At 57.9% G+C, this 66,818-nt stretch overlaps 5 protein-coding genes across 5 annotated transcripts; 3 read left to right on the top strand and 2 right to left on the bottom strand.

Annotated features, from left to right (window-relative positions):
* Positions 1–3,711: 3,711 nt before the first annotated feature.
* On the top strand, positions 3,712–8,358 carry LOC118976147 (serine protease 46-like). Its single transcript, XM_037030472.1, has 6 exons — positions 3,712–3,793; positions 4,458–4,635; positions 4,750–5,000; positions 5,676–5,695; positions 5,763–5,915; positions 8,104–8,358. The coding sequence occupies exons 1-6, from the start codon at positions 3,712–3,714 to the stop codon at positions 8,356–8,358; spliced, it is 939 nt and encodes a 312-aa protein (XP_036886367.1).
* Positions 8,359–10,002: 1,644 nt separating this feature from the next.
* PRSS50 (serine protease 50) lies at positions 10,003–15,159 on the top strand. Its single transcript, XM_037030471.1, has 6 exons — positions 10,003–10,223; positions 10,295–10,567; positions 11,625–11,835; positions 12,836–13,119; positions 14,319–14,485; positions 14,888–15,159. Exons 1-6 carry the CDS (start codon positions 10,139–10,141, stop codon positions 15,116–15,118), a joined length of 1,251 nt encoding a protein of 416 aa, XP_036886366.1. The 5' UTR covers positions 10,003–10,138; the 3' UTR covers positions 15,119–15,159.
* Positions 15,160–17,059: 1,900 nt separating this feature from the next.
* TMIE (transmembrane inner ear) lies at positions 17,060–24,029 on the bottom strand. The gene is made up of 4 exons (XM_037030470.1): positions 23,931–24,029; positions 20,883–21,000; positions 17,681–17,830; positions 17,060–17,499 (listed from the first exon to the last, which is right to left on the bottom strand). The coding sequence occupies exons 1-4, from the start codon at positions 24,027–24,029 to the stop codon at positions 17,408–17,410; spliced, it is 459 nt and encodes a 152-aa protein (XP_036886365.1). The 3' UTR covers positions 17,060–17,407.
* A 4,274-nt stretch (positions 24,030–28,303) lies between these two features.
* ALS2CL (ALS2 C-terminal like) lies at positions 28,304–49,321 on the top strand. The gene is made up of 28 exons (XM_037030531.1): positions 28,304–28,358; positions 30,979–31,052; positions 32,019–32,140; positions 32,887–33,079; positions 33,440–33,505; positions 33,933–34,098; positions 34,775–34,906; positions 35,555–35,674; positions 37,019–37,077; positions 37,218–37,290; positions 37,740–37,936; positions 39,152–39,217; positions 39,602–39,700; positions 39,802–39,963; positions 40,650–40,761; positions 41,920–41,997; positions 42,709–42,839; positions 43,905–44,078; positions 44,192–44,288; positions 44,493–44,650; positions 45,136–45,204; positions 46,031–46,204; positions 47,203–47,245; positions 47,998–48,059; positions 48,179–48,328; positions 48,592–48,688; positions 49,080–49,198; positions 49,240–49,321. Exons 3-27 carry the CDS (start codon positions 32,041–32,043, stop codon positions 49,152–49,154), a joined length of 2,853 nt encoding a protein of 950 aa, XP_036886426.1. The 5' UTR covers positions 28,304–28,358; positions 30,979–31,052; positions 32,019–32,040; the 3' UTR covers positions 49,155–49,198; positions 49,240–49,321.
* Positions 49,322–60,273: 10,952 nt separating this feature from the next.
* Positions 60,274–62,686, bottom strand: FAM240A (family with sequence similarity 240 member A). The gene is made up of 2 exons (XM_037030538.1): positions 62,387–62,686; positions 60,274–60,911 (listed from the first exon to the last, which is right to left on the bottom strand). The coding sequence occupies exons 1-2, from the start codon at positions 62,527–62,529 to the stop codon at positions 60,779–60,781; spliced, it is 276 nt and encodes a 91-aa protein (XP_036886433.1). The 5' UTR covers positions 62,530–62,686; the 3' UTR covers positions 60,274–60,778.
* Between the last annotated feature and the right edge of the window lie 4,132 nt (positions 62,687–66,818).

Raw genomic sequence — 66,818 nt, 5'->3', positions numbered from 1 at the left:
ATATCAATGTATGGTTGCTTCTCATGCGTTCCCTGCTGGGAACTGGCCCCTGTGGGGAACTGGCCTGCAACCCAGGCATGTACCCTGACTGGGAATTGAACCTCGATCTTTTGGTTTGCAGGCCCGTGCTCAATCCACTGAGCTACACCAGCCAGGGCCCCTTTTTAAAATATATATATATATTTTAAATTCTATTTATTTATCATTAGAGGGAAGGGAAGGAGAGAAGGAGAGAAATATCAATGTATGGTTGCCTCTCATGAGCCCCCTGCTGGGAACTGGCTGCAACCCAGGCATGTGCCCTGACTGGGAATCGAACCGCGATTGTGTGGTTCGCAGGCCTGCGCTCAATCCACTGAGCTACGCCAGCCAGGGCTAAAAAGTATTTTTTTAAAAAGATTTTACTTATTTATTTTTAGAAAGAGGGGAAGGGGGGAAAAAGAGAGGGAGAGAAGCATCAATGTGTGATTGCCTCTTGCGTCCCACACACTGGGGACCTGGCCTGCAACCCAGGCATGTGCCCTGACTGAGAATCGAACCTGTAAACCCTTTGGTTCACAGTCTGGCGCTCAGTCCCCTGAGCCACACCAGCCAGGGCCCAAGCTCTTACTTTTGAGAGATTTATTTTATTGTTCTTTCTCTAATTCTTGAGTATGCTCAGTTCATTATTATAGACTTCTTTGGTTTCTAATATTTTCACTTAATCCCATAAAATTCCCTCTGAGTCTTACTTTGGCCATATTTCATAGGATTTGATGTTTACTGACCTCATTGTCTTTCATTTTTACATTTTTAATTTCATACTATATTTCTTATTTAACCCAAGAGTTAAATAGAGGGGTATTATTTAATTTCCTGATGGATAATTTGGGGGAAGGGTAGGAGCTTCCACTTTTTCTCTTTTAAAAATCACATCACAGCCCTGGCTAGTATAGCTCGGTGGATTGAGCGCGGGCCTGCGAACCACATGATCGCGGTTCGATTCCCAGTCAGGGCACATGCCTGGGTTGCAGGCCAGTTCCCAGCAGGGGACGCATGAGAGGCAACCATACATTGATATTTTCCTCCTTCTCTCCTTCCCTTCCCCTCTAAAGATAAATAAATAAAAAATCTTGAAAAATAAAGTAAAATAAACATGTCCTCGGGAGGATTTAAATTTAAAAAAATCACATCACAATATGGACTTAATTATTTCTGCATTTTGGAGCTGATCCAAGGTTTAATCTGTGCCTGTTACGTGTGCGTTTGAAACGAGAGTGTCGTGTGCTGTGAAACAGCGTGCCAGCTGTAAGCTGGTTGGATCGGGCGTGTGGATTATGTTATTTGAATCCTCTCCACACTTCCAATATTTTATGTCTGTACAATCCGGTGACTTCTGCGAGGTTTACCACAGGAATTAAAACTTTGTCTGTTTCTTCTTGCAGTGAGAATAATTCTTGCTCTTTGTTTCAAAGCTGTGCCATTAGGAGAGCAAGGTTTATGCCTACTACACCACGTTAGGGGGGTATGTGCCCTATCATACAGTATGCCTTTGTCCTATTTAATATATATATATATTTTCAAAGATCTGGCTCATCTTATAGAGTTCATTTCTAATTCCGCTGTTCAAATGGATTAGGGTATAATTTTATATTTTGTGCATTTCCTGCAGATTTTTTGTGGATTTATTTTGTGCCGTTTATAGTTTCTTGATTTGAGCATTTCATTCATTTACTTTCATTTTTGATATTCAATAATAAATACTTTTAAGATTATGGATTTGCTTTGAACACATCCAATACGTTTTCTTATTTACAACTCTTAATTATTGGCATTTTCTAAATCATTTGTAGGGTATTTTTATTTCCTTAAATACGTTGAGAACGTGTATTTAAAATTTTTCAAATAACTTGATTTAGCTGACTCTTTTATTATTAAATCCTTGTTTCATTGCATCATGGTAAAAAATGCGGGCCAGACTAGGTCAACTTTTAGGGAAGTTATTGTGGTTTCCTTAGGAGTCTGGTGTGTGGTTGGTTTTTATAGATATTTCGTTCCTCGAAGACGCAAAGTAGGGGGCTGTCCCACTACCAGTGAGGGCGCTCAGCTTCTCCCGAATCACTGGCTGAGTTTGCTCTGCATGTTGGGTGTTACTGAGAAGCAGAACTTCATGATGTTTCACAGTCGTCGTAATTTTTGTCCGTTTCCAGCGTAAATTAACGTTCTGGGCTTCAAGCTTTCATGCTGAGTCACGTTCCTGGAGATTAACGTTGTCATTTCTATCTTTGCTTACAAATACTTAATGTTTTTTGCCTGTCTTTTTACGTTTGGCTGCTTATGCCCCTTTGTTCTAGGTGGGCCTTTAATCAGTAGCAGGTGAGTAGATTTTTTTTCTACCCGAAACCTGTAAGAAGCTTTGACTTTTAAAGTCGGGGTTTTTGTGGTATTCACCTTGGTGATAATAATGGAGATGCGTCTTTATTCAGTTAATCTGCTTTCGTTTCATTGCTCGCTCCTCACAAAGTATCTCTCTCCCCCCGCCCTTCCACTGCCTCTTCCCCCCTAGAGGAAATTCAATTGTAGGGACGATCATTTCCTTGATTTTCTACCACGTATCCCTAAAAATAGCTTGTTTTGCCTGTTTTTGAATTTCTTACAATATGTGCCCTTTTGTGTCTGGCTTCTTTCACTGGGAAATATGTTGATGAGGTTCACTGTGTCCTCACGCGTCCGTCGTCATGGCTGTTGAGGACTCTGGGCCTGCACCCTATCTTTGATGGCAGTTGTGTGGCTCCCACCGGGGCTCTGCCCAGCGGCGCCCCGTGTCCCCCTGCGGCTGGCCTGGCCCCGTGTGGGGCGCGCAGCCTGCAGTGGAGCTGCAGGCCGGGGCAGGCACGGTTCCTGCTTCCTCACCATCCTGGAGCTCTTCATAGCGGTGGCCGCAGCCCGTCTCCCCGCAGTGTGCGAACCACCTCATTCCCCCACGTCCTTGCCGACACTGGCGATGGGGTGGGGCAGGGGCCAGCTGTCCTGTGGACAGTGTCACGAGCATGGGAACCTCCCACGTCCTTGCCGACACTGGCGATGGGGTGGGGCAGGGGCCAGCTGTCCTGTGGACAGTGTCACGAGCATGGGAACCTTTCGAGGGCACCTCAGTGGAGTGGTGGGGAGGGGTCCCAAGATGTCATTTATTCTGCTGGCTCATGAAGACCCAGGCCTGCGATCTGCTTCCTTTCAGGAAGCCAGCCTCCCAGGCCCGGAGGCCCCTGACCTCCCTCTACCCAGGAGCTGTTCTCTGAAACTGCGAAACCCGTGGGAAAAAGGAAAAGTCTAGCTGCAGCTCAGTCACCACAACCAGAACTCGCCACGCGCTTCTCTAGGCCTCAGGCCCCATCCTTCCAGGGGTCCTCGGAGAAGTGTCATAAAGGAGCTTGAGCTGGGCACCGGGGGTGCCTCGCGGGCCCCGCATCAGGGGCTGTCACAGCCTCGGGAGCACCGTCCCAGGCAGGTGCCCCGTGGCAGCCTCATTGCTCCCTAGCGGGGCCTTGCCTTGGCCACTCAGTGTTCTTTTCAGCACCTTGATGCTGTTCCAGCTGCGTGAGCCCCCACCCCCCGCTACACTGAATAAACAAACCCTGAGTTCTAGAATTCTCTAGAACACTGGAGGTGCCCTGCCAGTGCCTGCCGCCACATCCCAGCAGGAGGCCCGCGGTGGCCAAGCTCCAGCTTGCCATGGCGTGTGGGCCAGGAGATCTTCAGGACCTCCCATTGTCATTTTCTCCTGGCAGATTTGGGAATTCCCTCTTTGTAGAAGGTAGGGCTTTGGGGACATGGGACAGGAGCAGGAGTGGTCTGTGTCCACTCCTTGTGCCTGATGGGTACGTCTTCACCGGACTTCATGGTGTGCGAAGCCTGGGGACCCGGATGGTGTCGAGGCTGTGCCAGGATGTGCCAGGGTGAACACAAGGGAAGAGCCTTATTAAAAACGGGGGGGGGCAAGCTGACACCCACAGAGCAGCCGAGTTTGTTTGCGAGGCACTCCCTGGGAGGGCCAGGGCCTGCGGTGGCCGTGTGCTGTGCGGGTGACTGCCGACCCTCTGTGAGGTGCTCTTCAGCTGGCTCACGTCCCAATGCCCTGGGAGGTGGGCTTCAGCAATACCCCACATCACCATCAGAAGCCAGAGGACATACGTGCCTTGTGGAGCCAGGATCCAATACCAGGTCTCAGTAGACCCTTTGGGGGTGAAAAGTTTGGGGCCCCGGGTGACAGAAGGCCTCTGGGCAACCCCATGTATTCTTGTGGGGCAGTCCCCACTTGGGTCACCTGCCCAGTGCGTGCAGCAGTGGCTGCTGGTGACGGCTGCAGGGGGTGGCCCCTCGGCCTACACGGTCTGCTGCGGACGGGGCTCTGAGGGTTGCTTCGCCACCTGAGAGTCTGCACAGGGCTGGCCTGGCCCCTTCTCTGTCTTCTTCCTCAGAGCCCTGGTTCTGGGGCTGCGGTCAGACCAACGTGTCCTGCAGGGTGGTGAGTGGGAAGATAGTGGACGTGGGCAAGTGGCCCTGGCAGGTGAGCATCCTGTTCCTGGGCGTGTACGTCTGCAGTGGCTCCCTCATCCACCACCAGTGGGTCCTCACGGCTGCACACTGCTTACAGAGGTCAGTTGGGGGGGCAGCTAGCCCCAGGGGCTTTGCTTACTGGCCTGGGGGTCCTGGTGAACCTGGGGAAGCACCTTCCTGCTAGTGACCCACTGCCTACCCGTGGCCCCGCAGGTCCATGGAGCCTAGTCAGTACTCCGTGATGGTGGGGGTCCAGCACCTGCCAGAAAATGGCACTCAGCTCCTGCTCTCTCACATTGTGATTCACGAGAATTTCAAGAACTTCATGTCCAATGACATTGCCCTCCTGAAGCTCAAGGACCCCGTTGCCTGGTCGCCCCTCGTCCAGCCTGTCTGCCTACCTGGCACCAAACTCGCTCTCTCTAAGGGGACCTTGTGCTGGATGATCGTGTGGGGACGCCCTGGTGTACTAGGTGTGTGGAGGCGGGCGGGCACCTGCATCTTCGGAACGCAGCTCCACCCCTCGCTCCCTCCGCCGGCACACATGCCCTGAGCCCTGCCCTTGCTGCACGCCCCCGACCTCTGTCAGTGGGAAGACACACAAGGTGCTGTTGTGTAGCAGACAAACTTGACCTTTGTGGACCTCAGCTCCCAAAGTTACATCCCATGCCAAGCTGTCGCCTTGCAGCATGGTAGAAAATTACCCCTAGTAATGGGTTTCCCTGTCTGCAAGGGGCAGGAGGGCCCCGTCTGGGGGTGGGGGGCACTGAGGCATTGGGCAGCCGGACACCGATTACCTGGAGACACCAATAATTTCTGGAGATCTGCTGCCTGTTGGTATCACTCTGGGGTCCTAGAATCTAGGAGACTTTGTGGAGGGTGGCACACGCTGGGCTCCAGGGTCTTGTCCCCTTGTCAGGCAGCCACAGAGCAGTGACCAGCCCTTCACCCTCATGGACCCTGAGTTCCTGGGGCAATCTCTCCTTGACCTCATTTTTGTGCCTGGACATCACCTGCTTAAGCCCCTTGAGAGACGTTTGCTTAGTCTCATTAATGAGCCTGGACTTTATCCAAAGTCAGGCCTTGGGCCGGGCCTTTATAAGTCACCACCCAGGAAATGGCCCCGTGCTCCCCATCAGGGAGCGTGGGCCACCCCAAGGTAGAGTTGTGCCACACTGTTGAAGGGGTGCCGAGGCAGGACTTCTCCCTCTCTAGTGTCCCCGAAGTCCCCCTACAGCCTCCAGGAGGTGGCCGTCAGGATCATCAACAACAGGGAGTGCAATGAGCGGTACCAGTTCCTCTTCCTGAAGGACCAGAAGATGTCCGTCGGGAAGGACATGCTGTGTGCCAGCTCAGAGCTGGGCGTAGACTCCTGTCAGGTGCGGAGTGAGGGGCGCGGGGCCGGGAGGGGCGGTGCCTGCTTTTTATAGGGCACTGGGGGAGGGAGCGCAAGTCTGCTCTTCCCAGGGCTCAGCTCCCTGGGCTGTGAACCTGGGCGAAAGCACCCTCTGCTCCTGTCTACAGTAAGTGACAGTCACAGTGGCACTGCTCCCCAGGTCATTCGCACACGTCTGCACAGCAGTCAGTCACCTGCCTGGGCCTGAGCCCGTGCTGGCAGAGCCCGTTTTGCATAAATGGCCTTGTTCAGTAAACATGCTTCTGCCTCTTGCATACACTCAGCACGGTCCACTCAGCATGGTCCACGCAGCATGGTCCACACTTCACAGTCCACTCAGCACGGTCCACACTGCACGGTCCACTCAACACGGTCCACTCAGTCTTCCTGCTCTGTCTGTGCCCTTCCCCAGTGAGGCTGGGCTTCGTCTTCGGGTGTGTTGAGGACGGAAGGCGCCCTCTTTGCTAAGTCACAGAACTAAGACTGCTTCATGTGATGCATAAATGCACTGCATTCTGGAACATTTGAAGTAAATTATCTATTCCTTGAAGTCTGGGCGGAAGCTGCCGATGAAATCGCACAGGCCTGTCCCCCTCTGAGAGGTGGTTCCTGGGCAATGTTTCAGGCTGCCCGTGCTGACCGGACGTGCGGGTTTGCACTTTCTTAGAAGTCATCCACTTCACCCAGAATTCAAACCCGTACAGGGGAAGTTCGAAACAGTCTTCAGATTCTGAGAAACGCGTTTTCTCTGGATGAGGCTCTTGTCTCTTTTCTCCTCAAAACACACATTGTGTGCATTTTCCTTCTCTTTTCCTTCTCTTACAAGGTGCTCACCTCTTCTGTTGTTTTTAAGAAGAAGCCACGAGTTTCTTTTCTTAGGCCGATGACTTTTCTGCTTCCCAGCGCATGCGCAGCTTCCTCTCGCATTATGAGTTCCTTTTCAAGTGACTTGAGCTGACTGTGCAGTGATGAAAAATTGATGATAATAAATAATTTACTCTCTCCTTTGATCTTAAAAGTATTTAGACCAGGGCTCCTCTCGTGTAATTCAGGCCCACATCCCACGGGCTTTGGGGTACGGTGTGTTCTTACCTTTCTACACCCTAACTGCGGACTTTAATTTTGTTTTTACTTTAACATTTTGAGAGTTAATATTTTTTTCCTGTGAAGCAGCGGTTCACATTTTGTTATTGGGTCCCGGTTTTATTTTCCTTTGATGAGAGAATGTCCACAAAAAAGCATCTCTCTCGCTCCACGCCACCCCCACCCTGCCTCTGAGTTCTCAGGGCTCCCTCAGTCCCGCCACCCACCTCCCTCAGGGAGACGCCCCCAACACTGTCATCGCTAGCTGGATCTCCCCCTCATCTCACATTTTTTCCTCCCTACAAAAGGCTCCTACTCCAATCTGTTTAATACATGTCTTTAAGGATGCTTATGTCTCTGAGAAATCCACACTGTGGGAAGCAAGTGCGGAGAACTGATATTACATTGATTTCGGTTGACTGGCCCCAGGACAGTGGTACATTAGGACATTCACGTAGGTCTTCTTTTATGTTTTTAGGTCTGGTTTTGTCATCTTTCCCCTTGAGTGTCTTAGGCGCTCTCACGAGATTCTGTCCCGTAAGTCTTGGTTTGCGTTATCTTAAAAAATCTGTATCATCTGTGCCTCTATCTACAGAAAGAGGACTGTTTTTCTGGTTCTTCTAAGTTATTACTCTCCAACGATACAGAAGAGCATAAATAAAGTGTTTAAAAGATCATAAACCCACCATCAGCAGAAAAAATAGCCATCACCTTTTCTTTAGTTTTGCCTTTTGACAGAGCTACGCTGTGGCGAGCACTGTTCTTATCCTTGCACCTCTTCTCACAGAAAGAGGAGGGTCTGGACTGCATTTCAAACTGCCCAGTCTGCCAGCAGGATTGCAGGAAAGCAAACAGTCAAGGGCACCACCTTATATAAAGGGAGGGGCTGGCACGTTCCCGAGCCTGGGCCCCAGCGCCGCACTCCCATGTTCTAGAGCCGGTTCCTAGCCAGCTCGCATTGTCAGGGTTTGGGTGAGCACAGCTCATGCTCAGGCTATGGCCTGGGAAGGGACAAGTTCCTCCAGGGGCTGCGGCTGGACCCTCCTGCTCCTTCCCTCCCTTATGGCGCCCTCCCACCCCACCCACAGACTAACTCCGGCAGCTCCATGGTCTGCCAGTTGAACAAGACCTGGATTCAGGTGGGGGTGGAGAGCTGGAGCTTCAGCTGCAAGCAGCGCAGCTTCCCCGACATGTACACCAGCACCGCCCACTTCACCCAGTGGATCCAGAGGCAGATCTCCGACGTGAGGTTCATCAGCAGCGCCTACTCCGCCTTGCTGAGCCCGGTCTTCCGCACTGGCTACATCCTGCTGGTCGCCTTGGGCTCCCTGTGGCTCCTGTGAGCGCTGTGTCCAGGCAGCCATTCTGGGGGCCGTTTCTTCCTCCCTCCACCTGCAGGAGAAGCGGAGACTGGCAGTGCTGTGCGGGGACGATGGGGCAGAGTGCCCTTGGGGGAGGCTCCCAGAGCCGCTGGTTTTTCAGTTGTTCAATGAAGAGGCTTTTGTACTTTGTTGCCGCTGAAGTCATTGACTGACTTCTTGAGTCTGTCTGGGACACTACAGAGATGGCCCCACTCACAGGACTCCGGGATCCGCCCCTGGGTCCCTGACCAACAGTTTCCCTCAGGAATTCCTGGGAGGGTTGGCCTCTCCCCAAGACACAGAGACCCCACCTGCACTTGGGGCCTCTCCCGACCGCTCATATTCCCCTAAGGGTCTACAGAACCTAACCAGTTTCTCTTCCTTCCTGGCAGGGATGGGTGTTGACACGGGTGGGGAAGGCAAGGCAGAGCGCGCACTTGAGTGAGCTGCATGAAGTGACTGCCCCCGAGCCCCCGAGCTGCCTCAGTGACCTCCATCAGATGCTGGAGAGCAAGGACAGGCTGGCCCAAGCCTGCCAGACTGAGATGTCAGAGTCCTGCCTGTGTGTGTGTGTGGAGGGAGTGTGGGGGTCCCTCAGACCCGGTGGGCCTCAGGTTCAGAGCAGGCAGCTACCCTTGCCCTGTGGGCCTCAGAGAGGTAGTGAGTGAGGTTTGCTGTCTTCTCAGACAGGAGCGCTGAATGGCTCGCCCAGTGTCTCCCAAGACAGCAGGCCCTGGCAAAAGTTAGACGGTCCTGGTGTGGTTGAACTTTGACCTTATCTTTTATTAGGCTAGAATTTTCCCACAGCTTGGAAGCAAAGGTTCTCATAGGCTCTCTCCCACACTGCTTTCTAACTGTATTACCCATCTATGCCACTGAGCCATCACATGGGTCCCCAAATTCCAACACACACAGCGGCCTTCTGCTCCCAGGAGGGCCTGATGATCATTGCCACTCTTTCTCTGGGAACAGAAGCCTCACCTGTGCCCCTGTCCCTGAGCGGGTGGGTTTGTCAGGGAAGGGCCTTTGCTGAATGGAGGTTGGATTGGGGAGGGCAGTGCGCTGCTTAAAATTATGTAATCTTTTAAAAAATTATGTATTTACTTATTGATTTATTTTTAGAGAGGGGGAAGGGAGGGAGAAAGAGAGAAACATTGATGTGCGAAAGAAACATCAGTCGGTTGCCTCTTGCAGGTTCCAGAACCAAACCGCAGCCCAGACATGGGCCCTGACTGGGAATCGAACTGGCCACCTTTCCCTTTGCTGGATGATGCCCAACCAACTGAGCCACACCGGTCAGGGCAAAATTGTGCAGTCTTTAAAGATCTTTACTAAAAACTTTTCAATCTGCTTAATTTCAGTAACTAGGGGTTGGGCCATCTCAGCAGGGGAGGGATGGAGGCACGAAACCAGCCCAGGGAAGTGGGCTGCAGGAGCCGGTGGGTACAGAAACTGGCGAGGTTAGTTGAGGGGCTCCGGAAAACTATTTGGCCAAGCGGTACCAGGAAATCAGGGGGCCCCAGGCAGGACCAGAAACCAGGCAACTGGCCCGCCTCCAGGTCTGGAAGGTATGATGGACAGTCACTAGGGGGCGCTCTTATGGGCGGAACCCCGGAAGCCGGAGGCCGCAGGGGGGCGCCGCGTACACCAGGACCAGGGACGCCGGGACCCACCACACACCAGGAGCCGTCGTGAGCGGCCAGTGCAGGGGCGCCATCGCAAGAGGAATTCCGGGGCAGGCGCAGTTGCTGCATCCCCCGGGATGGAGCCCTGGTGCAAGACATCTGCGCCCTCCCTGGCCCAGGCTGGCCTGCTGCTGCTGCTGCTGCTACTGCTCAGGGCGGAGGGTGAGTCTGCCCTCCCCCTCCCCTTCCTCACTCCACTGTCCACTTCTGACCGTCTCTGCACCCTTCCACAGGTTGCTTGGGCACAGGCGAAGCTCTGGGGGCAGGGTCCACGGCTGTTTCCCGCGATTCTGGCGCCCCCTGTGTCGCTAGTGCCACCTGTCCCTCAGGTAGGCCTCGCCTCCCTCGGCAGGCCGCTACCACTCCCACTCCGTTGCCCGCCTTGACCCTGCCGACCACGACCCTGCTGACCACGACCCTGCCGACCACAACCCTGCCGACCGCGACTCTGCCGACCGCGACCCTGCCAACCACGGAGAACCCTGTTTCTCAAGTCATTCCACTCAGTGAGTACTATGGACTCACTCCATCAGGGAGGGGTCTTGGAGAAGTCTTCCGAACCTTTGATCCTGGGGGACAAGTGTTGAGTGAGTGAGCATCGGGATGGGCCAGGCCTCCCATCTGGTGAGGCAGAAGGCTCCCAGACACGGATTGTGGGGGTGGGGCGGTCTCCAGTGTAGCTTCCAGGGAACCTCCCTGTGGGTGTCCTGGGCACACACGCCAGCGTTGTCTTGAGCAGTGGCTTTCAAGCGTGTGGAACTGAGACCCATAGGGAAATAACTCCTTGTCCTGGAACTCAGTTCACAAGATTGAACCTCCACCCCGGCCTCACATGCAGGACGCAGCAGCGCTCTGCCAGTATGCTCCTGGATTAGCATTTGCAGATGCTGCTCGTGGCCCACCTACCCTGGTTTCGCAAGCCACTGCTCCGTCTGGAACACACCTGGGAGTGGGGCTTCCGTGGTGTTGGCTGTGTGCATTTGCAGTTCAAAATCCTTTCCAAAGAGTCTGCACCCACTGACACCTCTCCAGGAGAGTGGGTGGTCTGGACAAGAGTCTCCACAGCCACCTGGCCCAGCAGGCCCGTGGAGTGGGAGGAGCCTCACTGTGATTCAGGCCCGCCCTCCCTGATGGGGCTCCGTGTTGGTTGTGGCTGCGGGCTGTGCTCCCGGGGCTGTGTCTGTTCATGCACATGGCTGGTTTTCCTCTCTGGTCATCTGCCTCTCTCCCTCTGAATCACTGGAGGGGGCTCTGGAAGAGGGAGAGGGGTCCGCCTTGACTGAAGCAGGGGGCCAGGTGAAAACACGGTTGAGTGTGTGAAGGGTCTGGCCAGGACTAAGGGGCCAGTGGGAATGCTCTGGGGCCCGAACAGTGGGGACAGGGAGAGGGACACCTGGGGAGCACTGAGGCCATTCTGAGGTCAGATACCCCCGTGCACATGGGGACAGATGGCACTGTTTTGTGGTGACCAGTGGAACGGAGAGGCATTGGACAGTGTCCGGCCAGAGGCCGGAGAGGTGGAGGATCGCGCTGAGGGCAGGGGAAGGGAAGGTGCCATGGCATGAGGCTGGAAGGTCCGCTCCCTCATCAAGCTCTCCTCTTCCTCCTCAGCCTGTGGTATGTCCCAGGAGCAGGACCCCACCCTCAGGGACCCAGAGGCTGTGGCTCGGCGGTGGCCGTGGATGGTCAGCGTGCGGGCCAATGGCACACACATCTGTGCAGGCACCCTCATTGCCTCCCAGTGGGTGCTGACCGTGGCCCACTGTCTGACGCCGTGAGTCGGGGCCTGGGTGGGCTGGTGGAGAGGCATTTGGAGTCACACGGGGCCCAGTCTTCCCTCCAGCTGGCCCTTCAGGGGCAGCTGTGCCCTTGGCAGAGCCCCGCAGTCCTAGCCCAGCCTCACCCCAGCTCCAAGCAGGTGGGGGCTGAGTTCTACAGATTCTTTCCTGGGAGCAGGAGCTTGTGCCCCTCCCCTGGTCCCTTGGTCCTATGCAGTCTTCCAGACAGGAAGTAGGGCTTGGAAGCCATTGTCCGGGCCTCCTCCCTTCTGTCCAGAGAGAGAAGGGCCTAATTCTTTCATTCCAGACCCTTTGCTTCACTTGCACATTCCTTCCTTCATTCAACCAACAGCCTTTGATACTCCTTGGAAGCCAGGCCCTGGCCTGGGCCCTGGGGGGCAGAGAGGGGACAGGTCACTTCTCTCAGGTTGCTGGACAGACACACAGGAAAAGAGATGTTTGGTGCGGGGGGGGCGGGGCAGAGAGAAGGCACGCTCACCTTCTGGTGCCAGGGGAGTGACCTGAGGCCATCTCTGCTGCCCTGAGGGCTGACTGGGGGGCAGAAGTGGTCCAAGCCTAACGTTGACACCGAGACTCCGGGGGCATGCTGGGAGAGAGAACCAGAGGGCAAGGCCTGGGCTGACTGCATGGGGCCCCATCACTTACGGGGCCCAGCATGGGGCCACTAGACAGAATCCAAAGTTTGGGACCAGAGAAAGCCGGGTCCACTTCCCGCCTCCCTCACTTCCTGGCTGTGTAGTTTTGAGCTGGTCACTGGGCTTCTCTGAGCCTCGGTTTCCCCCTCCATAAAGACGAAGGGTGGTTCTGAGCACACGGCCACACTGTGCGCAGGGCCCTGACCCACCCGCTGTGAGGAGAGGCTCTGGGCTTGCAGCCAGTGGGCGGCCTGCCTGGATCTTCCCAGAGGGCAGCAGTGGGGTGGAGGCCGGGCGGGTGCCTGGAGCTGATGGCGGACTCCCTCGGTGGTTCCCCCAGGAAAGGTGTTAACTACTCAGTACGCGTGGGCAGCCCCGAGATGGACCAGGTGGCTCAGACCACGGCCGACGTCCCCGTGCGCCAGGTCCTCGTGAACAAGCGCTTCCGGGCCCGGCGCCTGTGGTCCTGGATCGGCCAGGCCCACAACATTGCCCTCCTGCAGCTGCAGCAAGCCCTCACATTCAGCAAGTACGTCTGGCCCATCTGCCTGCCCGAGATAGAGCACGAGGTGAAGACCCACTCCCTCTGCACTGTGACGGGCTGGGGGCTCCCGAAGGTGAACGGTGAGTCGCAGCCTCCCTGACCTGGGGCGGGGGGGGGGGTGCGGGAAAGCGCCTGGGCACCGGCTGGGGTCTGCAGGGACAGGCGTGTCTGAGTGTCAGAGATATTGTTCCCACCAGCCCCCTGCCCTGCCCTTCCTTTTCGGCTCTCGTACCCAGCGTCTCCTTCCCCTGGAGGGTTTCAGTGGCGAGCGTGCCGTGGTCATTCAGGCCTTTGGGGACAGAGACTGATCTCGGTGAACACTGGGGCCCAGGCCAAGGCTTGGAAACAGGACATCCTTGGGGCAGAAGGGGCTCCGAGGAAGCGTGTGCTGTCCGCGCTGTCCCGGGGTGGCCGTGGCTCAAAGCAGGTCCTCTGAAGTGAGAGGGGCGGGGTTCTGTATCTGTGTAAAGCTCCCCAGAGGAGCTCCCCATGGTCCTCAATGGACCAGGGACAGTCTATATCCAGAGGCTGGGAGTCACTCTGGGAGCCCCCCCGAGGTCCTCAGTCCCATGTCATCCCAAGTGAGGAGCAAGGCCCAGGGAGTGTTGTCCCAGGTCAGCTGAGGGTCCACTTCCTCACAAGCCCCAGGAACATCGACTCCCTTCTAGGACCCTGATCCTTTCCCACCAGGAAGCTGCCCTTCCCTGTAGCTTCCCGTGGCCAACCACAGGGCACCAGCCCAGAGGAGGGGCGTGGCCTCTGGTCTCTCCTGTCACAGACTGTCTGGGGAATGGCTTGGAACAGCTGGAGGCCTCCTTTTTCCCCACTCAGGCTAGGGGCAGAGAGGGGAGGAGGGGAGGGGGTGACCAGTGCCGGGGACCCAGGAAGGGGTGTCTGGCAAGCTCAGTGGGGAGAGAGGCCTGTGAGGAGGGTTGCAGAAAAGGAGGGATTTGGGCCAGGAGTTGGGGAGCTTGGCAGGCACTCGGAGTGGAAGGCAAGGCCAAGCTGAGATGCTGAGGCAGAATGGGCTCTGTAGGAAGTGAGGCCCAGCCAGGCCGGGTGGTGGGCAGCCTGCCCCAAGGTCTCTATCTCCAGGGATGCTTGGGAAAAGCTGGCTGGCGTGGCAGGTGGGCTGAGCCTGGAGAGACCTCCAGGGCTTCTGTGTGGCAGGTAGAAGAGGCTGGAGGAGTGGCGAGGAGCAAAGGGAGGTCGGTGACGAGGCCGGCAGCAGTGGGCAGCAGCGGGGCCACCGAGCCTGAGCAGGGCCCCTGTCCCACAGGCAAGTGGCCCCAGTCCCGGACCATTCAGGAAAAGGAAGTCACCATCCTGAGCAGCCAACAGTGTGACAGCTTCTACCACAAGTTCTCCAAAATCCCTTTGGTGATTCGGATCATCAATACCCAGATGCTGTGTGCGGAAGACGCTGACCGGGAACACTTCTGCTACGTGAGCCCGGCGCCTCCACGCGCGGACTTCCGTGGCACCTGGCCAGGACTGGGCAGGGGGTGTCGGGGAGGAGGGGGAGGAGGGGACAAGCGGGGTGATGAAGCAGGTGGACGGGGAAGAGAAGGGGGTGGGGGAAAGAGATGGGGGTCTGGGGGGAGAGGGGGCAGTGTGATGGTGGAAGGTGGAGGAGGCTGGGTTAGACAAGGGGGGATGGAGGACTGGCACCAGAGAGAAGGACGGACGATGAAGCCCTCTGCAGAGGGTCTCCTGGGTCCCTTTCAGCCACGTGATGCTCGGGGACTGTGGGGAAGATCCAGTGTGGGGGCACCGGCTGCCCCTGAGCTGGGTCCCGGCTCCCTCAGGCCACCTCTAGCCTCCCTGACCCTCTCGCCCCTCCCACAGGAGATAAGCGGGGAGCCCCTGGTCTGTCCTATGGAGAACACGTGGTACTTGGTGGGAATGGTGAGCTGGGGCCCAGGCTGCGGTAAGAAGGAGGCCCCGCCCATCTACCTGCGAATCTCCGCCTACAAATACTGGATCTGGGAACGCATGAGTGGGCAGGCTCTGCCCGCCCCATCAGGGGCCCTGCTCCTGGCACTGCCGCTGCCCCTCAGCCTCCTGGCCGCCCGCTGACGTGCTCGGCTGTCCCTGGGGGTCCCCCTCAGCCTCCGTACCCAAAATGCTATAGGTGCCACTCTCCCATCCCCACAAGGCAGGGCAGGGGCTAGATGCTCAATTAAACAGTTCTCTTCCCCACGCCTCCTCCTCCTTGGGCCTCGAAGGCCCCTCACTCCCTGGGCCCGCTCCAGAGGGAGACGACCGAAACAGATGGGGCGGGGTGGGGGGGGCTCCAGCACTGCGAAGTGCCAAGGCTCAGGGTCGCCTCTGTCCTGAGGCTGGGGGAGGCTCCTGCAGAAGGTGGAGGGAGCGTGTGTGCAGGGATGACATAGAGGCTGGGTGACACTGTCCGGGCCAAAGATGGTGCTGCCAGAACACAGCGTGAGGCTGGGAGAGGGCGTCACTCTGCGTGGGCCAGGGAGCTGAGTGTGTTCTTTCCGGAACACTCTAGTAGGAGTGGGGTTCTGCTCGACTTTAGCCCGTCTCCTGGCCAGTGGCTAGAACATGCCCTGTCACTGCCTTGAAGCACCATAGTGGACTCACCTTCCAGTGCCACCCTCTCCCTGGAGACTGGGGCAGGTGCCCACTGCGGTCAGAAACTATTCCCACCATCAGCAGCCCTGCCTGTCCATAAGGGGCTACGGGGGCCCAGGTCAGAGGTCAGAGTACCTGGGCCTGGACCCCCCAGGCTTTATCAGCTGCTCCTCTCACTTCAAGTGGCTCCTGCCCCTCTGGTCGTCTGCTGCCCAGCCACACAGGAGGGCTCTGGTCTGTAGGGACAGAATGACCTTTGCCACAACCCTCTGTCCTCTCACTGCTCCTGGTCTGGGTTCAGGTTTGACTTTTGTGTGTCCCCAACACTAGGCTCAGGCCGCCAAAGGCCCATTGGAAGCCAAAGAGAGACGGGGAGCGGAGGGGAAAGCCGGCTGCTCCCCCCACCCCAAGGCCCTGCCTCGGCTGTGCCCAACTGGCGGGGGCTGCCCCTCTGCCTCTTGGTCATGGTGTCTCCCTCCAGCTTGCCCTAATTCGGGCTTGGAGAAAAGTCAGGAGAAAAGTCAGAAAAGTCAGGCTTTGGATGGCCTCCGGAACCTATTAGCAGCAGCTGCATCAGCCCTCACAGGTGTGCTCCAGGATGCGGTGTCTTGAGGGGTCACTCCCGGTCATGCGGGTATGAAAAGGCACTGAGCTTATTTACAAACGTGTGGGGGTGCAGGGCAGCGGGGCCTTTTCTAGCAGCTCCCCTGGCTCTGAAACCTCTGGTCTCCGCTTAGTCTCCAGGCCCGGGTGTGAAGGCCTCAGCTACTGCTCCCTGCCCCCTGGGAGCCCCTCTGTGCACCTCTCATCCCCGCGCGTCCAGTCTCCCGGGGCCCTTGCGCCTCCCTGTCAGCAGCGTGCCCTTTAGGCACTGCCGTTGAGAATGCTTCATAGAAGAACGAGCCGCCTCCACCCCTCGCTGCCTACTTCGATGACCCTGCTGGGCCCTTACCCCTTCTGCCACAGCTGAGCAGAGACTGGATCCCCAAGCAGCCCAAGGGCCGCCCCCACCCCCACTGCTCAGCTATTCCCTGGATTCCTAAGACGGGGCCCAGGTGCCAGCTTTCTTCCCTTCTCCCCCTGGCCTGCTGGCCTTGGCCTTCTGTGCCTGTGACTGCCCCCTCACCCAGCAGCCCCAGCCCCTCATGTTGGCTTCCCAGCAGCCTCAGCTCCATAACAACGTGTAAAGTAAGTGCATGCCATCGCCAGGAGCTTGGCTGGGCTGGGGGTGCTCCTGCTTCTGGCCACCTCTGCTCTCCCCACCAGGCTCGGGCCAGACCCCTCGGCCCCAGGACTGCTGTCTAGTCGAGTCTGAGAACCTCCTGCTGCTGTGCATCCAGTTCGCGTGCCTTTCCTGAAGCGAACCCACCTCCCTTCCCCCCTTTAGAGCCACGAGGGGCTGATGCAGAAACTGCTGTTTCTGGCCAAAGGGTGGGACGGAGCCATGTCTCGGGGCAGGGGTAAGGGGGAGGCTGCTCTGGACCTGCAGAGGGACGGTGACCGCAGACCAACTTTGCTGCACGGCCACGAGGATGGTGTGAAAGCAGTGGAGTCCGGGCTGGGAGGCAGGACACCCGCAATCTTGTCCCTGCCCGATTGGCCAAAAGGACGCGGCATGGGCCTCGGCAACTCCCTCTGAGCAGAGAGAGGATGTTCTACAGCCTTGCGGTCTGTGGATAAGCTCGTAGTCCAAGACACCTGGACCCGGGCCAGGATGCAAGCCCAGGCCTGCCAGCCCCAGCTGCCGTCCCCAGGAAGCTGTCCTCCTTTCTATCCTTTCTTGGCTTCGTTCTTCTCGTCCTCCTCTACCTTGATGGCCACTGTGTCCACGCTGTCCTTTTTCTTCTTCTTCTTCTTATCACCTGTGGGGCAGAGAGACGTGTGGCCGGAATGAGTGAGCAAGCTAAGGCTCACACCACGGTCTCCCATGCCCAAGCCCCCACTTCCGTCTTTCTTTCATACCTTTCCCTGCTGCACAACACCTCCTGTTTTACCTGCCTCCCTCCGACCAACTACTGTCCCCTGGTGTCCTGGCCTGCTCACCTCCAGGGACTTCTGTGAGCTCATCGAGGGGTGGCACTGTCTCCAGCTTGTCAGTGTACATCTTGGCTGCCTTTCGCTGCAGGTACCGGGCCTCGATCTCCTTGCGGGTCCGCGGCACGCGGCAGTTGAAAACACAGCACAGAGTGATAACTGGAGGGGCACAGAGGCGGCTTGGCCAGGGCCGGGGCTCAGACACCCAGCCAGGTCCCCAGACTCCAGGCGCGGCTCCTCATCTGGCTGGGGGCGTCTCACCTAAGAGGCTGGGCCTGGAACCTCTGCCTCATGACGAAACCCCAGTGGTCTCCAGGATTTTAAAGCTCTCTCCTGAGCAGGGCTGGCTTCGTGCACTCACAGAGCACCCCACTCTCAGAAGGGCCTGGTGCTTGGGTGAATGCTCTGCTCTCACTGTTTTGAAATTCTGAATCATTTTTGAACAGGGGTCTCACATTTTCATTTGGCACTGGCCCTGTCACTGATCCTGAACCCTTGGGACAGAATTCCCGGGGAGCCGGGCAGACGGCTGCGCTGTGACTCAAGCCACTGCTTCCTGGAGGCACCCTGTGCCTCCAACCTAGGCCTGTGGGCTCCGTGTGCATCCTAGTTTGTCCTCCCCAGTCCCCTAAGGGCAGAGCCAGTGTGGCCTCAGACCCCGGGGGAGGCAGCTGCGCCCTCCTCAGCCCCCTGGAGGCCCAGCCGGGGCTCTGCCTCCTGTGACAGTGAAGGCTCAGACCTGCCCTGGGGCGTTCACCTCGGACAGTTATTCCAAAAGTGGTTTTCCTGCCGAGGGCGGCTGCGCCCACACTGGCTGGGCCAGGGCGTGGAGTTGGCTGGTCCAGTGAGGGAGGTGGCAGGGCAGGGGAGGGCTGCCAGGACCTGGTTGGACTGAGTTTATTTTTCTGAGCCCCACGCCCCAACTCAGAGTCTGACCACCTTGACCCCAGCCTCAGGAGAGGGGATGGAGCTACTTCCTATTATAAATCAGATGACCAGACATGACTTTTTGGCAGACTCCTGGGGACAGGAAGGCCAGGCAGGATAAGCCGGGCATATTTTGGGGAAGGTGGGTCAGACCTTCGTGGCCTGGGCTGGGGCACCATCTGGAGGCGTCTTGTGCAACGTTGGCCACATATTACGGTCCCACTGAGTTTTACCCAGACTCAACATGAAAGAAAAAAAAATGAATGAATGGATGGAGAGGGCAATAGCATCCGGGGTTGCTCTGGGGAGGGGCTGCATCAGCCCCAACAGCAGGTCTGAGGGGACTCTGCCATCTGCAGGGAGACCTGAGCAGATGGCAGGCCTTTCTGAGCCAAAGCCCTGGGTCCTGGTCTTCTCCAGACCCCAGTGTGTGTGCCTGATGCCCAAGGTTGCTCTCCTAACCCAACCCCACTGGCTCCAGCCGCGTCTTCCAGCCACCCATGGGGCACCTCTGCGGGACCATGCAGGCTCGGGAGCTCTCCACAAGGACTGCTTCCAGACCCAGCAGGCCTGGGTTTCCGGGGAGTCCCAGGGGCAGCCCCTGGAGGCCGGACCAGGGCTCAAACTTGGCCCTCTCTCCAGGCAGCGTCTTGGACTGAGTTCCAGGGCCAGGCAGGGGCTTGGATACAAGGCCTCAGGCTGAGGAGACCCTCAGAAGCACCCCACCCAGTCCCAGCCCCTCTTCACATAGGCCTGGCTGTGATGCACCTGTAGCACTCGCGCCTCCCAGGCCCGAGCAGACCAGGGAACAGGAAAGCTGTCTTCTCCCCAGGAGATGGGCTGTGCCATCCCCACTCCCTTGGGCCCTGCGTGCAGGCGACCAGGGCTGCTCTGCGGCTCAGGGGCTTTTGGGACCGTCCTTACCCTTTCTGTGAGATGTGGTGAGGAGCTGGGGTCAGTCTGTGTGGCTGAAGTCCCGGTGCCGCTTTGGGCTCCGGCACCTCCACCACGTGGGGCTGAGCAGGGCCCTGGAGAGGCCATTGTGTGTTCTGTGCCCCACCGTGCCCTCACCCCCGCTCCCCGGGGTGTCCCGGAGCTGCCCCCACCCTCACACCCTAGACTGCTCTCGTGGCCCAGCAAGATAGATGCTGCCCCTGCCCTGCCTGCTGGTTCAGGGAGCCCCTCCATGGACACCGGAGCTGTGCCTGTCTGTCTGTGGGGCCCTGGCTAGGAGCACAGTGCAGCCTCCTGCTCAGATCCTGGTCCCACCTGGCGAGAAGCAGTGGCGGGGGTTAGGGGGGTGGACATTCTCTCACAGGGAGGGCACTTCTGGTGCTGAGAGAAGCACATGCAAACCAGGTGTCCTGTCACCCTTCGGGCCCTACATGTGCGGGGGGCCTTGGCCTTAGGGGACCTCATCCAGGACCACTCCGCTGGGACTTAAATGCCACTTTAGCCCCAACCTAGGGTGCCCTCTGTAACCATCCTGCAGGGCTTAGCTGAGACCTGTGCCCACGCATCCCTTCCGCCCGGGGTGCCTCTCCAGCAGCCCCCGGAAGCTCTACCCACGCTCCCCCACAGGCAGCTCCAGGACCCCTCCTCTCTGCAGCCTTTGTGGGGGCTGCTCCCCACTGCCTTTGGCCTGTAGGAAACTCCTCAGACTCAGTGCCATGGCAACCCCCCCCCCACCGCCAGCTGGCATCTCTCTGCCCTCTCCACCCATCTCCAGACCCTGGCCAGAGAAGGAGGACTGAAAGCAGGGTGCCCAGTCCCGGGGGAGAAGGGGGTCTTCTGCTTTTAATTGAGGTGGGTGTGAGTCATTCGGGGCAATGGTATTTGACAAGGCAGGGTTTGCAGCCTGGGAGACACATCTGCTGGGCATCTGGGGAGCCTCCGGGCTGAGCTGCGGCCAGGGTGGCCTTGCTGGGGGCCCTGGGTGTGGCCCTTTAAGCTGGCCGAATGGCAGGAAAAGCATCAGGAGGCTCGCTATAGGGAAAAATGACACGTCCTCGTCCTGGCTCCTGGAGTCCCCTGTAATTACCATAATTGCCATGTGGCTGCATCCCGGGCTGGGGAGAATACTTCAGGTCACCACCGGCCTGTCAGCCCTCCACAGGGACTTCGTGTGGAGCAGGAGGTGCCAGAAGCCACAGCAGGCCTCTTGCGGGTGCCTGGCCTGCTCACAGTGCCCGGAATTGCTGCCCTGAGCCCCTGGGGGTGGTGCTGGCGGCCGGGGTGCTGAGCTCTCACGGCATGTGTTGGGCGGCAGGGGGCAGCTACTCACTGATGGACAGCACGAAGAGCGAGAAGATGCCCACCACGTGCCACAGGCGCATGTCCCAGAACACCACCGTCTCCTTGGTCAATGGGGGCGGCTTGGGCTTGGGCGGAGCCGTGCTGGGCTGCGGATGGGGAGAGAGGGCAGTGAGCCAGGCAGAGGCTGGGGCAGGGCTGGGCTGAGAGAGACCCAGGTCTCAGCGAGGACTCAGTGCAAGCATCTCGGAATCTCTTAGAATCGTGACCAATGCCCTAGACCTTGGGGAGTCCCGATTTAAAGCAAGAGAAGGGAGCAGAGCCCCGTGGAGCAGGGACTGAGACTGCAAGGGTGGTTGGAGCTTGGGGAAACCAAGGGGACAGAAGGGAACAGCCTGTTCCCATCAGGTTCGAGGCCCCTTCAGGCAGCCTGTGGGTCTCTCCTCCTGCTGCAGTCGGGGCCCCCACAGGCAGATGGGGACTCAGGACCAAGGCCAGAGACGAGGCACAGCCCGTGCTGCTCTCTGGACTTTGCTCTCAGGTACCCTCAGTGCGGGGTGGGGTGTGGAGCTGCAATCCGGGCCTGAGACTCTGCCACCTGGCTAGGTCCCCCAGCAGGTGACCTCAACAGTTGTCCCTACCAGAGTCACTTCCTCTGACCAGAAGGCTAGCAGAATCTCTACGAGGCAGGGCCCGATAATTTGTTCACAGTACGGCAGCGACACCTGGAGGCCAAAAGGTGTAAGCATGGCTGGAGCAAATTCCGAGCAGAGCAGTGCCAGATACCTCTTGCCTTACCAGTGGGACCCAGTCCAGCCCTGGGGTGGGGTGAAGGGGTCTGATCAAGACTGGTCCCTGATCTGTGGGACTGACAGAGATATGACCTCTGTCACCAAGCTTGGCTGAGGTGGGAATTAGTGCTTAGGAGGAGAGAGGAACCTGGGCCATCTCTGCAACAGGTCCCCTAGTTAACCAGACTAGGAGTCTCTGGCTCTCGGGGAAGGAAAGGCAGCCCACAATCTGTCCTCTGGGCCACCTGCAAGGCCCGAGTACCTCCCACAGGCCAGGCACCTCATTGAATAAACACCCTTCAGCATGCGTTGGGGACGCTTGGAGATGATCGGTCCCGGGTAAAGGATCTTTGTGCCAGGATTGGTATGTGATTCCCGGCTCTTTTCACTTAACCAGGGTGAACTGGGTACCACATGTACGCAGGGTCAGGCACAGGTGTGGTGTAAGGTGCACATGGGGGGCAGGGCACAGGGTCAGGCACCATTCGTGGGTGTGGTCAGCAGGCATCGGTAGCATCAGGGCGGTGACAGGGGCTTGGGTAGAGGGTAACCAGTAGCAGGCTGGCATCTCCTTGCAGCAGGTACTGCTGGAGGTCTGAACTCTGGAGCCTGGAGCTCCCGGCCTCCCTCAGAGCCTCACAGCCTGAGGGGTGAAGCCTGGAGGGCTGGGGTGGGTGGTGCCCGGGACCCAGCCCTGCCCATCTTTCTGGAGCTTCCCTGGATGCCCTGGGCTCAGCCAGGCCCTGGCACAGGCTGTAGGATGATGGCAGGCAGATGGACCCCAGGTGCAATTTCCCTTAATGAGCTGGGAGAAGACGTGCTCCTGGGCGCTGGGGCAGAGTCCTTGGCTGAGAACTGACTCAGCCCCCACCCATCCCCAGGCCCTCCGGCACCCAGGCCAGCTCAGTTTCTTCACCTGAGGCCTCAGGGCAGCCAGTGAAGGGCCCAAATACATGCCATGGGGCTCAAGCCAGCCGGGCTCCCCTTACAGGGACACTGGAGCTGATATCTGACTCCAGCCCAGCCCTCTGATCACACACCGCGGTCAGCAGCAGCGTCAGGCTCACACTGGGCTACAGGGCTCTGTCCCTACCCATATACCCCAGCCTCTTCAGTTCAGGGCTGCGTCCCCTGAGACCCCCTGGATAAGGCTCTGTCCTTCCCCTCCCATCCTGTCTCCTTCACCTGACACTTCGGGGCTCTCCCGAGGGCCTCCCTGCTCTCTCTCTGCACTCTGCTTTTCTAAGCTCCATCCCTCACTCCTTCCTGGCCCTGACTCTTGGCCTCGCACTCCAGAATTCTGGGTCTGGCCTGCCTCTTTGACACTCCTTCCTGGCTCAGCAGCAACGGGGTACAGAGGGACCAGGGAGGCTCCAGGTGGCCCCCAGCCTGCCCCTCTCAGCCCTTCCTGGCCCCAGCCAGGCTCTCAGCCAGACACCCAGCCATCTTCCTCCCCACTTCCTGGGCACTCTCAGAGCTCCGCCCCCCGCCCCNTCCTCCCCCCCCCCCCCCCCCCCCCCCGAGTTCTTCCAACAACCTGCCCTTTTCTGATTTATTCTCTCCTGTCCAAACCAGGACTCACCACGATTCTCCCCTTCCAGAAACTTCTGCCAGCTCCCTGTTATCATCAGGACCAAGACAGAGCCTAAGGCCCTGAGTCCTGCCCTGCCTGCCCCTCCCCTGTGAGGCAGAACGCTCAGCAGGCAGCCCAACTCAACCTGTGACCGCTCCACAAAGGGTCTCCTGACCCCTGTGTCCAGCCTCCGGCTTGGGACGCTCCCACCTCCTTCCCCAGGCTGTGTTGGCCCCACTGGTCAGGGGACCCTGCAGAGTCTTTCAGGGCAGAAGCTGTTTCCCCAGCAGACATTATGACCAGGAACTGGGTACCCCTCCAGAGGGGTACCCAGACTAGAGGGCTATGTGCCCCTTTCCCCAAGTCCCACATCAGACCTGGGGACTAGAGGAGAGGTGCTGAGTGGCCCCATCAGCCTGGCGCCCCCTGCCCCCCCCAGTCAGACAGTTAAGGTCAGGTCAGGGTGAGTGTCCTCTATCAGATGCACGTCCTTGAAGTCAGGAGCGGCCCCCTCCCATCACACCAGGGCCCTCAGGTTCACTGCCGTCTCCCCACGGCCTGCAGGCGTTTGGGGCAGGTCACCTCATTAAGCCAGGTCTCCCAGGGCGAGAGGAAAGGAAAGGCCTCCCGGTGAGAAAGGCCCTCCACCCCATCCTCTGCCTGGACGGTGACGCCCCCCTGAGCCGCCCCCGCCCCTGCCCCCTCCAGGACTCACCTCCACCAGTTGCCCGGCGACCCCCGCGAGGCAGACCCCCAGCGCAGCGCCGCCCAGAGCCCAGAGGGGCCCCGCGCCCGGCCGCCGCCCGGCCACCATCTTCGCGCCGCCTGCTGTTCAGGGCCGCAGGTCCGGTAGCCCAGCGATGCTTGGAGGCCCGGCGACGGTCCCCAGGCCAGCTGGCGCTCGACGGTGGCGGTGTGGTCGCAGGCTGCGAGTGAGCATCATTTATTCATCGCTGGTGTCTGGTTGCGGTGCCGGTGCCGCCTGCCCCCACAGGGGAGCCGGGGAAGGGCCCGCCCGCTCCGGGAGGATCAGACTCCAGACCCTCCCCCCCACACCTGGACCGGCGAGAGCCCACCCTCCCTTCCCCACTGGGCCTCAGTTTCTCCATCTGGGGTAAAGGGAGGGGCTGGAATCTCTTGATCTAGGAGGCCCTTCCCATTTTGACGTTCTGAATTTCAAACACTGTACTGGACCTAGGTGGAGGGGGGCATGGCAGGCATGTTGCCATGGTGACAGGAGCTCAGGGATGTCCTGGGCTGGCTTCCTGCCCAGAGGCAGCTCTGGTCACCCTGGACACCAGAGCTGGGGTGGAGGATGGGGAGCAGGGGATAGCATGGGCAGAGCTGCCAGCTGTGGGTGCCGTGGAAGGTTCCTGAAGGAGCCGGTATCTGCAGCTAGCAGGACAGGGTAGGCTCCCCAGAAAAGTGGGCCCTGGCTGATCCTCAGCCTCTGCCAAAGCTGAGCCCTGACCCTGACCCTGACCTCACACTGAACCTGGCCCACATCCCACTGTGGTCCTGAACCCAGGGTGAGCCCTGACAACCCAGGGGTGCAGGGGAGGGGGGAGGGAGGCCCTGAGGGGCCTTGGGACCTGGAATGGACTGTGGCGGAAGAGTGGGCAGCCTGGGTGGGGGGACTCTTCTGCTTTATCTTCCTTCCTCTCCCCTCCCTCCCTCCCTCCCTCCCTCCCTTCCTCCTTTCCTTCCTTCCTTCCTCCCATTATTATTCATCGCCCCCACTGCCCATTGCTGGAGGAGCAGCTCAGGTGTTGAACCCCAGCAGGCTGGGGTGCTTTGGGCCTCCAGCCCACCCTCAGAACCAGGTACTCTACAGATCCAGAGGCTCTTGGGACTCTTGCTGGGAGGTGCCATAGACGACACTGTCAAACCTGTTACACGGGCTTTGAAGTCACACTTACCTATGGTCACAGACTGTCTTGAAAGTTTCAGTGCAGTTTGAAACTTTAACAACCTCAGAAGTATAAAGCTGCACATTTACAAGAAACACCATTCGACAGTTGCATTATTTAGTCGGCATTTGTCTTTGGCAAATGTCGACTAAAAAAAAGCTATCATCCAAAATTCACTAGTTTAGCAGAGAGAAAGTTTAAGTAATTAAACTTTGAAATTATGTTTCTTGTAAACCGGTAGCTTCATGTTATTACAACCTCTGAAGGTTTTGATGCTTCAATGCTTGGAACTAAGACTTCTGGGACACAATGCCTTTGACAGCTGGGAGTCCTCTGGGGGGCGACCTCACTGCTTGGAGCTTCAACTGTCACCTGCAAAACGGGTGAACGCATGGGGATATGACCCTGTAAAGAACCCCCCCCCCCCCCCGTTCTCAAACATCTGCATTACTTCCGGTTCTCCCCGCGTGAACACCGTGCCGGGAGGAGCATTCTGAAAGCTCAAGCCTTATTCATCTTTTTACTCCTCCCCACTATTCACTCATGACAAATTGAGGCCCAGAGAGGGCCTCAGGCCACTGAGGTCCTGCCTCAGGCCACTCAGGAACTGGGGCTTCAAACTTGTCCTCAGCCCCTAACCCCCAGCTCTGCCCACTGTCCGGTGCTGTTTCTACTTCTCATGAGGTTCCTCTGTCCCCTTGCACCCTGCCCCCAGTTGGGCCTATCAGGTTCGGGGTGGTGGAGCTCTGGACGCCCAGGCTCCCCAGCCTGGCTTCCCTAGAAGACAGTGTCCCCTCCATGAGTGGCAGCATGAGAGCAGGCCTGCAGAACCCTGCTCTGCCCCTGTGTGCTATTTTTAGCTCTTGTGGGTTTCCTGCAGGAACGCAGTCCAGCTTCTAGTGCCTCTGGGTCAGAAGCCACGAGTAGAGTCAGTCAGCAGGGGCAGGGGACACTGCAGAGAGTTCTCTCCTGGGGCCTGAAACCCCAGGGCTTAAGCTTTGCCTCTGAGGGAACAGGGAGGAGGAAGCAGACATTTCCCCCCAGTCAGAGTCAGGGTGGGCTTGGGGCATCTTGAACTCAGCCTGGACTGGGGGTGGGGTCTGGGCAGCCTGGGCATATGACGAGCGGCTGGAGCCTGCTGGGAGCTGGCAATCTCTGACCTTGCTGGCCCCACGCCCGGCTCGGAATAGCTCTGGGGCCGGGCCGGGCCTGGGTGGTACCTGCGTGTGCATGAGCGCCAGCCTGCGTCCCAAGGCATCTGTGTGCACAAGACTTCAAGTGCACTTGCCTATGTGTGTCTGGGGCTGAATCTCAGCGTGCATTTCGTGGAGCAGTGTGTAAGTCTGCGTCCATGTGGACGTGGACATGGTCTGCATACATGTGCCCGGATGTAGGGCTGCCCCTGACTGTGCAACACTGAGGCCCTGCCAGTGAATCCCATAGTAGATGGGTCTGTCTGGCACAAGTGAGTGCACACGCCACTACATTACTGTGGTATCGAACATGCAAGCAGAGGGTGTGGGGTTGGGGTGGGATTGCCATGTTGCAGGTGGCCCAGGGTAGGTGGACTCAGAGGAGCTTGTCATTTGGGCACTACCTGGGCCACTACAAATTACCTGGCCCCAAGCCAAGGATGAGCTGGGATAGAGGCTAGGCTGGTCATAACCCATTTGGCAGATAATAAAACTGGACTTGGCAATGCCCGTGAGGTCACCCAGTGAGTGGGGAGTGGGTGGGCGAAGACTGGCGCCCAGTCTTCCAATTCCCTTAGATGTGGCTAAACAGGAAGTCTGAGCTCTGGGGAGGAAGCCGCTGGGGCCCTTCCCTTCCCGCCTGAGTCCCGGGAGCACTGTCTTTCATTGGCTACAGGTACAGATGAGGAAACTGAGGCCCAGAGAGGGGAAGGGCTGTCACAGAGACACCCAGCACAGGATGAGATCCCTCCTGCTTAGGGCTCTGCTTACCCCATTGGTCACCAGTGGTGAGAACACAGGTTCCTGGATGACCTTGCTCTCTCCCCACGTGGCTCTCCAGCCCTTGGCCCTTCCTCCCAAGCCCGAAAGACCCCCTTGCCTGCCCACTCTCATGTGCCAGGGGACCCACAAACCTCCCAAGCCCCTGCCCATCTGCTAAGGAACCTGTGGAACTGGCCATGCACCCCCTCGACCAGGGTCTCTCTTCAGCCTGGGGGGATGAGACATGCCTGCCACCGCCTCAGACCTCGGCAGGGGTTGGTCTCCTCCTGCACTGCCTGCCTCTGGATGGCCCCTTTTGCCTCAGTGTCCCCAGTGGTGAAAGAGGCAGAGGTGGCCCAGTGTGTCTGGTCACCCCCTGGAAACTAAGAGCTACAGGAAGTGATGGGAAGCTGGCACAGCTGCCAAAGGGGGACCTGGGCGGACAGCAGGCTCCTTTGTTACAGGCATCAACCGAGGTCCCTCCCCTTCCCCCGAGGTCCTCGGAACTGGGCTTACGCCACCCTTTTCAAGGTCGCAGGCCCTGGTGCAGACAACCATTGGCTTCACACTCTACCAGGCCATGTCAAGACCCAGGAGTTGGGGGAGGAGGACTTCCCCAAGGTCACAGATAATAGTGAAGGCTGGCCATGGCCACTTGGATCAAGGGGTGGCGGGGCAGCCTCAGTTTACCCCACTCACGGCCACAGGTTTCACAAAACCCCTCTGTGACTCGGTGAGGTCAAGGTCATGGGCTGCAGCACCCTAGGCCAGCAGAGCATCAGGATGGGGAGGGGGCCGAGGGGGGACCGGGAAAGCCCTGTCAGGCATGGGGCGGAGTAGGGGGGGCTAGAAAACCGAGGCCCCTTCTGGCTCTACGAGGAGCCCTGGCCCCAGGAAGTGAGGCGGGCCTGGTCTTGAGTGGCTTGAGTGGCTTGAGTGACCATGTATTGGGGGGGGCAGAAGGGTCAAGTTCACCCCCTTCCTCTCCCTGCTCCCCACATTGGGTCCCAGGAGCTTTTGGACCAGAGGGAGACTTCAAGAGAGACCTAGGACGCGGGGCGGATGGACGCCGCCATCCCACCTCTTCCTAGGTGAGCCCCACACGCAGGCTGTTCCCGGGGGTGAGAGGAACTCCTGGGGGTGTGGCGAATTGGAAAGGGGGCGTGGCGAGGGCGTGGCGTGGAGGGCGTGGAGGGCGGTGGCGGCGGCGGCGGCGTGCGGGTGGCGGTGAGTGTACAGCGGCCAGGCTTATCCCGCACGGGTCACAGCGTCAGGCAGGTAAGGGTGGCAGAGGTGCGCGCCTGTCTGCTCTGCGTTCTCCTCTCTCTGGTGGGACTTTCGCCTCTGCGCCCCCTCGGGCCGTTGTGTCGCAGTCCCTCTACGGCTGGTCGGTCCCGGCGACGCGAGTTTGTCCCAAGATCCCCTCTGACCCTTCGGAGTTCAAGCTTCGTCCTCCCTGCCCTGTGGTCACCCGGCTCGGTCGGGTTTAGGGCAGCTCAGGGGCAGCCCTTTACCTTCCTGCCCGCACCCCCCCCCCCCCGCCCCCACTACCGGCCGGCACCGGAGTGCATCGCCCTGGGGCTTGGCCTGGGCCGCGGTGCAGGGTCTCGGTCTCACCTATCCTGAGAGACTGCTCGGAGGAGGGGACGCTGGCTGGTGTTGCCTGCGGTAAGAACCGCGTGGGCTCAAGCCTGGGAGTTGAACGGGAGCCCATGTTTGGGAAACTCCAGTGTCTGTGTGTGCCTGGGCAGGGAGAGGAGGGGAAGTTGTGGAGTACGTGACCCGAGTGGGAGTGGAACAGCCTCTAGGACAAGACGCTTGGATGCACGGAGGGGCAGAGCAGGGGTTCTGGGGGCGAGGGGAGAGGGAAGATGGTGGAGGGGTCCAAGCCCCCTCCCTTGGTCATCCCCTGCCTAGCTGTCTACCACTGGGCTTGCTGGTTCATCAGGGGGACTCCAGGGCAGCCCAGGAAAAATTCTCCACACTAAGCAGCACTTCCGTGCCTTTCTAGACCAGGAAATACCAGAATGGGTGCCTTGACAGGGTATGGCTGAGGGGTCAGAGGAGCCAGGCTTCGGAGTGGGCAGGGGAGGCCCCAGTGACCTTGCCTGAGAGGGACCCATTATGGCCAGAAGCCAGGAATGCAGGGGAAAGAGCAGGCCTCACTGCTGGCTAGACTGAGCCGGGACAGGCAGCTCACACACCTGGGCATGCCTAGACTGGCCAGCTCTGTGCTTACCCCACCCCTGGGGAGTGCTCAGGCTGCCTGGGGAGGTAGGAGTCAGCCCCGCCGGACCTTGCTGTGGGCCCTCAGGTGAGTTGCCCAACTTCTCGGAACTACCCAGCGCAGGTGAGCTTAGTGGGACTGGGAGCCAGAAGGCTACAGCCAGTGTTTCTGGGCTCTCCTGTTTCTTTCTGGGCCTCAGTTTCCCTGTATGTATGGCACATGCAGCCTGCCACCAAGGACCCTTAAATCTGGGTGGAGGGGGAGGGTAAGACAGCCATGGGAGTGGGGCTGGGTGAGAGAGGGGCGACTCCTGCTGGTCCCTCTCCTGTTAAAGGTCAGCACCTCCCCTCCTCTTCCCCTGCAGACACACAGACTTATATGTACTTCTGTGGGGCCTCACCCCTGCCTCACACCCTCCTCACCTCTGGGATGAAGCCCAAAGCTTGCTAACCTGGAAGCCACCGGTCCAGGCCCTCAGCCTCAACGGTAGCCTGCTCCCACCCACGTCTCACCAGCCACGCCTAACCTCCGGCCTTTCCTCTGGTCTGTGTGACTCAGTTTCCTAGGGTTAGAGACCCGTTTGGGGCCACAGACCGGGACAGGCCCCAGAGTAGTGTGTGCAAACCAGGTCTGTGAGGCTCATCCCAGGGGCTCAGGCAGCTCTGAGAGGCGAGGGAGGCTGAGGACTAGGTCCCCAAACCCAGAGCCACTTTCCCTCCCCCCGTTTATCCTTTTTGGGGAGGACTGAGTATTTGAGAAGCTCTGACCTAGTCAGACCCCCGTTTTGCAGAGGAGGTGACTGAGGGCCAGAGAGCAGCAGGGCCCAGATGAGAGAGGGCATGGCCAGGCTGAACAGCTGGGGAGGGGGCCCCGTGGGGGCTGGTGAGGTACGCCACAGCTGCAGGGTAGGGGAGCAGCTGCCAGCTGCAGAGAGGGGGCAGAGAGCTCTGAGTCCTGAGTGTGGCATTGGTGGGCGAGGCGGGCGGTGGGTTGCTGCCAGGCCCCAGGTGAGTGTGGGGTGCTGATGTTCAAGGCTCCCAGCAGTGAGGTGTTTACTGAGGGTCCCTGGCTCACCCTGATCTGGTCCCCAGTCCGTACCTCCCATCTGGGTTGCACCCTCCTTCCCCCACCTTTAGCCAGAGCCCTCACCTCTCAGCCTAGACCCCAGCTGCTTGCTTCCCAGCTGAGGGGGAGAAGGTCACTGCCCAAAGGGCCTTTCTATTCCTGCAGTTTCTGGAGATATGGGTGCGGGTCACATGGGCCTGGGCCGTATTTGCCGCACCCCTGACCCCTTGGCTGGGCTCTGCTGGCCTGCCTCAGCTGACCTGAAGCAACCTGCCTCCCTCCTTTGGGGATTGGGTGGGAGTTCTTGGGTCTGCTGCAGGGGCCTGCAGAGAGAGAAGGCTGCAGCTGGGCGTCCAGCCACTTCCTCTTCCTGCCCCTCCCCTCAAGGCCTCGCCCTCCTGAAGCAGCAGGAGCAGGAAAGGTGGGGCGGGAATGCCTGGCTCACGGCCCCCCACCTTGGCCGCAGTTCCCAGGCGCCTGCCCCACTCCGCCCCGGGACCAATGTCCTGGGAGTTGTAGGCTCCTTGGGGCTGGATGCAGAGGGATGGGACCCCTTTCCTCCTGCCCATCGCTGGCTGCCTGCATTGTGTCTCTTGCTCCATCCAGGTCAGCTAAGTCCAGCGCTTCAGAGTGTCAGCGCCAGGGAAGGGCAGAGCTGGGCAGATGACCTCCTTTGCCAGGTGAGGGCACCCAGGTCTGGTGAGAGGGCTGTGTGTACTGGGAGGCTGTGGCCTGGCTGTGGGGCTCAGTTTGAGCCCGGGCCCTGCACTGTCCCTCCCTCCAGTCGGGAGGCTGCATTCAGGTGGGTCACCAGTCAGGTGATCCCTGCCTGCTTGGAGAGTCCCTTATTCCAGGGCAGGAGGTCCAAAGGTTCGAGCCTACCTGCCTGCACCCATGTCTTGAGTAGAACCCAGCCAGCAGGGTTGGGCAGGTTGGGGGGCATGGTGAGTCGGGCCCCCACACACCCTGACCTCACCCCTCACTGCTTAGCACTTCTCTTCTGCAGCTGTCCCCACGTCTGACTGATACCACTCCCTTGCTCTGAGGACCTCCATGGCTCCTCTGTCAGCCACTCAGGGTGCTTTTGGTGGGCCACCTGCAGAGCCTGGGCCCTCTGCTCTCATGGTCCTCCACCTGCATGCCTTGTCCTCCTCTCTGCCTTTTAATTTCTTGCCCATCCCCCATGGCTCTGGCGGCACCCCCCAGCCCCCCAGACATCGCCTTGCTTACGTAGCCCTATTGGGGGACGGGGAGGCCTGGGCCACGGCCCAGAGAAAGGCTGGGCCGCTTGGACAGGGTGTCCTTGTTCCCAGAGACTTGGTGGAGAGAGGGCTCAGTCAGAGCCCCTCCAGAGCTGCTCTGAGCCCTGGAGCCAGGGTGGGTGATTGAGCCCCGGAGCAAACAGGCTGGGGGTGCTTTCCTGGCGGTTCTGAGTCCTGCCCCCCGCCCTCCTTCAGGCTGCCTGTGGCCAGGCCCAGGTGGAGGGTGGGCAGGGGGCAGTGGCCAGTCCAGAAACCTCTCTGAGGTGACCCAGCTTCACTGCTCCATTCTGATGGGAGGCGGTCACAGGCCTCGCTTCTGGCACATGCCCGAGAGGACAGGCCCTGAGCCTGCTCTGTGTTGCTGCAATCCGGGCTCATTCACAGGCCCTGAGGCCGGCCCCTGGCCATGTGCAACCCTGAGGAGTCCCTGCTGCAGGTGGAGGAGGTCTTCTTGGCCACCCTTGACCGAATCAACAGACAGGTCCTCGTGCCCCTGCTCGAGGACGGTGAGTCTCGGGTCTCCGAGGGGGAGGATGGGGGTGCAGGAATGGTCCCAGGGACCCGATTTTTACCTTGTTGGGCCCTCGGAGCTGCAGCTTCTGATGGCACTAGGGTCCTAGCCCCCAGTGGCTGGCTGTTCCTTTCTCTGAGGTCCCTGAGGGGCCAGGCTGTGAACCCCATCCCAGTCCAGACCTAGCTGTGCCCAGAGATGAAATTCTGAGTCTTCCGGGGCACAGGCCTGGATTCTCTGGCTGAGTTCTTATCTTGCTGACCCCCAGGGCAGGGCAGGAAGGCACGTGTTACCTCCAGTTTGGGTCTTACTTGTGAAGTGTCCTGGGGCAGGTGCCTCCCTCTGGGGTTGCGGGGGGGGGGGGGGCGGCACTCTGTCCTGCATCTGTGAGTGGCAGGGACTGCAGGGCCCCACAGACTCCACATTCTGGGTCCCAGGAAGCCGACTTGGGCCATTAATGAGCTGTGTGCCCCGAGGTCACTGGGGCTGTCCCTGTTCGGTAGGAGGTGGATAGCACTGTATTTATGCCTCAGGGTGCCGCCCACCACCCCAGCCTGCCCGCTCAAGGGGCACATGGGCTCCCAGTCTCGTCCCAGGGACCCCGGGGATGCAGGACCCTGGCTGCAGCTCCGGGCTGTGGGCTGCTGCTGGCCCCGAGGTGACCGCCTGGGGCCCGTGTGCCTTCTCTGGAAGGTGGGGCAGCCCCGCGCCCCTCACAGTGTGGTTGTGGCCCTGCCCCAGAGCCCTCGGAACCCCAGGGCAGAGAGTACCAGCGGCTCCTGCAGCAGCTGCAGAAGAGCTCCCAGCAGCTCAGGGAGGTGACGGAGAAGAGCCTGCACTCACTGCGGGAGCGGCTGTGCCACCCGGATGCTGTTGGCCTGGAGTCCGTGCTGCTGCTCTGCAGCGCCGAGCACGTCCTGCGGGTCCACGTGGAGTAAGACGGCGAGGAGGGCGGTCCGAGTGCCACCTGGCACCGGGCTCATGTGGGCAGAGGTTTGGGCTGAGCTGGGGGTGGGGTGCACCTGTGGGGGACCCATCTGGGCTTGACCTCTGTGGGCTTGGGCATCAGCCTGGTGTCGTGTGAGACGCCCCAGACCTGAGCCTTGGGGCCCAGTAGGAAGGAAGAGTCTGTGAGTTGGAACTGCCCCACTGGGTCAGGCAGGGCCGTGGGCACCTGGACCCTGAGCCAGGGCTGTGGCCACTCGATGAGTGGGATCTGGGTACCCAAGGAGGGCGAGGGCGGAGTCTGGAGTGGGGTGCTGGACCTGCAGGGTGCCCCCTGTGTTGCCCGCAGGTACATTGAGTCCTACACCAGCTGCATGGTGGTGCAGGCCTTTCAGAAGGCCACAAAGTGGAGGAGGTGAGCAGGGGAGGACCTCTGAGTGGGTAGGGTGTCTGGGAGGGCAGGGCTGGGGAGCCCCACCCCAGAGCCCTGTGTGTCATAGCCCTGCCGGTGACTCATCCTGGGCTCTCCTGGCTCTAAATTCCTCACTGATCCACCCCGGAAGAGGGAGGCAAACCTGCTGAGAGCACACTCCCCGAATTCACTAGCCAGGGGTGATCCTGGGGTGGGGAAGGGGGCAGTCCTGCTTGGGGTGGATGGTTGTAATCACTAGCCCATTGAAACCCTGAGATAGTGCCACTGAATCTCTAAGAGGGCCACTCAGGCTGTGCACTGACCTGCTAGGAGAGAGGTTTGGGCTCTGGCAGGGCAGGGAGGCGATGGTGCTGGGCGCAGGGATGGAGGAGGGGGAGTGACAGTGGCATGTGGCCCCCCCTCCACTCAGTGAGTACTGGCAGGTCCAGCGGAAGGCACTGCGGCCGCTCCTGTGGGGCATGAGCTCCGAGGGCTCGGTGGGCGCTGCGCTGGTCCAGGTCCTCCGCCAGCCTCTCACCTATCACGTGGCGCAGTATGTGGCCCTCCTACCGAGCCTGGTGGACACCATCGGGGATGTAAGTGGCTGGGCGCTGCTCACCAGGGGTGTCGCCTGTGGGAAAGCCAGGGCTGGGGAGACACAGGGCCTTGGCTCAGGATGCCTGCTGTCCTCAGGGATCCTGGTTTGAGAAGGACCTAGCTAGGCTTTAGGGACCTGGCTCTATTCTGGGAGGGTTTTTTAAAAAATATTTAATTTATTTATTTTTAGAGAGAGGAGCAGGAAGGGGAAAGAGTGGGAGAGAAACATCAATGTGTGGTTGCCTCTCACGTGTCCCCCACTGGGGACCTGGCCTGCAACCCAGGCATGGAACCGAACCCGTGACCCTTCGCTTCACAGGCCCGTGCTCAATCCACTGAGCTACACCAGCCAGGGCTATTCTGGGAGGTTTTAAGGGGCATGTATTTGCTCTGGGGTAGCTGAGGCTCTTGGCCCAGCCCTGGAGGAGCGGGCAGAGACCCAGGGAGCTGACGCGGAACCATGTACTGGGTGTGAGGGCCCAGGGTGCAGGCCCGGCTGGGGGTCCAGGGATGGTCCTGACTTTCAGTCAAGCACCTGCATCTTGGCTGCTCCCTGAATGGGGGCTGGTGGGGAGAAAAGGTGAACTTGGGCATAGACACTGAGCTGGGGCAGCCCTCACGGAGTAGGGGGTGGCTCTGATAAGCCCCCTGCCCTGGCTGCTCTGTCCCCTGCAGCACCACCCCGCCCGGGAGCTGGTGGTGCACACAGCCTCGCTCTTTGGGAACCTGCAGTCCTTCCTGAGGCAGGCACTGGACCAGGCTGAGGCCACGCAGACCCTTTGGCACAGGCTGAGCAGCCGGGCGAGGGTGAGTTCCATCGGGCAGGGCCCTGCTGGGTTGCTCGAGCTGCTTTCTGTGCTCCCTGGGCTGCAGCGTCCCCATCTGGAAGCGGCGTGGCAGCCAAACCAGGTGGCTGTGCAGTCCCTCCGTCTAGCCGTCTTCACCCGACTGCTGAGCACCTCCTGGGCCCTGAGCTGGCTGTGGGCAGGAGCAGTCGGCAGAACTGGCTCTGGCTCCTGGGATGTCACCACATGGTTGCATCCCCATGTCCCTGCCCACCATGGCACCTGCTGTCCCTGCAGGGGGGGACAGATCCCTGTGCCTTGAGAGGGTATGACAGGCTCTGGTGCCAGGGTGGAGAATCAGAACAGGTTGTGGCGGCAGGGGGGGGGGAGCATGGATAAGAATTGCCAGGGGGAGGTGGGCATTATGGAACCCCAGGTGAGAGCTGACAGGGGCTTGGGTGTGGCCGAGGCTCGAGGTGGGTGGAGGGAGGACACAGTGATGCTACCCTGTTGGGGTGGCTGGGAACAACCCCCAGACCCTGGGGCCCCAGCATCCATCAGTGTCCATCACTGACCTGGGGGCGTGTGTCAGGGGCAGAGGCAGGCAGTGGTGTGGCGGGCTGCATCCCGGACGGGTGCCTAAGTCCTGCCCTGCCCCCTCCCTCACCAGGATGCTCTTTGCACCCCTGCTCGCCGGCTCTTGCAAGACAGCCAGGGCATCCCTGTGACGGTCACCCCGCTGCGGGCAGAGTGCGTGCTGCTCTTTGATGACATCCTTGTCCTTCTGCAGGTTGGATGGGGCAGACCAGAGGTCTGGGGGTCACAGTGGGGGCCTGGGGTCTGGCTGAAAAAGGTGGGAAAGAGACAAGCAGGTGGGAGTGAGAGCTTGGGCTCATGGGGGAGGTGCCATGGCGGAGAGAGAGGGCCGGGTCGGGCAGCAGGTGGGTGTGATGCCGAAGGAGCCTGGGTGGTGTGGCAGGACCACCAGGGTCCCCGCAAATGTCTTCACCTCTGGTTCTCATCTGGAAAACGGTAACTGTGAGCAGGTGCTGGACAACTCAGTTCCCCTCCTCAGTTAGGAGAGGGACCACTGGTGGCAGGTCCTGGGTGGTCTGTGGAGGCTGAGGAGGGCTGGAGGATCCACCCAGGGCATGGGCAGGCTTCCAGAGAAGGCTCTCATGCAGTAGCAGGGCCTGGGCCCTTGATGTACAGAAGTCCGGGGGAGCCAGGCCCGGGCTTGGGATCGTGACATGGCCAGTAACCTGCCTGTGCTTTGTCCCTTTGAACTCATACTGCCCTTGTGACGGCCGCAGCACTGTCTTCCTTGCCCCTTGGAAGGTCAGTCTGGAACTCTCCTGCAGACAGGGGGAGGTGCCACTTGGCCCGCCCAAACCTGTGTGCCCTGAAGCCTGGTTTGGGGGCTTGCTCTGATTCGATCTGAGTTCCCCTCCACTCCTGATTCCACACTCTGTGCTCCAGGTAGACTGAAGAAGTTTGTCACTTACGTGTGCTGAGCCCTTCCCTGCCTCCGGACCTTTTCACCTCCCCTCGTCTCTATTGGACCCCCTCTTGTCCCTGGCCTGCGTCTGGTGCACCTTTCTCCCTCAGCCCTGGGCCTGGCACCTTCTCACCATCCTGTGGCAGCAGGGCAGGGGTCGGCTAGCCTGGGCTGGGTGGAAAATCTTCAGGGGAAGGGGCGTCCTGTCAGAGCAGGGGTGGCATTTCAGGTAGAAGGAACATCAGACGGAGGAGAGGGCGGGGCAAGTGCAAGAAGGTGTGAGCATGGAGTGGCCGAGAGGCGGTGGCATGGAGAGGGTGGGTGGGCAGGGCAGGGCATGTCAGCTGGGCGAGCTCTGTGGCCTCAGGTGGGGGGCTCAGCAGGGAGGCCTCCGTCCCCTGAGGCAGCAGGACCCCTAGAGAGGTTTCCAGCAGAGGCTGATGCCCTGGCTGTGTTTCCAGAAGAGCCCTCTGCTGGCCATGAGGGAGCAGGGCTGGGGGAGGCCAATCCCGGGCTTCCCCCGGCCTGGCTGAGCAGTCTAGGGGCACCTCGCCTGGGCCAGGCCAGGCCCGAAGGGTCCGTGAGTGTCTGGATTGTTTGGGCTCTGGACAACACTTGTGCCCTGTCTTCCTCTAGGGCCACAGCGTCCACACCTTCGATCTGAAGCTGGTATGGGTAGATCCTGAGCATGACGGGTGAGCCACCTCCTCCAGTGACACCCCAGGCCTTTCCTCCCTCATCCCGTGAAACCTGCCCGCACCCCGAGGCTTCGACCTGGGCCCTCAGCACCCTCCTGGACAGAACTGGGGCCTACTCGTCACTTCCGTCTGTCTAGGTGCACGTTCCACCTCCTCACACCTGAGGAAGAGTTCTTTTTTTCCTTCAAGAACCGCAAGGACCAGGCGAGTGTGGGTGAACTACGAATGGGGGGTGGGCCAAGGCAGTGAGGGAAGGGGGCAATCGGGGAGGGGAGGGCTGGAGTGTACCCCCCTGGGGGCACCACGGGGCTGCCAGGCCTCTGGGACCATGGTCAGGGAGAGCCAGAGAACCCGGGACCATGCGTCAGAGCGACACAGAGGCAGGTGTTTCTCTGTGGAGCCGGCACTGGGGCCTGTGGTGGTCCCTGCCTGGGGTTCCGTCCAGCCCGCCCCCCAGGCAGGCCCTGAGACTACCAACCAGGGGCTCAGACACGGACGGATGGAGGGTCCTGGGGAGCAGCGTGGAGCAGGTGGCGCTTCCTCCGAGTGACAGGGTGGGGCTGGAGATGGAGGGTGGAGGGGGTCATCTGGAGTCACCCCAGTAGGCTTCCTGGAGGGGTGTAGCTGTGACCTGCCCCGTGTTTCCCCTGTCCCATTAGGCGGTCTGGCTATGGAAGGTTACCCAGGCTGTGTGCCAGGCCCTCCGTGGGAAGAAAGACTTCCCGGTGCTGGGGGCAGGCCTGGAGCCCTCTGAGACCCCCACCTGCCGCTCCGTGGAGTACACCTTCCGGGCAGAGGGTCGGCTCTGCCAGGCCACCTACGAGGGCCAGTGGTGCCGGGGCCGGCCCCATGGCAAGTGAGTGACCAGGGCTCCCCCTGGGGGCAGGGGGCAGGCAGGACCCACAGTGGGCCTCCCGGCCTTAGAGCGTGAGCCAAAGGCTCTCATTACTGTGGTCACTTGGTCAATTCTGTGTGTCCCCCCAAATTTCTCTTTAGTTGTCTTGGGCAGGACCTGGCCTGTGGTGGGTGTGTGCCAGATAAACTGTCGTTGTTGTGACATAAGAGTGTGGGGCTGGTGCCCCACAGGCTATTCCCGGGGGACGGGAGGGTGGTCCTCATGTCTGCCTAGCACTGTGTGGCAGTGGAGGGGGTTTGCAGACATCCTGTCTTCGTTGGTCCTCGAAAGAATGCTCTGGGGGAGCCGTGGCTCCCACTTTATAGGTGAGGAAACAGGCCTGAGACTGGCATGACTTGCCCGAGGCCTTCAGGGCAGGGTATAGGGTGAGCCTGGCCCCACAGGCAGGCGGGCTTTTGGAGAACATGTGACCCCACCCTGTGCCGGCTGGGGAAACTGTCAGGCCTGGAAAGCAAAAGGGACTCGCCAGGGTTACGCTCGCAAGCATGTCTGTAGTTCTGATATCCCGATTCCTTGCTTTCAGAAAGGGCTTGAGGATGCTTAGGAACAAAAAGAAAGATAAGACAATGCCGTGCCAGAAGGGGAGAGGAGGGCAGTAGGAGCCCCAGTGATTAGCATTTGGCTTGGGCTTGAAGTTTAGCTCTGAGCTTCCTGTTGGTCGAGGGAAAAAGGGAGCCTGGCCCTGGCTGGTGTGGCTCAGTGGATTGAGCGCCGGCCTGCAAATCAAAGGGTCGCTGGTTGGATTCCCAGTCAGGGCACATGCCTGGGCTGCAGACCAGGTCCCCAGTTGGGGGCGCAAGAGAAGCAAAAACGCATCGATGTTTCTCTTCCTCTCTCCCTCCCTTCCTGTCTCTCTAAAAATAAATAAATAAATCATAAAAAAAAAAAGAAAAGGAAACCTGGATGTTTCCCGAGCTCTCCCTACAGGATGTGGTGACTGGGCCCCTCCAGGTTGCCAGGGCCATGTATCAGGGCAGAAGACTGAGAGCCCTTTGGGGTCCCAGAGCTCAGAGAAGAGGGCTGGTGGGACAGAGTCCAGCCTTAGGGGAGCCCCGGCCCCTGAGAGAGTCCGAACCAGATGCTGGTGGGGGGGTCCCCTGGGTGTAAAGATAGGTCTGGTGGGCCTGATGCCCGTGGACCTCACCTGTGTTCCAGGGGAACACTGAAGTGGCCGGACGGGCGGAATCACGTGGGCAGTTTCTGCCAGGGCCTGGAGCATGGGTAAGGCTGGGCCCGTGTGGAGGGTGTGTGGGCAGGAGAGTGGTTTTGCCCCTGCCGACATTCCCACCCTCGCTTTATCCTAATTCCCAAACCCGAGCAGGGACCTAGAGGCCATGTGATCCAGCTCCTATCTTTGTATGAAAGGGAAACCGAGGCCCTTCAGAGGGTGGGCCATGGAGGGGGTGGTCTGGGGCCAGAATGTGCTCCCAGGGCGCTTGGGGGAAGGTTGGAGGGGGCTGTCCTGAGAGGGGCGCTGGCAAAGAAGAGCTGGGTTGAGCACCTGTGAGTCTCTCCACCATTCGAGGAAGCCCCTGGAGGCAGGGACACTCCTGGGTCATCATGGAGGCCACTGCTGACTCACCTCCTGGCCACCCACATGGACAGCTTTGGCATCCGCCTGGTGCCCCAGGCCTCTGAGGACAAGTTTGACTGTTACAAGTGCCATTGGCAGGAAGGCAGCATGTGTGGCTATGGCATCTGTGAGTAAGTGACCCTTGGCCTGGTGGTGGGTGGGCTCCGGGTGCAGGCGCGTCCCCTGGGCCCAGCTCTGGGAGGCAGGGCCAGACGCTGGTGACCCTCCCCAGGCACGGCACTGACGAGGTGTACAAGGGCTACTTCCAGGAGGGCCTGCGGCACGGTTTCGGAGTCCTCGAGAGTGCTCCACAGCGCCCTCAGTCCTACAAGTACACGGGCCACTGGGAGAGGGGCCAGAGGAGCGGCTATGGCATCCAAGATGACAGTGACAGGTGAGCACCCCACGGCCACCCCCAGGATCGGTGGAGGGGGCCAGAGAAGACCCTCACAGAACAAACAGCCTCGAAGCACAGGCTCCCTGTGGGCATGACTCCATTCTGTTTGTCCCCCTGAGCCTGTTTGTCCCCCTCGGTCGTCTCTGGGCTCAGGAAGCGCCTCCAGCCCCCCCTCGTGCTGTCTGAGAGGAGTGTCCGGCCCCTGATCTGGGTCCATCCTAGGGCCCCAGCCCTCCTGGGCTCTCTGGGCTGTGAGACGAGCTCGGGCTCCTGGCCTGGCGATGGAGGCTTTGCCGGCTCCTTTGACCTCATTCCTGCCAGGACACCCGTGCGCCCCTCCAGCCTTCCAGACCACTGAACGACCCCGCCTCTCTGTTGGACACTCCTGCCTCCACGGCTTTGCAGGGTGTGAATGGCACCCCCACTCCCTCTGTCCTTCCTGCCACCTCCCCTAGGAAGCCTGCCAAGATGTTCTCCCCCAGGCACGCGCCCTCCCTCCTCCATCCTCTGGGGGGGGGGGTCCTGTCTTCACCTGCCTCTTGTCTGAGTTGAGTAGTTTCAGGTGATGTCATTGATCCTTGTCTGTGCTCCCGCCCCCTGTCACACACACACAACAGCAGAGCACACAGAAGGGGCATGGGGACAATTCTGACTCAACTCTGGCCACTTGCCCTCCTGCCCAGGGGCGAGCGCTACATCGGCATGTGGCGGGCTGACCAGCGCCATGGCCCGGGGGTCATGGTCACCCAGGCAGGAGCCTGCTACCAGGGGAACTTCCGGGCGGACAAGATGGTGGTGAGTGGGGTCACCTGCACGTGTCCCGAGCCACCCTGCCCCTACATGCAGGCTGGACTCTGGAGCCCGCCCCTTTAGGGACTCCGAAGCTGAGCTGGGCCAGCCAGGGGCAGATGAGGCGGGAAGCTGGATTCCTAAGTGCTGGACAGAGCCAGAACCTGGGCAGCAGTCCCGTTCTGCTGCCCACCTACCCTGGCCTTGGCTGAGTCACCGCCCCTCCCAGCCTCAGCTTCGCCATCCGCAGCTCAGGCTAACTACCGCTGGCTCTCCCACCTGTGGTCTTTACTGGTGGGAAAGACTCAGCAAAATAGTGGGAACGAGGCGAGGTGTGCAGAGGCGGAGACGCAGCAGCCTGCACGGCCTGCGTGTGTGTGGACCCTGACTGGAGGCCCAGCGCTGATCTCAGCCTCCCAACTCCACCTCTGGGGACCGCCCCATAGCTCTGCGGGTCATGTCATTGTCCCTCGTGTAGGAATGACAAATGTGAGACTCAGAGAAGTCAGAGAACCTGCCCGCTGTCACATACTAGTGAGGGGCGGAGCTGAGACTCCAACCCAGCCAGGTCTCCTGAGCCCAGGCACCCGGCCCTCAGCTCCTGCCCCGCCAGCACCCTGCTGGAGTCTGTCGCTGCTGTTGTGGCCTGTTTGTCTGTACTGCACTTTGTTCTGGGAGGGGTTGAAAGAGGAAGAAAAGATAAGGGTGGGCATGTAAAATAGATTCAGAAATAAGTGGAACAGAGATTGTATCCTGTTTGGCTCTGAGCTTCCTGCCAGCCAGTGCAGCAAGGACATCTGATCTGCCCCACTGTCCCCTCCCAAAGTGTGACAGGGCAGTGGGGGTGCTTTAGCAGAAGCACAGTGCTTCCAGAGCCATAGGAGCCAAGGGAGGGCTTCTGAGAGAGGCCCCTGGAGGGGAGGGGCCAGGGCCCCAGGGTGCTGTTCAGGGTAACCAGGGATGAGGTCCTCGGGGCGCATGCTCAGTGCACAGCAGGCCAAGGACTGGCGTGCCACCTCGCACAGTCCTGGGAGATGGGATGGGGCCCAGAACCCTGTTCCCCATGAATCAGCACCCGCCTCTCCTCTCCCACTGCCCCCTCCTCCCTCCCCCATGTCTCCTGGCCCTTCAGAACCCACTTCTCTTCCCGGCTCCCTTCCCTAGGGCCCAGGGGTCCTCCTCTCTGAAGACGACACCTTGTACGAGGGCACCTTCACCAGGGACCTGATTTTCCTGGGGAAGGTGAGGGCCAACCCCACTCCCTGCCCAGGCCAAGACTGGCATCTGTAACCTGCCCCAGGGGCCCTCCCTCTGCAGAGGTGTGGTTTGATCCTGGTGGGAGTAGAGATAGTGGGGATGGGCTTGTTTTGGGCATAGCGGGTACTGTTGGTCTCCTGGCTGTCTCCCCATAGGCCCCCTAGTTGAGGCTCCACCCCCATCGTCAATGCCTTGGGCGGGTGCCCGCAGCGACTATCTTTCCTGCCTGGGCTGACCCAGCAGAAGGCAGTGGAGTCCCTGATGGGGCCTTCAGACATGTGGGGGCTGTTCTGGTTCTGTTACAACTGGCGTTTGTTGGGTGGGGACCAGGAGTGCTGGGAATGGGGCAGCCCCGGGCAACAAAGAATTGTCCCTCCCTGGGGCCAGTGGCGCCCCTGCCTACCTCTGGACGTGCCCGCCGCAGCTCCACAGCAGTGGTTCTCCCACTCTGGGCTGTGAGTCCCTTAATCTCCATTTTTGTCCCTGACTCCTTCCTCAGAGATGGTCCCTTGGGAGACAGGTGCAGCTCTTGCTGGGGGAGCTCCCTCAGGGTTGAGGAGATTAAATGGGAGGAGGGAAGGCCACCCACCAGTTCTGAGTTTCTCACCCAGGTTGGGAAGGCATGAGACCTGCCTCGATTGGATAGAAGGGCACCTGGACAGACAGACATCCCCATGCCCCTCTCTCGGCTTCTAGGGCAAGGTCACCTTCCCCAACGGCTTCACCCTGGATGGCTCCTTTGGCAGTGGGGCCGGGAGTGGACTGCACACGCAGGGCCTGCTGGACACGGCTGCCCTCCCGCCCGACCCAAGCAACACCTGCAAGAGGTGAGAGCCTCGTGGTCTGGCTGGGGCTTCCGGAGCCTGATGGGGCATCTTTGTGTGTGTTTGCACCCCGAGGACTCGGGTCTCATCAGAGGGGATTTTCGATAGAGGCTCTTGGAATCGAGGGCCACGTGACAATGCCACATGCCACAAATTGGGGAAAAATATTCCAAGTAGGCTTTGCTTAGACCCTCTGTTTTTCCTTGGAAGGGTACGAGACAGCTTAAAAAACAAAACAAATAAAAATAAAATAGGAAATAAAAATGTGAGTTGAGCTTAAAAAAAGGGAGGTGCAGATTGGCCTTCTAATGGTCGTGATTGATCATTAGTCTAGCCCTGAGTTCCCTGGCAGGCAAGGTGAGGAAGGAAACTTGCTGAGTGGAAGAGAAAGACCTGGTGTTGCAGTGATGAGGGCATCTCTGTGGGTGGGGCTTCTAACGGGGCATAGAACCTGCTGGCACATCAGGCGTGGGGAAGGGTGCCGGTGACCTCCTGACCCATGGTCCCTGCGCACTGCTGCTCCCGACAGTAGTCGCTGAGTGTGGTGGCACACCTCTGGGGCGGGGCCCAGCGCGGTGGGGTGCAGGAGGGGAAATCTGTGAGTGTCACAGGGGAGGGCAGTGCTCCACTGGACACACAGAGCCAGACCCCCAGGCCTGCTGGCCAAGATGGGGTCAAGCTTAGCAAGGCACTAGGTGGGGTGGGAGGGACGGCAGGGTTTCAAGGCTGGGGAATTCTGGGCTTCTGGGCAGTGGCCTCTTAGGCCAAAACCGCACTCTCTGGGCTGTGCTTCCTGCTCTCCAGATCTTTCTGTCACCTTCCCAGGGCTCTGTGCGGCCCTTTCTTTACTCTCCGCCAAAGGGTGGATTCTGTCTGTCCCTTCCCGTCCGCTCCTTTCTCTTCCTGGAGTGTCGGAGGTACTCCCACTTATACCCCCAATCCATCCACCCTTCCTGGGCCCTGACTCTGGGACATGCAGGCTACCCCCCATCTCTCCTGGGGCCTGGGCAGGGTCCTGCCCCCCACAGTTCCATTTCTACCCCCTACCCACCACTGCCTCCATCACAGGCAGCTGGGCCTGGGCTCCTTCCCTGTGGAGAGCCGCTGGCAGGGTGTCTATGGCCCCTTCCGGGACTTCGTGTGCGCTGGCTGCCCTGGGGACCTGAAGGAGGCTCTGCTGGGCTTCCACGTGCAAAGCTCGAGGGAGCTGCGAAAGTCACAGGAGTATCTGTGCCGTGAGAGGTGAGGCCCAGGGCTGCGTGTGCCTGTGTGCCCACGAGGTCACCCAGAAGGCTTCCTGGAGGGGGTGGACCTGGGCTCAGGTGTGGCTGAGAGATGTGTGCATGCTGCCTCAGGACCCCCCTGGATGACAGTGCAGGCAGAATGGAAGACATCTTGGAGGAGGTGCTGCGGTACCATGAGCCTGAGGCCCTGCAGCAGTACCTCACGAAGGTGAGGGCCCTGGGGCGGGGCCCGTGGGGGTCCTCCTCACTGCCCCTGCTGCTGACCTAGGGGATAGGCCCTGGGCCCCTTCTCCTCAGGGGGCTGTGGGTTCCCATGTATGAAGTGGGAGTAGTCTCGAGGGCCTTGTCTGGGCCCGCCAGTCTCCAGCCCCTGCCCCGAGCATCACCCCTTCGTTGCCTACACGCCGGCCAGGCTCTGAGCAGCTCGCTGCACCCCCTGGGAATGTTGCTGCGGACGCTGATGCTGACCTTCCAGGCCACGTACGCAGGCATCGGGGCCAACAAGCACCTGCAGGGGCTGGCCCAGGAGGAGGTGAAGCAGCACGCCCGGGAGCTCTGGGCTGCCTACAGGTGAGCTTGGGGAACAGCCACGCATGAGCCGCCACTGCCCTGAGACCCCGGGCAGTGGGCTCTGCCCTTTCCCAGCATTGTCTCTCCCCGGAGCCCTGGGCGGGAATGGTGCTTCTCCCAAGCAGAAGGTGGGTTGGTCCGCGTGCAGCTGGGGAGCAGAGGGTGGGGAGATGGTGGCACGGCCCAACCTGGCCCTGAGCAGACCCCTGACGCCAAGGGAACTTTAACCCCACCACAGGCTCAGCCTGACCCTGGACGAAGGCTGCATTTCTAGTCCCAGCCAAGCTGTGCCCTGTCAGCCATTACACAGAGGGCTGGGGCCCTGCCTGCCCTCTGCTGCTGGGCTCTCGTCTCCCTGGCTGCGCCCTGCTGCTCAGGCCCCACAGTTCAAGGGGGTGGGGCCACCTCCCCTTGGTGACTGACATCTAGGGCGCTATTTCTGTGAGAGGTGGCAGCCACACTGTCCCTTCCTCATTGGCTTCCAGGGGTCTGCTGCAGGTTGCTTTACAGCGGAAGGGCCAGGCTCCGGAGGAGGAGGAAGACACAGAAACAAGGTGGCTGCCCCTGGCCCCGAGGGGTCTACAGGGGCCTCCCCATCCACCCGGGGCATCTCAGCTCCCTGGGCCTCCGTCAGGGAAGGGGAACCTCTGGGGAAGTGCTGGGAGTTGAGGCTGTTGGCCTAGCTTTGTCTTTTGAGCATTTAAGGATCAGAATGATCCTTGACCTCTGCTCTAGGGGTGCAGGCGGGAGGGGAACAGTGTATCATGTGTCTCTTTGGTTGGAATGTGTTCGCACAGCCTCATCTCTGCAGTGCGCAGAGGTGAGCCTGGCAGGGGCTTATATTGGTCATTGACTCTCCTCGAGTCCCCCAAGATCAAGCCTGCATAGTTGCCTTCAGGTTCTAGGCCTAGACACGCTGTCAGGGTGTCTAGGGCCTGGAATCCGGAGATCAGAGAGACCTTGCTGTCATTGTGTTGCGGGAAGCCTGAGGAGGGGCTTAGCCATTAGGGAGAACTTCCACCCCTGAGCCCAGGAAGCGCAGAAAATGAGGACACACGATTGGACTGCCCTGAGAGGGCTTCCCTGCCAGGCCCTTGTCCATTCGGGGCCCTGGTTTTGCTTTAAGTCCCACCGGGATCAAAATCCTGCCCCACGTGCCATGTGGGGTCTCCAAGTCAAATGAGACAATGAGGTGGCTATGAGTGTCCAATAACTGTGCTGTGACCGAGAACAGGCTTGAGAGGGTTTTCTTGGGAGCAGAGGAGGCAGGGACACCGCTGTGGGGCAGGGTGGGCTCTTTGGGGGGCAGCTCAAGTAGTGCTCACCGCCCCCAGCCCGCCTCCCTGCGGACCCTAGCCTGTCCTGGTTGCTGTCTTTCAGGGACCTGCAGGCGCATGGACTGGTGCTGCCTCTCATACTGCCCAGCTTCTACTCGGAGCTCTTCACTCTCTACCTGCTTCTTCATGAGAGAGAGGACAGTCTCTATAGCCAGGGCATCACCAACCTGAGCCTGTTTTCTGACACCAAGCTTCTGGAGTTCTTGGCTGTGCAGAAGTAAGCCTTCCCCCCACACCACATTCACCAGGGCTCTGTAGTGGAGGATAAAAACTCAGCTCAAGTTGTCTTTAGCGAACAAAAGAGGAGGGGATTAATTGACCATGTACTCATGAAGTTCTAGGGTAATGCTGGTGTCTGCATTCAGGTGTGGCTGGATCTAGGTGCTCAACTATATGATAAAGGGAAGCAACTTTCCCTCTGTTGGTCTGTCTCTAGCTCCCCCTCATAATGACAAGCGTGGTACCAGCCACTCAAGGTCTATATTCTCCCAGCTCAGGGCCCCCCTGTCTCCACAGGGAGCTGGTGTCTCCTTCCCAGCAGCGCCAGCAGAGCCCTGAAGTCCCTCCCTGGCTTGGGTTTAAGTGCACCCTGACTGCTGGCTGTGGCCCAGACTGGCCAGGCCTGCCTTGGTATCTACCACTGGGGCTGGGCCAGGGTCACCTGTTCCTGGTTCTTGGACTGGCAGTGGAGGAGGGGAGAGCCTCAGGGGGAAACTGAGACCTGTTCCAGGGGCAGGTCAGGCCCCCCTTCTGCGCTCAGTCACCACAGTAGTGTTTCTCCTCAGCGTCCCTCTAATCCATTAATACTACGGGTGACATGGACACTCTGCTCCCACAGCTGGCCTTTGTCCCTCAGTGATGGTGCCTCCCACCTGCCCCCCAGCACCCGTTTGCCCTCCCATTGTGATGACTGTTCCCTGCATTTGCCCTGTCACTGGCCTAGAGATCTGGTGGCCAATGGCTTCCCAGGCGTCTTTCCTTGGCCGCCGAGTTTCCTTCATATTTTCGGGCCAGATGGGGTCTACCTTCTCCAGCAATCCCTCTCGGCCCCCCTTGGCCTTGGGCTCCATGCACGCACCCTGGGGTGCTGTTGTGGACCCATTTCCTGCACTCAGCCGTTTTGGGGGGCGTGGTGGCACAAGGGATTTGCCCTCTGACCTCAGACCCTGTTCCTTCCTCTTGGCAAGGCTTCCTGTCTCATTATTTAAATTTCAGGCACCTGTGGCCCCTCAAGGACCTCACGCTGACAACCAATCAGGTGAGAGGGTGGGCTCTTTCCTTGCCCCAGGGAGGGGGAAGCCTGAGCCCTAGGCTGGACCTCCGGATTTGCTCAAGCTTCTATGTTGCCTGTCAGGGGCTGCAGAGGACCGGGGAGGGGTGGTGGTGCATGAAGGGGGAGACGCCAGGCTTCCCGAGAGTGTAGCCAGTGGCCCGAGGTGACCGGGCTTGAACAAGGGCCCCACTCGTTTACTGGCTCTGCCTCCCTGGGCCTGATGTTTGGTCTCTGTGCCTCAGTTTCCTCATCTGTGAAAGAACCCCTGCTGCAGGGCGAGCACTCCTCACAGGAGGGTTGTGTCGGGGGGCTGGCCCTGCCCAGGCGCTGCCGCACCAGCAGCCTCAGTGGCCCCTGGGGGGCTGACAAGAAAGCAGGTTCTCAGACCCACCCCAGACCTCCTTAGGCAGAGACCTGAGGGCAGCTGGGAACTGGTGTCTCACCCCATTCTTGGGTTCGAGAGCCGTTGACACTGGCAGTCAGACCTGGGGGCACCCAGTGACCCTTGGTCGTTACAACTCTTCTGTGTCCATTTTGATTCTCCTAGCCTCCTGCCCTACTTTACAGTTGCATAAATTGAGGCCTGCAATTCAGCTGTGACTTGCCCTGGGACACTCCATTCTCTGGGCAGGGCTGAGCTGAGGCCACTGATGGGGACGGGGTGGGCGGTGAAGGAGGAGGACGTGACAGAGCTGGGGGGACTGTGGCCTCACCCGCCTGCCCCACCTGCCACACAGAGACACTCCCTGGTCAAGGACAAGTGCTTCCTGTCAGCGACTGAGTGTCTGCAGAAGATGATGTGAGTCTGCGCCCTGGGCGGGGTGGGGTGGGAGGGGCAGGAGAGTTGGGGCCCCCAGCCGTTGGGACTGAACCTGGGTGAGGGTGAGGGCATTGATGTGAGCCAGCGCCCCACTGCAGCACGACGGTGGACCCCCGGGAGAAGCTGGAGGTGCTGGAGAGGACGTACGGGGAGATCGAGGCCACCGTGTCTCGGGTGCTCGGCCGGGAGCACAAGCTGCCCATGGATGAACTGCTGCCCCTGCTCATCTATGTGGTGTCGCGGGCTCGGTGAGCTGCAGCTGGTCGGGGGGCTGGAGCCGTGCCTGCCTGGCCCCCTCCCCACAGACAGTGCTTTCCGTAGTGCAGGTGGGGATGCTGAGGCCCAGAGAGGGGGGCGCCCAGGCTCCCACCCAGGGTCCTGTGTGTGTCAGAAGCAGAGTGGGGACCTAGCCACAGATGTCCAGCCTCCCAAGCCAGGGCTCCTTCCCCCACTGCTCGGTGCCTCGCCCTGAGGGCCCCACTCTCCTCTCACGGGGGCGCCTGTTCTCCAGCATCCAGCACCTGGGAGCCGAGATCCACCTGATCCGTGACATGATGGACCCTGTCCACACGGGGGGCCTCTACGACTTCCTGCTCACGGCCCTGGAGGTGAGGGACAGAAATGTCCAGGCCACCGGGGCAGATGCCTTCTCCGCCCCAGCCACCGTGGTGGGGATGAGCTCACTCACGTTCACAACGTGTGTGCCTCCACGGGCCCGGTTCCCACCGAGCCCTGGTCCTGCCCATGTCAAAGGAGCTGGAGGACAGCCTCAGTGCCTGCCAGTCCTGGGGCTGGGGCCACAGGGCCCCGAGCGTGTTCCTGCTCCTGAGCCCAGTGGGAGAGGGGAAGCCCTGTTTATTGCCTTGCGACGGTGGTGAGAGCTCAGTTGTAGTGGTCCAGGCTGGGCAGTGGGCTCTCTCTGGTGTCAGGCCCGAAAGCCTGTGCAGGTGGCGGGGAGCGGGCAGGGCGGTGGCATCAGCCTCGCCTCTCTCCCTCCAGTCCTGCTACGAGCACCTCCAGAGTGACGACATGCATCGACTGTCCAGCCGCTGGAACTCCAGGGAGCCCTGGTAGCTCGGCTTCTCCGGGACAAACCGTGGAGCCGAGAGGGGCTGCCATGGACTTCCCGTGCAGCATGTGTGGCCCAGCCTGGCCCTCCTGGCCCAACAGCCCAGGCAGGATGGGCCCTCGAAGGCAGCTCTCAGAGGAGTTGAGTTTCTTGCAGGGAGATGCTGCAGCAGACCCGACTGGGATGAGGGTGAGGGGTGGCAGGTATGGCCTCAGAGCTGGTGGTTTCCCTTTCCCTGCCACTAGACCAGTCTCGGATGACCTTGACCTGCAATAGCTCATGGGCTGGGGGAGGGGAGCCACTGGCTTCCCGTTGCGGGATCCTGGTTCCCACATGACCGACCCTCAGTGTGGCAGTGTGTAAAATGGGCTTGGCAGGATAAAGGATCTCTCACCCATCTTGCTGGAGTCCTGGAAGTCCTTCTGGGCTGTCACTGAAATTCTTGAGTCGCTGTCGGTGTCTTTCCCCATTTTCCCATTCCTGCTCAGAGGCTCCAGGCTGCTAGTGACCCCTCTGCCTACCAGCCTTCTTCCCAGGAGCAGTCTCCTGGGGACCTGCCTCCTTCCACCCCTGCTCTGGGGTGAAGTGTGGGGAAGGGTGTGCTTACGCAGCTACTGGCCCAACCTGCCACTCTGCCCTGTACTGAAGCAGGTCAGTCACCATTTCTGGCTCCAGGTGTGCCTCTTGTAAATGAAGAATACACCTCAGCCTGCGAGGGAAGGGCTGAGGGAGGCTCTGAGAAAGTCCAGTATGCCTGAGTTGAAGGCTGGATTCCCCACTGGGAGCCTCAGGGTTGGAGGTACCCGGGGGGGCACCCATGAATCTCAGAGATGGTGTGGGACAGTGGCTAGAGACCTGGCTGCCTCTGTCGGGAAGGGAGGGGTGAGGCTTTCTCTAACTGATTTCCTGCTGTGTGGCCACCAGAACAAAGGGTCTTGGGCTCCGGTTTTGCCGAAAACCCCTGTGGCGTCCCCATCACATTACTGATAAGTGGCAGGTGGGTGCCTGCTCCCTCTCCCTGGGCCCGTGTCCACAGCAGTGGGAGACGAGAGTGGAAGCAGGTCAAATCGGGAAAGGTTGGACTGTGAAGGGCCCTGGACCCCAGGGCAGGTCTGCGTTTAAGACCGGCCAGGGTGCATCTGTGCGAGCAGAAGCCCCTCATGCACAACCAGGGCAAGCAGGGACCCACACGGAGATGGAGGCTGGGCCAGCCTTGGGCTGCAAATAGACGGGAAGTTGATGGCACAGCCACAGGAGAGAGAAACAAGACAGCTGCCCTCTCTGTCTACTCCAGGGCTCAGGTTGACCTTGCCTGGGCACCGGGCCCTGCCCACAGCTGACTGTGCGATGCCGGTCTGGCATCACCCTGGTCTGCAGGGCACTGAGCTCCTGCTGGAGGAAATGTCCTGTGGTGACCAGGTTACAGCCTTTGACCCAGTTGTGGTTGGTGGGGATGGTGTTCCGAAAGGGGCAGGGGTACAGGGTGGCCCCATGATGTCCCCTGCAGGGATCGCTTCTGTCCCTCGGTCATCAACCTCACCAGACTGACCACAGTGCCACCCCTGGGCTGTGCATGGGTGATGGTCTGGAACATAAGAAACAAGGTCCCAGCTCCCTCCAGGTGAGAAGGGTTGGCTTCCTTGCCCCCCGGGGACACTGGCAGACCCCCTGCACTTGCTGGGCAGAGAGAAAGGAAGCTGGAGAAATGGGGTCTATAGTGTCTGCAAGTGGGAGCCGGTGGCATCTCGGAGGGCCCTGGTCCTGACTAAGCCTCTGTCTATCCAGGTCACCCCCAAGGGTGCTGGGAGCCTGTGCTGGGCAGCGCAGCCCCTTGCCCATGGCTAATGTGCTCTGAGCAGGGACCTAAGTGAGGGCCACAGGGCCTCAGCAGTCGCCTCTCCCACAGGGATGGCTGCCCACTGTGGGATCGAGGGGCTGGACTGCCCCCTTGGACAGGGATGTGTTAAGGTTAGGTCAGGGTCAAGGTCAGTGTTAGGGCTTGAGTTAGGGATTAGGATTAATCCAAGAACAGCTGGTGGGGGTGCGGGGGAGGGGCATGTAGGGGATGGCAGCCCAGCAATCAGCTGAAAGCAGTAGCTGGGGCAGCAGGGAGAGACCCCGGAGGACGGGCTGTAATACCAGGAAGCCGGGGGAGAGCAGTCTGGTTTAGGAAATTCCTCTTGGGTAGCCATCCTGCCTCCCAAGTCGCTGGTCCTCCCCCAAAAGTCTGAGAGGTCAGGGCCCAGGAGGCAGAGCGAGGGCAGTGGTCACAGTCAAGGACAAGGCATCATGGCATTCTGAGATGACAGGCTGGGCTGGGCGTGCCGCGTGGGAGCCAAAAGACCTGACGGTGTCATCTCTGACTCCCAGAGTCCGAGGTGCTCCTTACCCCTCCAGCTGGGTGGCTCTGCTCTCATGGCCGTGGGCGGCAGGACCCAGACCTGCTGTGCGGAGACTTCCCCCTGAGAAGTCCGCCATTTCCAAGCCACACCCACTGGCTGGGTTCATCCCCAGGTGATTACAATGCACCATTTCAGAGCATCTGGAACCTCACGCTCACGAGCATTGTCCCCGGCATCCGTAACTGCCCCACCCGTCAAGTGTGGGCAGGAGGTAAGAGAAGCCGCAGGTGGGACTCCCACACAAGCCGTTTCTCTGCCGCCCAAGGGCCCCAGGGGCCTGTCTCCTGAAGGGCTCCTTACGTGGCTGCAGTCACGTGGGCCTTTCTCACCCCGCCCTCCTCCGCACCTTGTGATGGAAAAGTGTGTTTAAATGGGTGGTGCACTTCTGGGGCATGACCACAATATGCGTCCACTCTTTTTTTCCAGTTTTTTTTGAGAGTTCGTTTTATCTTTTATTTTTAAAGGATTTTATTTATTTTCAGAGAGAGGGGAAGGGAGGGAGAAAGAGGGAGAGAAACATCGATTGGTTGCCTCCCATACACCCTCAACCAGGGGACCCGGCCTACAACCCAGGCAGGTATCCCCACCAGAAATCCAACCATCGACCTTTCAGTTTGCAAGAATGACAGCCAATCCACTGAGCCACACTGGCCAGGGACATTTTATGTCTAATGGCACCTGTGCCATTGGGTGCCATGGGGCGCAATGTGTCTCGTGAACCCCCACCCCACCAGCCTGCTGCTGGTGCTCTTGGCCACCAGGGTGGCAGCATTGTCTGTGACACCAGGGAGTTCAGCTATGTAGCTGGACAGTGAGGAGTTCTTGGATAGCATGGCCTGCACTCACTCTGCACGTGGGAACTGTGTCTTACCCGGAAAAGGTACCCACTGTAGTCAACACCCCGTGCTACCCTGGGAGAGGGTTTGTAGGGTCTGTTTGCCAGGACTGGCAGGGTCAGTGGGCTGGACTCTGGCCCCTGGGGTTCCCTTTGTCACTTGATGGTGGGGAAGTCAGGAGCATTAGCCAGATGTCCTTGGCACTGAGTACTGACATCGCCTGGCTTTGATTTGTAGCTTGATGCCTCCTGAGATGGCGCATCCAGGTGGCTGGGGTCTTACCTGGGTGGAGCAGAATGGGTCAGCCTGTTGGCCCCACTGATGTGCATGGCCAGAGTGTCCTTTTCCACAGGTGCCTGTGTGTATGCTGAGCAGAGCGCATGGGTCCCGTGCAGCCTGCTGCCACAGGGTTTGTCCCCACAGGGGTTGGGACTCGATCATCCAGTTCCATTGTCAGGTGCCAGATGACATCAACAGTGTATTGACCACCGGCTCCAAGGGGGGAAAATGCAACAAGGCGCACTCTGGGGTGCTTTCCAGGACAAGCACCACGGTCCACTCTCTGTCCATGGGGCGGGGTCTTCTTTATACACGGCTTTAAACGGTCCTTCCCATGCCTGGCCAGCTGCAGCGGGACCTTGGTCTACCAAGTGTACTGGAGCTCATGAGGAGCCGGGATGCTGGCCCAGCCCCCTCTGGGATAGCTGTGTCTGGGGACGACTGGCCCCTTCCATGCGGGTGGGGTGGTCCATCTACGGCTGGTTTACTCCTTTCTTGGGCATTTCCATTTAATAGTGGGCTTGTTGGACAGGCCCCGCTTTATCCATCATGGAGATGCCCGGGAGGGACAAGACCTGGGAAGCAGGTCTCCCACTGTCCACCAGTGCCCAGCTGGAAGCTGCTAAGTGGCCCTCCGTTGGGGTTTGCCGCCCTCCTCCCGCCCGGCTCCAGTCTGACTCCCGGCGCTGGCATCTCGAAGGCTCTTCAGGGCTGAAGCTGCCGTTTGCAGAACCCGTTCATCACCAAGCCCCCCACAAGCCTCATGGACAGCCGAGATGCACCCCTTTCTTGGGGTTCTGGGTTCCTGTCCCACAGCGCCCATCTTCCAAGTGTGGGGTTTCAAGATTTTTGGCTTCCAATTTTTTCCCTCAGTCCCAGGGACAGGAAGCTGCTTCCTATAATTGTTTTATAAAAGTTTTGCTTTCCCTTTTCAGTCTTAAATTGCTGGGGGTCAAAGGCAGAATAATTGTCTCCCAAAGGTGTCCATGACCTAATCCCCAGGACCTGTGAACGGGTCACCTTGTGCGGCAAAAGGGACTTTGCAGATGTGATGAGGTGAGGGACCTTGCAGTGGGCAGATTATCCTGGACCATCTGGGTGGGCCTAGTCAGAGTGGAAGAGGATGGAAGGGGGGACTGCAGAGGCCTGGCCAGAGAGGTACCCTGTTGTTGACGTTGAAGGTCGGGGAGGGGCAGGAGCACAGGAATGTGAGGCCTCTGGAAGCTGAGAAAGACCAGGAAGTGCGTTCTCCCTAAGGCTCTGGTCCCCAATTCTGATATGTCCCTCACTGCCTCCCAATACCACCAAGTAATTCTCAGACAGCAGCTGGGTGTCCCACAACTTAACTCAATTCTGGGGCTGTCCACCTGGAGACAGTATCCGGTCCCACAGGTTAAAGGCTCAGTCCCACAAGGCTGCCCCCGTGCCCATCACACACCCGTCTCCATCCTGTCAAGCCTGTAGGTGGCTTGTACCTGAGGGTTGTTACCATAGGGACCACCAGTGGGTCCTGTGGTCCTCGGACAACTTCGAAGATCTCAAAACAAGGCTGCCTTTGTTTACCCAGACTACGCATGGGACCCCGGAGGCATTTTCCCTGTAATGGGAGTCATCCAACCACAAAAAATGGTGCGAAATTTGTCCCCGATTTTGGTGGAAGTGATCAGTGACACCCCCTGGGCTCTGGACAACATTTGGAGCAGCCTCAGCTTGCTGTCCAGGGCTGTTGAGGATGATGGAGTCTCCCAGACTTCCTCCTTGCCCGCCAGCGTGGGGTGTGCAATTGCTGGGACCTTCTGCCACACCCAGATCCATCCTTTAGTCCCAGAGAAAGCTGCCTGGCTTTCTAAGGTAGAGATCCCTGATGTTTTGTGGACGGGGCTTGTTCAGCTGGTGGGATCCAGGAGCCTGGGCGATGTGGCCAAGGTCTACACTGGGGGCTGGCTTCCTCTGCTGTTGGCTTGATGCCGTGCGAACCAGCTAAATGGCTTTGGCCAGCCTCTGCCGGATGGGTGGGACCAAGAACAAACTCGTCTACGCTGTGTCCACGGGGTTTTCCAGAGAATGATGCTGTCCCTCTCCTCCTCCTCCTCTTGTCAGTTTTGTATCCGTCCCTCTTCCTGTCTCAAGTCCTTTGTCGACTTGGGAGTTGTCCTCCAAGACAGCCACTGGGGCTGGGAGGCTGCTGACCGTGGGGCAGGGACTGCCCGTTACCAAAGCCTCTCAGGGTGCCCATGGACGATTGTGTTTGTTGGGGAAAAACAGCAAGCAGAGAAGCCGCAGAGCACACGGCTGCACTGAGCACGATGTGGGAAGGTTCTAGAAACACTGCACCCTGCTGGGTCCTTCATTTTATAGGCCAAATGGAAACATTGGGACAGCTATGAAATACCGAAAGTCTCCTGGTCAGGAAGTGGCCTTGGAAAAAAGGAGAAGCCTCTGAGGCTTAGCAAGTGACATCATTCTGTTTCCTGTTGACTAACTCTGGCTGGGCAGGGTCCCCACTAGAAGGGGGTGGAAATAGCCTCCAGAGACACTCATTCAGTGTACTGAGCCCTGCTTTCAATGGGGTATTCTTTAGGGGTTCCTCAGGAAGCAGTGTGCCTGTGCTCCAGGCGAGCCCTCCATTCATTCTCCCAACAGATAAGTTCTGTGTCTCCTAACACATTATCGATGCTGGTCAAGGCCTTAGGGCTGTACTGGATGCTGCTGCGGCAGCAAAGGTTTTTGCCTTCACGTTCAGCCTCTGGGCCCCAGTCGGTGGTGGGGCCCAGGTCTTCCCGGCCCTGCTGTATCTTAGCTTCCCCTGCCCACAGCCGGCCCACAGCCGGCCCACAGGGCTAGAACCTTCTCCCGGCTCTCTCCCACTGCAAGCTGGCCTCCGCCCCACGGGCCGCTGCTTCTTGGTGACCCTGGACACTCTGTTCCTTCTTTAAAAAGAAAACTATTTTCTCTTTGTTGTTCAAATTAGATAATTTTATTACCTCTGTGCAAGTTTACTGGTGTTCTCTGCATTCCCAAGTCTACTGTGGAGCTTAGCCAGTGTTATTTTTGTGGTTTGTTTACTTTGGTTATTATATCTTTCTAAACTTTCCATTTGGTTCTTTATAACTTTTATTTCTCTGCTGAATTTTTAAAAAATATATATTTTATTGATTATGCTATTACAGTTGTCCCATTTCTTCCCCTTTATCCTGCACGCCCCCTCCCACCCTCATTCCCCACCCTTAGTTCATGTCCATGGGTCATACATGTAAGTTCTTTGGCTTCTACATTTGCTATACTATTCTTAACCTCCCCTGCCTATTTTGTACCTACTATTTATGCTTCTTATTCCCTGTACCTTTCCCCCAGTCTCCCCTCTCCCCCTCCCTACTGAATACCCTCCATGTGATCCCATTTCTGTGATTATGTTCCTGTTCTACTTGTTTGCTTAGTTTGTTTTTGTTTTTTTTTAGGTTCTGTTGTTGATAGTTGTTAGTTTGTTGTCATTTTACTGTTCATATTTTTGATCATCTTCTTTTTCTTAGATAAGTTCCTTTAACATTTCATATAGGCTCTCGCTGGTGTAGCTCAGTGGATTGAGTGCGGGCCTGCAAACTAAAGAATCACGGTTCGATTCCCAGTCAGGGCACATGCCTGGGTTGCAGGCCAGTTCCCAGCAGGGAATTCATGAGAGGCAACCATACATTGATCTTTCTCTCCCTTTCTCCTTCCCTTCTAAAGATAAATAAATAAAATCTTTTAAAAAACATTTCATATAATAAGGGCTTGGTGATGATCAACTTCTTTAACTTGACCTTATCTGGGAAGCACTTTATCTGCCCTTCCATTCTAAATGATAGCTTTGCTGGATAGAGCAATCTTGGATGTAGGTCCTTGCCTTTCATGACTTTGAATACTTCTTTCCAGCCCCTTCTTCTCTGTAAGGTTTCTTTTGAGAAGTCAGCTGATAGTATAACGAGAACTCATTTGTAGGTAATTCTCTCTTTTTCTCTTGCTGCTTTTAAGATTCTCTCTTTATCTTTCATTTTGAGTAGTGTAATTATGATGTGCCTTCGTGTGTTCTTGCTTGGGTCCAACTTCTTTGGAACTCTCTGAGCTTCCTGGAAGTCTATATTCTTTGCCAGATTGAGGAATTTCTCCTTCATTATTTTTTCAAATAAGTTTTCAATTTCTTGCTCTTCCTCTTCTCCTTCTGGCACCCCTGTGATTCACATGTTAGACATTTAAAGTTGTTCTGGAGGTTCCTAAGCCTCTCTTCATATTTTTGAATTCTTGTTTCTTCATTCTATTCTGGTTGAATGTTTCTTTCTTCCTTCTGCTCCAAACCATTGATCTGAGTCCAAGTTTCCTTCCTGTCACTGTTGATCCCTGTGCATTTTCCTTTATTTTACTTTTCATAGCCTCATTTTTTCCTCTGTTTTGTGACCATACTCAACCAATTCTTATTAGCATCCTGATTACCAGTGTTATGAACTGTGCATCTGATAGTTTGGCTATCGCTTCCTCACTTAGTTGCATCTTTTCTGGAGCTTTGATCTGTTCTTTCATTTGGGCCACATTTTTTTTTGTCTTGGTGAGCCTGTTATGTAGTAAGGGGCAGAGCATTAGGGATTTGCTGGGACAGGGCAACCCACATCCATGTATTGTGGCGCTGTATGTAGGGGAGGGGTCCAAGAGGGAACAATGCTGCTTGCTGGGCTCTGGGTTGGCTTTCAGTCACCTCCCCCACTACCCACAAGCAAATTGGGCCCTTCTGGGCTGATTCCCGGGTGGGTGGGTTTGTGTACATTCTAGGATCCTGTGGGTCTCTCCAGTGAGTTCTCCTAGGAGGCTGGGAGTTTCTCTGGCCGCTGCATTGCAACCCCCACAGGTTTTTCCAATCAGAGATTTTGAGGCTTTATTTCCCAGGGCTGGAAACCTGGGTTGCTGCAGTCCGTCTCACTCCCTAGTTGTTTCTCCTGTTTTATCCACATGCAATGTGGGACCGCCCAGCCTGCCAGCCACTGCCTTCCCGCCCCAGTCCTCCACATCCTTCAGGAGCTGCCTTGACGTGAGTCCTCCACCTGGCTGTCCATCTGCACCCCTCCCACCGGTCTGGATGGATGTTTCTTCTTTAACTCCTTGGTTGTCAGACTTCCATACAGTTCAATTTTCTGGCACTTCTGGTTGTTTTTTGTTTTTAAATTTGTTGTTGTTCTTTTGATTGTGAGAGGGAGGAGGCACAGTGTGTCTACCTATGCCTCCATTTTCTTACTTTTTAAGTTTGCTTAAGGAGTGCTTGTGATTGCTTGTTGGAGCATTGGTACAATTGCTTGGATAGCCTCATGGACAATTCCAGCATCTTGGTTTGTTCCTTACCCTTCTCCTTTGAGTTGGGATTGCCTCGGCTTGTGAAATTTTAGACTGTGCCTGGAAATTTTGAGTACAAGGTTATGAGACTCTCTCTCCTTCTTACATATCTATTTTAGCAGGGCAGGCAATCTATTTGTGTTGAGAAGGCATGTCCTGGCCTGTGTTTGTGGGCTGTGTTGTACGTGTCAATTACCTGTCAAAGCCTTGGCTGCGTTGCTGTGGGCTACCCAGAGGCCAGCGTGACACCTGGGCTGTGTTCCATGCATTGCAGCATTTGCTGTGTTGATCCTGGTCAGTTTTATAAATGTGATGTGTCCAGAGCTTGATACACAGATTTCAAGTCTCCCATTCTGCTTTTGATTGAATTGTGTACCCCCCCTGCCCCACCATCTAAATTTACAGGTTGAAACCTCAAACCCCAATGTGATAGTATTTGGAGATTGAAGCCTTCGAGAGGCAACTGGGTTTAGATGAGGGCATGGGGGTGGGGCCCTCGTGGTGGGAACCATGCCTTTACAAGAAGGGACATCAGATAGCACTCACACCCCCGTGCCATGTTAGGACACGGTGAGAAGGTGGCCGTCTACAAGACAGGAAGCGGAGCATGCTGGCGTTTGATCTTGGACTCACGGCCTCCAGTGCTGTGAGATAATGGCCCTCACACTTCTCTCCCTTCTCTTCCCTGTCTGGGCTGCGTGAGTGCCCGAGCGTGGGCCTTCTTGCCTCTCTGGAGAGGCATCTGCGGGTGCTCCCAGCGGGCCTTCCCACCTCGGTCCTCCCACCTGTTGGTGCCGGACAACCCTCCAGGCCCGTGGCCGTGTGGCACTGCCCTGGCCAGGACCCCACTGTACCTTCTTGTGCCAACAAGCTGTGCACGATGATTTCCGCAGATTCTGCTCTTGCTACCCCTTCTTCTCACTCCCATTCAACGTTTCTGAAAGTATCCCCTCAAAGCTCCAGGACCCGGGAGCCCTGAATCTCACCTTCACCTGCATGGTGATTACTTGGGCTTAACCAGCCTCAGCTTAACCAGCCTGTCCTTACGGAGCTTCCAGAGGCCAAGGTACCCACTACCTGCTGTGGCTCCCAGCGCTGAAGTCTCTTACTCTAACGACCTTGACTTTTCTGCTCTTCCTTAGACTGTAGCCCCTGGAGCCAGTGCTTCTGGTTTTCCCTGCGGGGTTCTGATTATTTGTAGCACAGTGCCTGGCCCGCAGTGAACCAGGAAACACGCAAAGAATCTTCACCTGCATTTCCTGCCTCACTCTTCCACCTGAGATTCCAGCAGCGGCGTCTTGCAGTTCACGATGACTGGCCTTCCCTTTGGAGAGAGCCTTCCAGCCCACAAGCCGTGTCTTCTCTTCTCCCTCTATTTAATTTCTATTTTCCTCCTATGCCCAACAAAAGCTCTTTCATCAAAATGGCCCCAAATGAACCTGGCTGGAATTCGTAGTTTATTAGTTGAGTTGAATCCCAGACTGCATGAGGGACCCTATCAGGTGGGAGGGCTCCGAGCCCTGTGCCCCGGTCACAGAAGAGGGAGGCCTGGGCAGATGCCCCCCAGCACTGCTGGCCTCCTGCTGCCTCCTGATGCTGGGAGGCAGCCTTCTTGGCCCCTGGGGGATGCGGACGGAGCACCTCGTGGCACATCAGGGTGTTTCAAGGACTGGAAAGCCACACTGGCTACAGTCCCGATTCGCCCCTGGCCTGTGTCTCCTGGTCACACGGCCCCTGTGTGTGGAAGGTGTGACTTCCAGCTGTCGTGCACCTTCCCACAGGCACCTCCCTGCTCCGTGGGCCTGGATGGAAACTGTTGCCCCAGGCCCAGTACCGTTTTACACTGTTAGAATCAGCAGCCCTGTACCGGGGACCTGAGGGAGGTCTGGGGAGTGGCGGTGACATTTCATGATTCAGAATCTGTATGGCAGACACTGGGTCAGGGTGGCCGGATAGACTTTAGTGGAGTTGGCAGGGAGTTAACCAGTGCAAGCAAGTGGTGGTTTTAAATAAAGCAATAAGCCCTGGCTGGTGTAGCTCAGTGGATTGAGCACAGGCCTGCGAACCTCATGATCGCGGTTCAATTCCCAGTCAGGGCACATGCCTGAGTTGCAGCCCAGTTCCCAGCAGGGGACTTACAAGAGGCAACCATACATTGATGTTTCTCTCCTTCTCTCCTTCCCTTTCTCTCTAAAGATAAATAAATAAAATATTTAAAAAATAAAGCAATAAAACACATGCAAGGTAGTGGCAGGCAACCAAGTTTTATTAAGATGACCCTGATCTTATGGAAGAGGTCTAGAGAAGCATGTTTTTGAATAAGCCAAAATTAATTTCATATGAAGAAAAAAATGGCATTAGGTCAATTGATTTGCAAACCTTATTTTAATGACTATTTACAGTATTTTTACTGTGGCAGATAGATGCATTTTTCTTCTCATAAAAAGAAAACAAGAGAAAGGATGAGAGGAGACTGTTTCTTGGGAGAAAAGCGTGGAGCGACACTACTGTGCAAGGCCTCGAGTGTGGCCATGAAGCTCATCCCCCTAGTGTGCTTAGAAGTGAAAATACTTGGATTTCAATACTAGACATGGAGCTTTGGTATTAAACAAGCTCGCCTTTAAAGACATGCAGAGAGCATTGGGAAAGGGGCTGCAGGTAAACCCCCCACGGGTGGGGGAGACAGTGGCATGAGACCTGTGTGGCGTAGCAGAGGGGCCAGCTGTGTGTGCTGACTGGTATCCCGGCAGAGTGGGCTCAGGGCTTTGTGCCCTCCGGTGTCAGTGAATCCAGGAGCTCACGGCCAACGTTGGCCTGCTTTTCAGTCTCATCTTGATTGTTCCGCAGCCTCAGCTTGGTTTCCAGCCTCTGCTTCCATTCCTCTCTGAGCCTGGAAGTAGGAACAAGACCCACAGAAAGGGAGGGCTCACTCCTTGACTGTTGGTTCAAGGGAAGCTTCCTTCCTGTTTTCCCTTGAAGGGGTGTGTGTGTGTGTGTTTTCAGGCTGTAGAGGGAATACAGAGGACTTGCGAATTAACTACATACATATTGGAACTCTCTTGTCTGTTCAAAGTGTTCTAATCTCAATCCTCTTAACTTTTCCTTGAAAGTGCAAGATCTTTAACATGTTGGGGGAAAAACTCTGTCAGTCTAGAATTGTTTACCCAACAAGACTGTCCTAGAAAAACAGGTTTTCAGGTGTGTAAAAACAGAGACTTCATCACTGATAGACTGTCACAGCGCATGTGCAAGGCTGTCCCTTCAAGTAGAAGGAAATGGTGCCCCATGGAAATGGCGCCCCTTGGAAATGGGGTCCCAGTGGAATGCAAGCATCTGATGAGGCAGCTGCATGGGTGCACATTAGTAACTTTTCCTTTCTATTTAAACATAATCAGTGGTTGAAATCTAAACGATTAATTGTGAGCCTGCTGCGGCTCCCAGCGCTGAAGTCTCTTCCTCTAACGACCTTGACTTTTCTGCCCTCTTCCTTATACTGTAGCCCCTGGAGGCAGTGCTTCTGGTTTTCCCTGCGGGGTTCTGGTTATTTATAGCGCAGTGAACCAGGAAACACGCAAAGAATCTTCACCTGCATTTCCTGCCTCACTCTTCCACCTGAGATTCCAGCAGCGGCGCCTTGCAGTTCACGATGACTGGCCTTCCCTTTGGAGAGAGCCTTCCAGCCCACAAGCCGTTTATAGCACAGGTGGAAGTCGAAATGCACTTGTTACCACGGCACGAAGGCCAGGAGGGGGAAAATGGGGCTGCAGTGCTGGGGTTCTTACACGGCATGGGGCGCGATGCGGCCCTGAAGGCAGGCGTGGCAAGGTCAGGACACACATCTAAATCCTAAACCAGCCGCTAAAGCAGCCCCAAAAGATATCACGAAAAAGCCAACCAAGGAGATAAAATGGAATTGTAGAAATATTTGATCTGAAGGAAGGCAGAAAAAGATGACATAGAAAGCCTGACAAGATGGTAGATTTAAACCCAACCAAACCAATCGATTTCAATGATGTAAACAATCCAATTAAAGTGTGAAGGTTGTCAAGTGGAATTAAAAAAGTGAAATCCAAATTTGGTGTGACCTTCATGCATTAGACCCAGTGACAGGAGAGATCCCCCCCCCCATTTATAAAGATAAATAGGTACACATTCGTGAACTAGAGGTGGTGGCAGCAACATATACGTGGAAAGTTTAAATAATTTCACCCTCTGAGATGCCCACCTGGCATTCTTCTGGGAAAATCAATTATGCATAAAGAAATAGACACACAAGGATGCGCAATTTTGCTGTGAACCTGCCCTAAAAAGGAAAGTCTCTTTCTAAAAACGAAGTAATAAGAAACAGACAGACTAGCCACGTACTTTCGCAGTGCGCTTCTTCCCAGGCGGTGCTCCTCTGACTCGCGGTAGCAAGTCTGCTTGCCGATCTCCCTCTCCCAGAAGCGCTTGAGCTCGTGACAGGTGTTCCGGCAGAAGACCTCCCGGCGCACGTACTGATTGTTCATCCCCTGAAAGAGAAAGCATCAGCCGAACTTCGTGGACCCCCCTCCCCCAGACTCTCTAGCGCGCGGACGTCTCGTTTACCCGAGGGACACCCTGGCCCGGGTGCAGACCCTCAGCAGCAGGAGGGACGACAGTCTCGGGATCCAGTGATGGGAACACAGCAGCGTGGCAGGTCCCGGGCTCGCTGCAGATACCTCTGTCCTTCCTTCCCCCGCACCGAAGCATGGCGTCTCAACTCTTCATCAACAGCAGTGCGTGCAGGCAGTGGGCACAACTACTCACCCCAATGCCCCACACGTGGCCCTCACCGTCCCCACGCACAGGTGGGACGCCTGTGGGGTCACAGAGCTTGCCTGTGCTCCTGCAGCCATAGCTCGCAGAAGGCAGACCACAGACTTGGGAAGGTTTCCAAGCCCTTTGCTAAAGGGGTCGTCACGGAACACAGTCCCAGTGTGTGGTGCAAGCAGTGTGCATGGGTGTGGACTGATACTCGTCAGACACTGGAGAGTGTGCAGCTATTTTACATGAAGAACCTCTGCCTGACTCCCAGACCTCGGTGGGTCTGCCCGCAGGTCAGAAGCGGGGACTGGAGGGTGAAAGAGTTAGAGGGCCCTGGACATAGCGGGGGGCAGCAGTGCCCAGGGTGGGAGCAGCACAGATAATGAAAAGTGGACGGGGTCACAGTGTATTCTGGGGGTACCAACGGGGTGGTGGATGAAGGTGAGGGGTGTTGGTGGAGCCTCCGGTGGCTGTGTCTGTACAAAGATGCAGGACACCAGAGCCGGGCTCGTAGGGCGTGGCCTCCAGTGGTACCAGGCAGTGTGAGTTGCTTGGGGGCCTGACCTCCAAGGGAAGGACTTGGGAAGGGGCTTCGAGGCCCATGGGCCTGGAGCTCAGCATGGAGGTCTGGACCACAGCCCCCTCCAGAGACCGAGGGGCCGTGGGGCTGCTGGGAGGAGAGGGGCTTGAAGCCCACCAGGGACTCTGCTGGGTATGTGTGTTAACTCGATGCCCCTCTCTCTGCTCATCGATCTGTCCTCGGGGCCTCAGTGTCTCAGCTTTAAAATGTCTTTGAAGATCAACTTTGACTATGAAGGGGATTTCAGGTGTAACAGGGAGTAAGCTGGACACACCTGTCACAGGCACCAGGATTTCCTGGGACAGGGGGTGGGATGGGATGGGGGTCCCAGGAGAGTCACCCCATGTGGCCTGTTTCGTAGGAGAAGGGACAGTGGGGATGAGTGGAAAGGAGCACCTAGGGTGCGGAGGCAGGCATGCCAAGGCCTCGGCGACAGTCCCAGGGAGCAGAGAGAAGCAGCAGGTGGGGGGTGCCCTGGAGTCAGGATGGGGGAGGGGACTTTACATGATGAAAATAGCTTGTGTCTCGCTTCTAGTGATGGTGATACAGCTGCATTATACAATTGCCAAAACTTGTCAAATGGGCGGATTCTCTTACACGTCACTTGCGTCTCAATAAGAGAAGCAACATCTTCTGTGTTTGGACTAGCGCTTCCTCCAGGTTCCTGGTGCTAAGCTCCCGGGAGACCCCGGGGGGCACCTCGTTGTTAGGGGTCCTCTCAGCCCGCGCCTTTGCAGGTAACACTGCTTCTGTGAGCATTTGTGTTTTGGTTTCCGAGCTCCTAAAATGAGGCCACTACCCCACCTTGCAGAAATGTGAGGAGGGAGGTGTCGATGGCTGGAGAGCCCTTTGGAAACACAGGGGATTGTCCTTGATAAATAAACAGCTCGATTCCTCTGTCGCTCCCCGGCTGGGAATGCAGCCACCGGATCACCTGTCCACGGGGAGAAGTGGGACTGAGACTCCCAGCCAGTCAGCACCGCCTTGGGAAAGCGGTAGCTTCAAGGACCGTCATGCACTTCACAGAATTCAGTTTTGCCTACCGAGAGCAGCAGCATGGGACCCCTTCCCGTCAGTTCGGTTAAACAAATGTGTCGGGCTTGCAGCTCCTGTGAGGCATCTGCGCAGCTGAGGGGCCAGTGGGGCCAGCGGTGTTCAGTGAAGCCACTAAGTAAAACAAAGGCACACTTGTTTGTCGTGGGTCCTCACGCTGTGCCAACCACGTGATTTTCCAAGTCTCGGGTTACTGGGAGTATTAAAGTCAGAATGAGGAATGCGAAAGTTTTTTTTTTTTATTTTAAGAATTTGGATTATACTGCTCATTCTCAGGAACCACTCATTCTAGAGTGGCTTGTTCGATGCCAGCTGACCGTGCGTGCCACTGCAGTATTTCTTGTGTATCCGACACCTTTTAAGAGCCAACTCTTTTGCGATTATTTTCACGACATTTGAAAAGGCTTCAGAAACATTGCAGCTTGAAATAGGCCAGGCAGTTTGCCTCCGCTCACTGCTGCTCCAAACCCCGGGCGGACTGGGCACGGCAGCTGATGGAGGACTCGGGACGCAGACAGACGCAGGTGCGCTGAAGACCAGAATTCCAGTTATTATTGAATGGAGCAAAGTTTTCCCTTTGTTCTACTCTGCTCTCCCCAGGTTAGACTCACGGCAACCCACGAGTGGGAACAGCGGCAGAGGGAGCTCCAAGAAGTCCTCTGATTCTGGGGAGAGAGGAGATTCCTCCTCGTGCTCGGGGGATGAGGGAGTCACTTGCTTTTCTTTTCTCCAGCCTCTCAGGTCTCCAGGAAATTCCAAGGTGAGGGAGGCTTGGCAGTGGCAATGGAAGTGACGAACCAGTGAGCAGCGGGGCCTGCAGACAGACTCCTGAGGACAGCAAAACTCACTCCAGCAGGAGGAGCTGTGTCCAGTCCTGTGGAGTGGACCCGTGCTGCCTTGTCCTTCTCTCAGTCCCCTGGGCATGTGACCCCAGGTATGAGTGCAGCCACCTGAAGCACATGGTACATGGCAGAACAGGTCACCAAAGCCCCAGGTTTCTGGCCAAAGGGCTGACAAAGGGGAGTTTGGGGAACTGGAAATCACTGGGGAGACTGTAGAGGAGCATGGACCTCTGGAAAGAAACTCCTTAAAAATTGCTTCTGAGCGCCTAGGCTGGCTTCCGGATGGGCATGGTTCTGTCCAGACAAGGCAACTGGTAGAGAAAGAATCTTCACAGGTACAGAGCACCTGAGCACCATCCTCAGCCAGCTAGATCAGTGATGACTTACAGATCTCTCCTCCCAGTGGTGGCAGGACACAGGCTCCCTTCAAGTGCATGTGAAGGAAGCCACAAAGAAATCCCTAGAACTAATAAGTGAGTTTAGCAAAGATGCAGGATTTGAGATCAATACACAACATTCGTATATGCCAGCCACGAGCAAGTGGAAATGGAAATTAAAAACACGCTACTGCCCTGGCCGGGTGGCTTAGGTGGTTGGAGCTTTGCTCTGTGCACCCAAAGGTGGCAAGTTTGATCCCCAGTCAGGGTACATACCTAGTTGCGGGTTTCAGGTCTGGTCAGGGAGTATAGGGGAGGCAACTGATTGATGTTTCTCTCTCTCTCCCTCTCCCTTCCTCTCCAAAGTCAATAAACATATCCTTGGGTGAGGATAAAAAAAAAACCACCTTGCCATCTATAATAACTACCCAAATGAAATACTTAAGTATAAATCTTTTGTGCAAAATGTGTTGAAAACTTCAAAATGCTGATGAATGAAATGAACAACAACATCAACAAATGTGGAGAGACGATCAGGTCACTGGTTGGAAGACTCAGCACAGCAGAGATACCAGTTCTCCCAAAATTAATCTGTAGATTTATTAGATATATTGCAACTCTGATTAAAACCCAACATGGATTTTTTTATAGATAAAGGCAAGCTGATTCTCAACAAATGGTGTTGTAACAACAGGATACCAATACACACACACACACACAAAGGGCCCTGACTTAAACCCTACACCTTATGCAAACATTAACTCAAAATGGATCATCGGTCTAATTCAAAATGTACAACTGTGGAACCTTCAGGAGGACACCTAGGAGAGACTCTTGTGGCTTGGGGGTTAGGGCAGAGTTCTTAGAAATGACAGCAAGAGAACAGTTCATAAAAGAATAAAAGTAATGCATGGGCTTCGTCGAAACAAAAAAGTCTGCCCGGCAGAAGACACTGTTAAGGGAACGAAAGACAAGATACAAACTTAGAAAAAATATTTGCCAATCACATACGTGAGAAAGGATTTACATCCAGGATATATGAAGAACTCTCAGAAGTCAACCACGTGAAAGCAGACAAACAACCCAACTACGAGATGGGCAGAGCGCTTCACACAGACACTTCACCCCAGAGGATGCGAAGCCATGCAAGATGCCACTCC

Source organism: Sturnira hondurensis, unplaced genomic scaffold, assembly GCF_014824575.4.
Source record: "Sturnira hondurensis isolate 20B ecotype Veracruz unplaced genomic scaffold, ASM1482457v3 Scaffold0020787, whole genome shotgun sequence".
In the NCBI taxonomy this organism is placed as follows: Eukaryota; Metazoa; Chordata; class Mammalia; order Chiroptera; family Phyllostomidae; genus Sturnira; species Sturnira hondurensis.
This window is presented reverse-complemented; position numbering and strand designations above follow the sequence as displayed.

Coding starts and splice junctions, on each gene's coding strand:
- LOC118976147 (XM_037030472.1), top strand. CDS start 3,712: ATGGCGTGTGGGCCAGGAGATCTTCAGGACCTCCCATTGTCATTTTCT. Junction 3,794..4,457: donor GAATTCCCTCTTTGTAGAAG/GTAGGGCTTTGG, acceptor CTTCTTCCTCAG/AGCCCTGGTTCTGGGGCTGC. Junction 5,696..5,762: donor GGAGCGTGGGCCACCCCAAG/GTAGAGTTGTGC, acceptor GTGTCCCCGAAG/TCCCCCTACAGCCTCCAGGA.
- PRSS50 (XM_037030471.1), top strand. CDS start 10,139: ATGGAGCCCTGGTGCAAGACATCTGCGCCCTCCCTGGCCCAGGCTGGC. Junction 10,224..10,294: donor GCTACTGCTCAGGGCGGAGG/GTGAGTCTGCCC, acceptor ACCCTTCCACAG/GTTGCTTGGGCACAGGCGAA. Junction 10,568..11,624: donor TTCTCAAGTCATTCCACTCA/GTGAGTACTATG, acceptor GTGCCATGGCAT/GAGGCTGGAAGGTCCGCTCC.
- TMIE (XM_037030470.1), bottom strand. CDS start 24,029: ATGGTGGCCGGGCGGCGGCCGGGCGCGGGGCCCCTCTGGGCTCTGGGC. Junction 17,831..20,882: donor GCTCTTCGTGCTGTCCATCA/GTGAGTAGCTGC, acceptor GTGCCCCTCCAG/TTATCACTCTGTGCTGTGTT. Junction 17,500..17,680: donor GCTCACAGAAGTCCCTGGAG/GTGAGCAGGCCA, acceptor TCTGCCCCACAG/GTGATAAGAAGAAGAAGAAG.
- ALS2CL (XM_037030531.1), top strand. CDS start 32,041: ATGTGCAACCCTGAGGAGTCCCTGCTGCAGGTGGAGGAGGTCTTCTTG. Junction 41,998..42,708: donor ACCTGATTTTCCTGGGGAAG/GTGAGGGCCAAC, acceptor CTCGGCTTCTAG/GGCAAGGTCACCTTCCCCAA. Junction 45,205..46,030: donor GAGGAAGACACAGAAACAAG/GTGGCTGCCCCT, acceptor GCTGTCTTTCAG/GGACCTGCAGGCGCATGGAC.
- FAM240A (XM_037030538.1), bottom strand. CDS start 62,529: ATGAACAATCAGTACGTGCGCCGGGAGGTCTTCTGCCGGAACACCTGT. Junction 60,912..62,386: donor GGAAGAAGCGCACTGCGAAA/GTACGTGGCTAG, acceptor TCCTACTTCCAG/GCTCAGAGAGGAATGGAAGC.